We start from the raw sequence: 53,981 nt of genomic DNA, 5'->3' as shown, positions 1-53,981 counted from the left end.
CCGGGGAACACGAAATGAGCACCGAGCAAGCGAGGGCGTGTGCGCCGCTCCCGCCAAAAGTCAGCTTGGTTTTTTCCCTTTTAGCCTTCTGGCGCCCTCCCTCCCCCCCCCCCGAATTCAGTGCCTGCAGGCTAAAAGGGAAAAAACTGAGCCACAGCTCGGTGGGAGTAGCGCATGCACCCTCGCTCACTCAGTGCGCTCACTCAGTGTTCCCCGGACTCTCGCCTGGCGCCCTCCAGAACTTTGTGCCCTGGCGCCCTGCGCCACTGGCCTCAATGGGTAAGATGAGCCTGAGTGGTCTCCAGCAACTCTTTCTAGGAGGTCTTGCCCTGATGAAGCAGTTGAGAGGACTGATGGTCCCCACTCTCCCATTGCCCACTAGGACTCCTCCTTTCCAGGGTCTTTCCCACACAGTCTCAGGCTGCTGCAGCCTCTTCCGGTTCATGAAACCATGTCACCTCTCCTGCTGCTGTCACTTCCCCTCCCAGTCTGCTGCTCTTGCCTCTGACCACTCATTATCACCCCACCACCAATCCCCTGTCTTGGACCCTTCTTCCCTTGGGGTTTCCCTAGGGGGTTCTGTCGCCAGTGCCTCCCATCACTGTTTTGCATCCAGCCAGTCCATGGCATCTGATTACCAGAACACATCCTTAGACCCAGCTGCCAATGTTGCTGCTTTACTGCAAGAAACAGATTACAAGCTGGCATCACACAATGGCTATTGCCCTGAAATAGTGCCAGTGGCTTTTGGATCAACCAGAACTGCAGAGGCATGCCTTAAGGACAGAGAACTGCAGTGCTGCATTGACCACTGGTCTGACGCAGGACAGCTATTCTTATGCACAAATCTATCTTCTCTTGTTTTCTCATCTCTGTTTCCTCCTTTAAACCCTAGAAATTTGAAAAGACTGCAAAACACAAGTTTGAGAAGCCTGCAAAATCAAACACCCAGGAATTAAGTAAAGTACAGATTATACTTATTATAAGTATGGAATGAAGGTTATGTTTCTGTGACATGGAACTGGGGACACAAATGGATAGTATAAGTGAGCTTCTTTCTGGGTTGCACTTATTCTTTTGCAGATATTAGTCATACTTTGAGTAAAGGGAGAATGTGAAATAATGGTTGAAAAGGAGGCAAACTGTTGAAAAGTTGGCCTCCGCAACTCAGTCCACAAGCAGGAGAATGTAGACAAATTCTAAGAAGAGATTCTCAGATCAACAGCAGGGAAAGACTAGCTTTTCCCAGCATCAGATGACTTGGGAGAACCAATTGCTGAAAGATGTGGATATTGGGAAATAAATTGGAAGGTTGCAGGGTACTCTTTTATCTCTTCCCACCCCAGCATAGCTGTCAACGTTTCCTTTTTTAAAGGGAAACTCCCTTATTCCGAATAGGATACCTCGCAAGAAAAGGGAAAAGTTGACAGCTATGCACCCCAGTCCTCAGCACTTGCCTTTACCTTCAAGATTGTCCCTTCCTAAGCATCTCCTCTCATCATCAACACCTGGGGCAACAAACCATTGGCTCACCAAATGTTTCTAGACCTCAGCTCCCATCAGCAGCAGTCAACATGGTCAACTAGCAGGGATGATGGGAGTGAGGAGGACCTCAGTTTCCCAACACTGATCTACATCTCTGAACATCTGTTTGCATTTGGAAAGCTATGAATCTGGCTTAAGTAACCTTAACTCTGTCCCTTGTCCTAATACTTTGCAAAAGTATTTCCCACCCCCAAGCATCCTGTCTTGTTTTGTTAAGTGATGGCATAGCCAAAGCATTTTGACAGGCAAAGAGCCACCACTTGAAGCAATCATTCACATAATTATAGCCCAGAGTGCCTAATTTGAAAGTACAGAAACCAGCAAGTCAAATTCCAATGTTATTTATTTATCATTGTTTGTCAGCAATTAAACAGTATTTAAAGCAAAGGAAGGTCCACAGGGAATGCCAAGTGAAGCATTTATTTAGATTTGGTAGCATGAAAGGCAGGGAGCCATTATGTGGGACAAGAATAGTTGTACACTTTGCTTCCATTAGCAAAAGGAAAATAGTCTGTGTGGTATATAGTCTGTGAGGTCTTGATTAAAACACACATATGCATACTCACACAAGTGTAAGCTAGAGATTCATATTTAACCTATAATTAAATATGATGTGAAGGAGTGTTATAAATTAAAGAGAGATTTGTGATAGTGGGTTTTTTAATTAAAAAAACAACAACAACAAAAACAGATGTACCGTATTTTTCGCCCCATAGGATGCACCGGCCCATAGGACGCACCTAGTTTTTTTTTTGGGGGGGAATAAAGAAAAAAAATTATTTCCCCCCCAGGTGCGGGGCTGGGGCGGGGGAAGCCCGAGCTTCCCCCGACCCCAGCCCCCAGAACAGGCTGCTATCCGCAAGCCGTGGGAGAGCTGCATGAAGTTGCACAGCTCTCCCACGGCTAGCGTAGAGCTGCGCAAAGCCTGAAGCTTTGGGTGTGCTGAGCTCAGCGTGCCCCAAGCTTCTGGGTGCCAGCAAGCTCTCCACTAGCCGTAGGAGAGCTGCGTCTCCCACAGCTAGCAGATAGCTTCCTGAAGCCTGGAGAGCGAGAGGGGTCGGTGCGCACCGGCCCCCCTCACTCTCCAGGCTTCAGCGAAAGCCTGCATTCGCCCCATAGGATGCACACACATTTCCCCTTCATTTTTGGAGGGGAAAAAGTGTGTCCTATATGGCGAAAAATACAGTATAATATGTTAGTACAGTATTGGGACAAAACACACGTAATTTTCTCAGCTTGCTTTTTTGGAATGCCCACATGCATATACAAATTTGCATCCTAACTCTGGTCACATTCACACCATATATTTAAAGTACCATGATACCAGTTTAAACAGTCATGGCTTCCACCACTGGCAGACTTGGGTTTTAAAATTTCAGCAGCACCCTGTGGAATTCCAAAATTTGGCACCTCCTTGTCTCTAGCCTTCTGTTGCTCATCATTGTTGCAGCGCCCCCCGTGGCACCCCCTTGGCTTGGTGTCCAATGTGGGTTACACTCCCCTAAATCTTCCACTGCCTCCCCCAAAGGATTCTGGGAGTTGTAGTGTGTTAAAGGTGCTGAGAGTTGTTTGGAGACCTCCTGCTCCCCACAGAGAGCTACAATTCCCAGAGTTTCCTGTTAAAAGAAATTGACTGTTAAACCACTGTTAGGTAGTACAACGTAGTGAGAAGACAAACACTTTCCCCCTTGGTTAAAGAGTGCGAAAAGCAGCTCAGAAAGAATATTTGTTGTTTAGTCGTTCAGTCGTGTCTGACTCTTCGTTACCCCATGGGCCAGAGCACGCCAGGCACTTCTGTCTTCCACTTCCTCCCGCAGTTTGGTCAAACTCATGTTCGTAGCTTTGAGAACACTGTCCAACCATCTCGTCCTCTGTTGTCCCCTTCTCCTTGTGCCCTCCATCTTTCCCAACATCAGGGTCTTTTCCAGGGAGTCTTTTCTTCTCATGAGGTGGCCAAAGTATTGGAGCCTCAGCTTCACGATCTGTCCTTCCAGTGAGCACTCAGGGCTGAATTCCTTCAGAATGGATAGGTTTGATCTTCTTGCAGTCCATGGGACTCTCAAGCGTCTCCTCCAGCACCATAATTCAAAAGCATCAATTCTTCGGCGATCAGCCTTCTTTATGGTCCAGCTTGCACTTCCATTCATCACTACTGGGAAAACCATGGCTTTAAATATACGAACCTTTGTTGGCAAGGTGATGTCTCTGCTTTTTAAGATGCTGTCTAGGTTTGTCATAGCTTTCCTCCCAAGAAGCAGGCATCTTTTAATTTCATGACTGCTGTCATCATCTGCAGTGATAATGGAGCCCAAGAAAGTAAAATCTCTCACTGCCTCCATTTCTTCCCTTTCTATTTGCCAGGAGGTGAAGAGGGTCAAATCTTCCACATGTGTCCCAAATATGGAATAGGCACTCCAATGTGAGAGAATGCCAGGTTTGTGAGAAAGAGTGATATGATGAGCCCTTTATGACTCAGACTGGGGCAGTTAATTGGTTGGGCCCCCTCAGTAACATGGGATTTGCTTACAGAAAAGTGACTTCCACATAGCTAGGGTGAGGATTAAAGCAGGCATGGAGGACTTCAAGCCTGAGGGCTGGATGTGACTCTCCAGACTTCTCTGGCCTTCTGGTTTTAAACACCCTTACAACCACTAGATACCATCCCAGCCATATCATTAGCCCCTGCTCCAAAGATTCTGTATTAGGGAAGATGAACTGTCCCTCAGGGATCCCACTGTCCCTCAGGGATCCCTCTGTCCCCCTCTCCTCACATTCTGTTCACAGCCACCCCCATCTATGGGAGAAACAGCTGTAGAGAAAATTTGGTTGTATCAGCGCTCAGATAGTTAGAATTTAATTGGAATTAACTTCTAGCAGTTTCTTACAAATGAAGCTAGAACTTGCTCTTTCACCTATAAATCCCCCACATTGGCAGTGCTGTATCTCCTTTTTCACAATCGGCAGTTCTTCTCAGCTCTTATTGAATTATGTGGCATCGCTTCACTCTGAGCACTGTAAATAAATGCACCAGTTACAGTAACTCACTCTAAAAGTCTGCCTTCTATTATATATTGCCATCTGGTACATGTCAAAGACTATGTAGTTTTAGTCTTACTATCCAATTACCTGAGCAAAAAGAACTCTGACCAAATTAATTTTCAGCAGAATAATGGCCCTGTCTTTTGCTTCTCATGGCTGAGTTCTTCTTTTTCAACACAGAAGAACAAGCCCATCTATAAGACCACGGACAGTGTAATCCGAAGCATGTCTACTCAGGAGTAAGCTGTATTGCGTTCAGTAGAACATATTTCCAGGTAAGTGTGTACAAGATTTCAGACTAAGTCTCACAGAACCAGTATTCTAATACCTTCTTTTTAATTAGTAGTGATCTAAATTGAGAATGTTACTGTTTTTACATGCATCATTTTACATTTTCAATATACATACACACATAATTTTATGTTTATGCCTCCTATTCACAGTTGAAACCATGCTCAAGGTGGGGCGGAAAGGACTGCGAGGCAGGGAATCTTCCAGGACTCACAGCCAAGAAGTGATATTATATCACATGTGTTCTTAAATGTTATGTAGTTTTTTGCAAACTAATATGTATTTCTTCCATTAATATGCATTTATTTGCAAATATTTCTGTATTGTCAGGCTAATAGAAAGAGTGAAGAATATAAAATCATAAATAAAATTACATCACAAAAAATAAAATCACATCAACAAGTCAGATACTTTAAATCATTTGTTTGCATGTTTGTACACACACAACACTTTATTATGTATACAGTGCCATACATTTATATTCCATCCTTCAATATTATTTCAACTTCCATTAAGTAGTCCACATTTTAGAAACATGTGTGCTTGGGTTTATTTTGCTAGGTGTGTGTGGGAAATTTCCATACATCTCATCTGGATACTTCCCAGACATGAAGAAAAACACCGGGTAGCTTATTTCATTGAGGACTGAAATAGTTACATCACTTCTATATCCCATAGTTCCATAGCTTGGACAACTTTAGACCATGGCACATTGTAAAGCAACTTTCCAAAATGTAAGTTGAAACTGAAGCTGAAAAAATTACGTTTTGTCCCTTCTGCCCCTGTTCAGTTCTTGTATGGAGAATTCAAAGTATAGAGAATAAGTATTGGACACAGAATAGGTTTTACACAGTGCCACTCAAATGCAGTTCTCTTGGTGGATAAAACTGACTCACTATCAGGTGATTAGCAAGATATACAAACATTATTAATGTAGGCTGTCAGTAAGCCTCTCGTGTATTAAAGTATGGGCACATGTGGTACATGATGTATTTTCTTCTATAATTGTTGTTGGGTTTGAAAAAGTATTGCATGCATAATAGTAACACCCAGTGCTATCGGAATATAATATCACACTGTATTAATAGGACACATCTATTCTGTTTCTTGAATAATCCATGCCAGGAAGTAACTATTCTTATGGGATAAAACAGCTATATATATGGTAGGCAGGCAACAAATGAAATCCATTACCTAGAAGGCTTTAGACTGAATGTTCTGCAGAATGTTTTGTACAGGATACATGATAGGCAGACTACATCTCTCATGAGGGCACTGGGAATTTTTGAAAGCTGCTTGCATTAATGTGTGCAATGTGGGGCTCAAATAGGCTCTTCCTGTCTACAAAGCAATCTCACCTCTGGAGGGCAAATGTACAGCAATATAAGATGATAACATGCATATTGATGAGACGCATGCAGATTAGTAGGTTCAAAAGTAAATGTCTACAGCCAACCTGAAAAACCAAGAACAAATGTTAACAAGTCATTCTGACCAAGATGTACAGAGACAGTCCTCCATCATATTTTAATAACTAGATATGGGTAATTAATAACAATTAAAAATGTATTTCAGACAGTTCTCAAACCCTGGCGGCATTTAGCAGAGTCAAAGTTCTAAAAAGACTCTTAAATCTAGGTCATGCAGTTAGAAAGAGAATATCTGTCATGATTCCTTTGTCTACTAAATGGCTACATCTATGGATGGGGAGGCACATTTTGGCCTTTGAATGATAGAGCAGATCCACACACAATGCCAAATCAGAGCTAAACAAACTATGGCATACTGAGAATGAAGAGGTTTGCTGGTGCATGCTGCCAACATTGCACCCATCCTCTTTTTTTGCTATGCTAGGAAGAAACAAACTAGGATATTGACTTAGTATAATGTGCTAACAAGGACTTATGGTTTGCTTCTCACCAAACAAACAATGACAACCAGCCAGGAACAAACCATTATGGGTTCCCACCCCTCTCGGCTCATTCTAATTATTTGTTTGAGGTTAATGAGAGGAGGGATGGGAGAGTGCAATCTGCACAGTATGCATGAGCTTACTTGCTCATTCCTGGCAAGCCATCGTTTGTTAAACTACAATTTACCATTACAGGCCATAGTGCTGATACAATGGAACCTCGGTTTTAAAATGTAATCCATTCTGGAAGACCGTTCGACTTCCGAAACATTCAAAAACCGAAGGATGCATTTCCAGAAGCATTTACTTACGGAAAACTCAATACAGAAGTGGCATGCTCGACTTCTGAAAATTGTTCAGAAACCGAAACGTTCGACTTCCAAGATGTTCGAAAACCGAGGTTCTACTGTAGCCCTTTGCATGTTCTACACACAAAAAGTACACCAAAAAAGTAATTCCATGTTCGATTATTTTTTAAAAAACATTCGGCAATTTGTAAAGTATCTGTGGGTAGCCTTGGGAGTAGAGTACAATTTTGCATTTAAGCAAAATGTATATGAGCATTTCACTTAAATGCACATCCTGGCCCTCCATATTTGCTTTGAAATACCTGCCTATAATGCTGCTACAGAATTCTGTCAATGAAAAGTCAGGTTTAGTGATGCCATGTTGAATTCCTAAATACACAGCCATAATGCAGACACTGAATTTTCAAAGCCAACCCCTGCTTCTCTGCTGAAAAGTCATATCAGAGAGGTGCAATCAGCAGTGGACAAATGATTGGCAGGAGGGTGTTTAATTCCCCCTCCCCTCCTTTCAGCCTGCATGGTTTGGGCTATATGTTTCCAAGTCCTGGGATAGACTGCTGTGTAGTAGTGCCCAATAAAATTCCCTTTGGGAGGACTTGATGGATATAAACATGTCAGAAAATGCCAGAAGCCAGATCCAGAAATGGTATAAATATGTATAGCCAATGAACACAAGGGCTGCCTCTTTCCCATTGTGAAGTTACTCTTCTTCTTTTTTTTTTAAAAAAAAGGCTATTTAAAAGCACACAGTGATTACGATTTTAAAATGTTTCTGTTAGTCAGATATTCCTCTTGTGTCCATTGCTCTCCGTCAATTGCTCCATAGACTAGATGAAACTGCAATTTTGTAATGGGTGAATTGATTTCTGGGTTAATAAAGCATTCTGGAATCAATTGGTCTGGAATGTCTTACATAAATATGAGAGAAAATCTGATTGCACTGAAATAGTTGGCAAATGTCCTGTGATAATTTTAAGGTGAATGCAGTATTTGGTTCTTTTTGACAGTTTAGTAAACAACAGCCTAGGTACTCAGTTATGTTAAAGCCTTTAAAAATAACAAGCTCATTATCCCTAGATATTATAGGAGATCACAAGCAAGCTGCACAGGAACAGTAAAAATCCTTCAGTTCAGGAGAGAGACCTGTGTGTCCAGTGATTGCTGGATCAGGATTTTGAAGCACAGATCAAAGTGCACTTCAGAATGTGCATCCAAGTGAATTGCTTTCAATGGGATACAAAAATCATTTTCAGCAATGCGATTTTGTGCTACATAGCAATGATGCTTCTTCTTGGGGACTATCTAAAAATCCTGGGTTTTATGGACAGCTCGAGTGACACAAGGAACTGGAGAAATATGATGACCACTAGGTGGAGTTCTGCATGAGCTGGCTGTTACACAAGAGCTACTCACCATGTGGATGCTTCCAGAGTAGGCTATCACTGCACAATAATCTCCAATAAAAGTATCTCCCCACCAAACTCAATGGGACAGTGTTCTGCTTCTTGAGCATGCAGTGAGACAACTATTATTTTCTACATCATTATTTTCTGAAGTCATTCATGTCAGGACAGAGTTATAGGCAGCAGGGGAGAAAGCCATGGAACAGAATTGTGCCAGGGAATCAGTGCTTAGGAACCAAGCAAGGAATTGGAGCTGAAGAATGTCAGAGCCAGAGCCATTGTTGGTCAGGCAAAGTCCCAGCCCAAACAGGAAGCTTTTACAGTCCCTCCTAGTTAGGAGGGTGCAATAGCCAATCTGGGTGGGTGGGATCAATCCAGAGACTCAGAATACTTTACTACCAAAGAAGATGCTCTAATATGTAGCTAGAGTTGGAAGGTCTCTCAAGGGCTACCGAGTCCACTGTCTTGCTGATGCAGAATATTTGCTGCTACAGTATCCCTGATGGGTGGCAAGTCAACCTTTGATTAAAAACTTCTAATGAAGAGCTTCTACCATCTGTGGCAGTCTGGTCCACTGCTGAACAGCCTGTGCCATCATGAAGTTCTTCCTTATGTTTAATTAAAATTCCTTTTCTTGCAATTTGAATCTTGATTCAGGTCCTACCATCTAGGCACATTCCAGTTTTTATTGATAGCCTTCTTAAACTATAATGCCCAGAATTAGTGGTTCACCATCTACTCCAGATAGGTTCTGGCAGTTCACACCACACTGGGCAGTTGAATACAGACAATGGTTCCCAGTTTAAGCCTTGCGGCTTCTGACAATTTAATTACACCCAGCCATTGGTCATATTAGCTGGAGTTGATGGGAGTTGTAATGCAAAACATTTGGAGGGAAGCAGGATGGTCACCTCTGGGCTAGGGAATTGTGTATACACACCCTCCATTCAGCTATGCTTCTTTCTATTCTTCAGCACAGATTCCTCTACATGCTAGCAATAATGGATTTCCATGGTATCCTTCCCTGTCATTAACATTGTGCTCTGTGTGTCTGTCTGAGCAATGAACACCTCAGTGGCTTCCTATCACAAACACAATAGATGCCTTCAGTGTAATACTCCAAATACTTGCTTCCTGTCATTTAAAAATAACAGCTGCCTTTCAAGCTTGATCCAAGAGCTCTGAAAAGTCACAGGGTGGTATTCTGCAATGTCTGGAATGAAAGCTGCTGGTCTTCTAAATCTGTCATGCTCCTTCAAAACTTTCCTCCCCAACCCCCATCCCACCCTGGCTTCTTTTCTTTTCTTTATGGATTTTTCTTGAGTTTTACTAGTTAAAATATATTTCTTAGCTATTTATATAGCACGACCATTGCACACCTATATTTGATGTAACATCAGTGCAAACAAGAAAAACATCATTAGCAAAAACTGAAGTGAAAAAGACTATTTTAAAAAAACACACAATCAAGCAGTCACAGACCCATCCACAAATCTTGTACCGAGAGAGCAAAGTTTAATCTCTATCAAGAGCATTTCATTAAGCATAAAAACACACAATCAAATCTAATTAGAGCATAACCAATTATTCAGTTTTTATCTGGTCTTACTGGGCCTGGTTGCACACTGAACATCTGTAGCATAAAATGGAAAACTGGCACATGCAATTTCATTGTTTAAAGGCTGACAACTCCATGGAAAATAGAAATGAAAAAAATTCTCAAGTTGGGGAAGTGGCCAATATGTGACAAGTTAGCTCTCATTTATTCTGAAATCTTCCAGCATTTTCTGTTCTTGAGGAGAACAGTCAGTTATGAGCAATCTCTGTGGCCTTTCCTCCACCCCCAAGTTTGCAGAACCAGAAAACAATATTTAATATGCTTGCTCTGCCAAGCTTTCCATATGTGTAGCTATTTGATATGCAAATACGATGCCCATTATCAAGGGTCTGTGGAAATCTGTTGCTGCCTGTTAAAGAACCACAACAGTACAAAGGAACTCAGTGGTGAGCCAAGAAAAGCTGAATTGGGCAGAAAACAGCAATCCATGCCAATCACCTCTAATAACAAATCCGTGTCGAAATAACAGCACCTGCTACTATATCTTGCATTTAGGTGGACCTTTCATGATTGAAGAGTTGAATGTCTATATTGTTTGGGTTTTCTTTTTCTTTCTTTTTTTGCTTGAGCTGAATCAAAAGAACCCGTGAACATATTTGGCAGAATCAAAAAGCATCTACTTTGGATATTTTTAAAAGAATTGCTTCAGCGATTTTTTAATCTGTTTAGGAAGCATTAGCCTCACTTGGCATCAACTTCATTCTGCCCCCTCCCTGAGGTGTCATCTAGTCAAAGCTGATTGGTTATCTAGAGTTGTGTTCAGTGGGAGGGACTTGAGTGGTCAAGGTAAGGGGAGAAGAAGATTAGCTGCTGGTCTGGAATGGGGAGTGGAGACAGAAGAACTGTTGGAAGGGCAACAGCAGAGATCATTCCATGTGTAATGGAAGGGTTAATTCTGTTGGTATTACAGTCAGCTAGCTAAGAGCAGGGCAGATGGAGGTGTTGTTTAACAACCAGACCGAGTGGCATGAAGGACAGATTGTTAAGCAACTCTGGGATCTGAAATCTGGCACCAGAGATAACCACAAAGGAATTTGTCTCTGCTTATTTCATGTATGCACCACATCCAAATGTGCCAGTGTGGTGTAGTGGTTAGAGACCAGGGTTTGAATCCTTGGGCCTCAGCCTAACTTACGTCACAGGGATGCTGTGAGGAAAAAGAGGGGATGGGAGAACCATATACACCACTTTGAGCTCCTTGGAGGAAAAGACGGTAGATTAATGTAATAAATAAAATAGGGCTCATCTTCTTCCATGGACTTTGGACCCAATTATGCTTTTTATTCTCTTTAAGCATCCAGGACTTGGGACTGGTCCTGAGCCTTCCCCCCTTGCATTTTCATTTTGGTCTTGGTGAAAAAAAAACAAAAACCATTCTCTTCTCAAGTGCTGCACACATAGAAATAGTGGCTCAATTAAAATGCAAATGTATGAGAAACGTGTGGTGGCTGGAGATTAAATAATAGGACGACTGTTACCATAATTCCCTTAGCTATTATAAAGATCAATTGATGAAAGGGTTTTCCTTGCACTGGGAATAATGCAACATGCATCTCAACCATGTTTATTATCAGGCCTGCTCAGGAATTATTAATATAGCTGCTTACTGCTACAGTTTTGGACAATAAATATTCATAAAAAATAATTAAAGTCTATATTTTTTTCCCTCAAGAATCTGTGTTTATGACAGGACACTTGGGAGTTGTTGCCTTGGATTCTGTTGCTCCTGTACTACAAGTGCGACAGGGATACATTTAGCTATTTTACATGTTGCTTCTTTGGCAATTGCTGTGGAAGTTGTTGACAATTGCAGCATAGATTCATATGACTTTATTTGGTAGCATGTAACAGCAAGGACTGTTGTTATTCATTATGCAGCACAAGATTCCCAAACATTTAACTTTCTTAGAATGGAAAAATATTCCACAAGATCATTTTTTCTTCCCCCTGTTCTCATCTTGCAATTTGTATTTTGCAAATACAAGATGGTTCCATCTTTATTCTCTAATGCATGTAGCAGGTGACCTGCATGGTTAAGCTATGTAGGTTTTCAAAATGACCATTTCATTGATGTGCTCAGTAGAAAGCAATAACTGCCTTCTTGCGTCTCTTAATTCAGCCTTAATTCAAAGCAGTCCATGGCTTTGCTTACCTTTTTGAATGTCTTTAATGATCGCCCTTCAGTTAAAGCCAAGACCTTTGTGGTAGCAGCAGTCACAGTAAGAAGGCATGCCTATAGACACTAAGGGAGGCATCCCCAACCTTTTGCCCTCCAGATGTTTTGGCCTACAACTCCCATGATCCCTAGCTAACAGGACCAGTGGTCAGGGATGATGGGAATTGTAGTCCAAAACATCTGGAGGGCAAAAGGTTGGGGATGCCTGCACTAAGGAATAAGTCCCAGGGACCTACTTTCAAATAAGAGGCATAGGGTGCATACACTTGATAAGAATTTGGAATATACCGGGGTGATTCTGCAGTGACTTATTTCCTTGTATCTGGTGATGCTGAATATGCTAATAAGAACATAGGATAAGCCCTACTGCATCAAACCAAAAGTCTATGTCCTCATTTCTCATAGTGGGCAGCCAAGCCTTATGAGGAACAGTTGAGGGAGATGGGTATGTTTAGCTTGGTTAAGAGGAGACAGAGAGGATATATGATAGCCATCTTCAAATATCTATGCTTTAGTTGAGATTCCTGTGTTGCAGGATGTCCCTCAGAGTACCTTCCAACTCTATGATTCTAAGTCCTTCTAGGAATCTCACAAACAGTGCATTAAGGCAATAGCCCTCCTCCACAGCCACCTCCAGTAATTAGTTTTCTGTGGCATAAACCCTATGTAGTTTAGGTCCCCATATCTGAAACTACATCGCTCCCATAACCAACCTGAGGTTATCTTCAGAGGCTCTCCTCCAGGCTGCCACACCAGGGGCTGGTAAGGGACAAGGACAAAGCCTTCTTAGTCACTGGCACCCAGTTCACTTAATTCTCACCCAATGAAGGACCTCCTGGTATAGGTATTGTTATCTTTTCTGCAATGAAGCTGCACAATGGATAAATACTGCCTGCATTTTTGGACTTTCCTTCATGGCATGGCTGTGGAAGCTATCATGTTGAGAACCTGTGCATAAACATTCTCTGCAATGCCATCGATTGCTTTAGTTATCCTTTTCTGCACCTTTCCATTTGTATCATATTATTGTCCTCAGTAGTTGCATATTGCCATCAAACCAACCTTGAGAGTGGTATGAGAGAGAGAGATGGCGGGGGAGAGAATATAACACCATAGAAGACACTTGGTGGTATTCATTCAGAAGTTGAAAATGTGAAAAACACTACAGTACAAACTAGATCTCTAGATATTACCAATACTGAAAGGAACAGTTGAAGTGAGAGTTTCAATCTGCAGGGAATCTTGAACTAGGGTATTTCAGCTGTAAAAAAAAGAAAAGAAAAGAAAATTGCCACAGGGACAATTGCTGCTTAAGCAGATATTTAGGACTGGAAGGCTAATGTTGTGGTTTAGAATAAAATTCGATTAACTACTGGCCTATCAATGCGTAGAATGATATCCAGCTAAATCATATTCAGAAACGCACAACTAAAACCAATTAATTTAAGTCCATTCATTTCAATGAGTCTACTCTGAGTATGATTGTAATTGGGTATTGCCCATGAGAAATTGACATGTAAAGAAACAGAATCTAATCTAAGTTTCATTCTCAGTTGCTGATAGAATCAAATAAATAGAACACAACAGAAAGTAACAGCTCAGTGGCAAACAAATTCATTATCTTGAAAGAGCAGCCATGTTACAGAAGGATTAAACCATTTAAGTAGCCAAATGAAAAACAAATACAATTATGATTAACTTGGATCATTTCCCAACACTGAGTTCCCCTGAGTGTTTCGTAAATGGGTCTCTTTAGTTCTTTAGGATTCCTTTGTTGAAGGGGGAAAGCCAAATCTGGATGAAAGCATACAGGGTAACCTTTTTCTTAACTTGTTGCAAAGAGCATAGAACCACAGAACTGTTATGGGTCACATGCCCATTTATTTATTTCTACATTTGCACATAAGAATGCTCTGATAAAAAGGCTTATTGTAGAGAGAAAGCCTCTTCCAACTCTTGCCTTTTCGCTATATTGTAAGACTGTTCATAATCAAATTGCAATCTGCTTCAGGTGTTCCTTATCTGTGTAGCATAATCACATAAGGGATGAGTGCACCAATTCCACATCCCCTCATTTTTTGTCTAGTCATTGCCCACAATCATGTTTGTCCCCATGCCATTCTCATGTGATTATATTGCATAAATAACAAACATTTGAGAAGGGGTTAGGAGTGGAATTTCTTTCCTGCAAGTTTTTCCACATCTTGTATGAAATGTGCATTTTTAAATGCTGTAGAACAGGGTTTCCAAAACTTGGGTCTCCAGATTTTTTTGGACTACTATCATCCCTAGCTAGCAGGACCAGTGATCAGGGATGATGTAAATTGTAGTTTGAAAAAAGTTGGAGACCCTAGTTTGGGAAGCCCTGCTCTAGAACAAGGGAGACGGCCTTTTCAGTAGTTGGGCCTAGGCCAGGCATCCCCAAACTCTGTGCTCCAGGTGTTTTGGAACTACAATTCCCATCATGCCTGACCACTAGGGTGCCTGGCCTAGGTTGTGGAACTCCCTCCCAAAGAAGGCTCACCTCCCCCACTTTTTTTACTGGTTTTCTGCTGAACAGCAAATACTTTTTCTTTTCAGGCGACCTATGTACTCTGACACATAAGCCTATGACAGAGCATTGCCTCTTCTCCTTTTGTAACCCATTCCTTAAGGTTGGGAGAAGACAGAAGCTTCCACCTACTCACCCAGACTGTTTTAGCCACCAGCAACAAGTGGCATAGTAAACGTCTGTGCATGTACAGCAGATGCTCACTGTCAATAGTGTGCACAAGTTAGCAATTTCACATCTCAGAGAATCCCTGATGACTGACTATCGCCGCCCACCATAGCTGCAACCTTCAGAGTAAGGGACTTACTAGTGGAACTGTTTATGACATACAGTATTGTTCATATAAATTACTGTGAACAGCATCATCAACAAAACCAATAACATAAACTTAAGAACTTGGGAGGAGTTTTAACAATTGTTTTAGTGCAGTGGTGTCCAAACTTTTTTCAAAGAGGGCCAGATTTGATGAAGTGAAGGGCCGTGAGGGCTAACCTTTTCTTTAGATTGAAGTTGTTGAGCTTTTTTTAGGGTTGAAGTTGTTCAGGTTTTTTTTAGGATTTTACCTCAGAAAATAAACTGCCACAGGGGCTGGATTAAACCGACCAGCGGGCCAGATTAGGCCCGCAAAACGGACTTTGGGCATGCCTGTTTTAGTGTCATGGACTCAGATTAATCAGACTTTGTCTTTACCATAGCTCAAGGAGAGACCACACGATTTGCAAGGTGCATAAAAATAACCCAATCTGGAAGTTACCAGAGCATGGAGTACAGTGGCAAAGTCATTTATGTCTAAAAGCAGCTATAGCCGGCCGGAGCTGGAGATGGGTATTCCTAGCCACTGAGGCCACCTGAGGCTTCAGTGACAGTGCTGAATCTAGGACCACCTTGAAGCTGTGGACCTGCTCTATCCAGGGGAGTGCAGTGCTGTCCAGAACAGGCCATCTCCCCACCATGGGAACTCAGAACACATAACACCTCTGCCTTTTCAGGATTCAACTTTCTTTTATTGGCTACATCCAGCCCATTTCAACCTCCAAGCACCGCCCTAACACCTCAATTGTCTCTGTCAATTCAGATGGAACCAAGAGACAGAGCTGGGTGTTATCTGCATTTTGATGGCAGTTCTCCTGACAAAAACTCCCAGGGGCTTCATATAGATGTTCTTTATAATTTTTAGCAGCGCAGTTAAGTAACACTGACATTTAGGTATTCATCTGAACATAAGCAGGGGTATTCCAAACTAAATCCAATTAATTTCAGTGGGCCTTCCTGCCAGGTAAGTGTTCTCAGAACTGTAGCTTTTATTGCAAATGATCCCGGCTGCTGAATTGTTTGGTGAAATTGATGACAGCAATTAGACCTCCCAATTTGTGCACCCTCACCCCTGCATTCAGTAGATAAGTTTCCAGGAGGAGAAGACAATCAACATTTTCATTAGCTTTACTTAAAACCAAGCCTGATTCCTTTCTTTACTTCTTAACATTATGACAAAGAGTAATAAGAATTTTTGCAGTCTGCAAAGTGTCTGCTTCCTGTAGCTAATTTTATGCTAGATGTCAAACCCATTTGAAATGCACTTGCTGCTCTAACGGCAAGCTAGTTAGGTTCTTTAACCTTTCTTTAAAAGTAATTTTGCATTTCCGCCTCTAATTACATTTTCAGGCACAACTGTAAATTAAAGTTTGATGGCAAATGTCTTTATATGGGAGTAAATCTTTTGAGTCTTTCTGGAAAGGACACATTTTTTAGCCAATATGGAAGATCAGGATTGCAAAACTATACTATGTGCAATTGGTAACTTTATTGTCATGATATTCTCAGTTCAGCAGCATTTTGGAAAGTTGTTATTTCAAGAAAAATATAGGATTATTTTTTGGGGGAGGGAACCATAGAAATTCACTTATTTCTATCGTGATTTATTCAGCAATAGATTGTTCAAATCATCTATGGTTTTTTCCCCTTCACCACAAGCTGTCTTTCTTTGATAAAATAATTGTAAACCAAATGGAAAGATATACAAATTCAGTCCAATCCTTTCTCCAGCTTCAGTTGCTGTGGTGGGAACAGAGATTTGAACCACAAAGAACAAACAAGTAACAGGGTGAAGGGTGGCAGCAGTCTTTCCCAACCTGTTTTCTTTCACATGTTTTGGACTACAGTTCCCATCATCCTTGACTATTGGCCATACTGACTGGGACTGATGGGTGTTGTAGTCCAGAACCTCTGGAGAGCACCTAGTTGGGGAGACTCAGCCTGAGTGATCCAGCTTAGTTCTTCTTTTTTCAAAATGTTTTGTAAAGGAGCTGCTCATGAAATATTCATATCCATACTTGTTCTAGTTAATATGAGTTAAATAGGCTCCTGCTATTAAGCCTGCAACTCTCTGAAATAACGAAGAAACACGAGAGAAAGCCGACCTGTCACGTATTTGCTACCCGGCATACATCAAAGCAGTGCCTATTTTCAAATGACTTCTTTCACATATTCCTCCCTCCTACTGAGTTCAAGATACATATCTTTTCCACCTTCTCAATGGAATCTCATATCTTAATTACAACCTGGTGCGAAAGTAAATTTCAAGAGCCTACTCCTGATTTGTCGACTTCAGCTACATGACTACTTATATCTGGATTACCTGAATGTGGCTGCCTTTCATCCACCTGTTTGAGAAAGTAATTTTAAGAATGGGCCCAAATCTAATACTGTGGGCTTTCAAACATAGCCCTTTTACTGCCCAAGGGACTAACAGGCTGTCAGGCTATGGGGTCAGTTGAGGATACAATTGATGACTGAAAGAGGGAGCTGTCCAGGGTCCTGAGAGTCTTGTACATAATCAAGTTCCAAGGAAGTTATTTAAGTCTGTGAGTAATTGCTCCTGAAAATGATTTTTGGACTTCAGTAATTAAGTTTTACAGCTTGTCCTATTGTATACATTTCAGAGTAAGGAATTTAATTTGAATTACAAATTTTGGTCTGCTGCTAAAGTAGAAAAGGGTACTCCAAATCTATAGCAGCCTCAGAATAATTCCAGTTCAGCTGTTTTCACATTCTCACAGATTTAGGTAAATAAGTAATTCAGGGAGTGGTAGCTGTAAAAGATTCTAGGGAGTTTAGCATAAGTGGTATAACACGGGGGGGGGGGGGGCATTCACATCTCTGGTTTAGCAGTTATAGGTGGAGTTACTGACATAAAAGACCAGCAGCCCTCAAAAGTCTTGACGTACTTAATGCAGCATCTTGTTGGCATTAAGTTAAGGGTTAAATGTTCTTAATAACTGTGGGAATGTTCAGGGAGGCAGGAGAGGATATATTGTTTAATTATATCCTTCCCAACTTGTGTTAATAAGTTCTACAATTTAGCAGAGTAACATTCCCCTTGTAAACTTACACAGTGGATAGGTTTGCCAGGCCTGCTTAAGCCTCTAAAATAAGTTCCCTGGTAATTCCCCTTTTATTCCCTCTTAGAAAAGAATTGACATGACACAGTCTTGTATAAAAGTATAAAATAGTTTACTCACTCATTCTGTTCCCAGATGGATCCCAGAAGGCAGACTTAAGCTACAAAATATATATACCTGGAGTATATCCCAGAGGGAGATAGTTCCTTTGTCCTCTCTTGGAAGCCAAGAGAGCATCTCAGGCTGATGCTTCTTCGATGAAAGCAAAATGGAGAAGAGAGAGATATGGTGGCCAGCCCTGTGCTTTTGTTACCTGTACAGGTAAAGTCATGCCCACCTCTGGTCACATGTAGAGGAAGTTTGTCATAGCCCAGGAGGAAACAGGAAGTTTATCTACTGGCTGGACAAACATCCCTCTTCATGTCTAAACATGTCCACTCTAGGAACGTTGTATTTGACTGCTCTGTGTTTCACACCCCACAATAACTAATAACTATTGGTAAGCATTAGAAAGAACTTTATGGTGGTAAGAGCTGTTCAACATAGGAACCAACTGCTTTGGGTGGTGGTGGGCTCTCCTTCACTAGAGGTTTTAAAACAGAGGTTGGATGGCCCTCTGTTAGGGATTCCTTAGCTATAAATCTTAGATTGCAGGGGATTGGGCTAGACGATCCTTGGGGCAGCTTCCAACTTTATAATTATATGATTCTGAGGATGTACTATCCTTAAGGATGTTCCTGGGGAGGAGTCAATATTCAGTGCCAGCTTTTGGAGGTCCCTTGCTCAAAATACTGTCAGTGGGTTCCATCCTTAGGTGGCCTGTCTCCTCTTCTGTCCCTGTTGCCCATTCATTTACTCTTTCTCTTTAGGCTCAGTCTGTGCAACCATGCACAGGAAGGGTGCATGGGAACAATAGGTGTTGCTCAATCTGCTCACTGCTTGCAGGTTCATAGGTAGACAGGTAGACAGGCAATATTAGCAAAGAGGAGGGGCAGCATAGACAGAAGGCTGGGGAGGTTGTCAGTGACTCTTCTAGTTTTTAAACTCTGAACTCTATTTCTTCCTCCTCCTTCAGTTCCTTATTATTGTATAGTTTCTGCTTTGCATAATTCTGCTGCAGATATTATATCCCAAGGGTGGAGAACCTCCATTCCTCGGGCCAAATTTGGTTCAATCGCCTCCCCATCTGCCCCCTCCCCATGCCATTTTGGTCAAACAACACCCACTTGCCCTTCATCTAATATCATATATGATGTTCCTACATCTGATAAAGTGGCTTTGGCTCTCAAAAGGTTAAGTCAAAATCTGTAAGGACCCATATGATTGTTTACTGTCATCTTTGCAGTTCCATACTGCACTTAAACATTTTATAAAGTCTCCAGGACATGGCAAAAATCTAACGTAGTGATCTGCTGTGGGTGTGGAGGCCCTAATACTAATATGGAAGTTTTCTGTGTACAAGTTCTCCCCTGTTCACATCTCATGATGGAGGCAATCTCCTCCCTACTTGAAATGTGTGTGGAATACTATGTGTGCCTCAACTTGGCATGCTTAGTGCAGTGTATATGAGGCTCTGTTTTAAAGCAGCTGAAATAGTCATTACTATGGCAGAATGCTGCAAAGCTGGATCTAGTGTCCTGGTGTGATTTTCTGCTGTGGGCATAATTTTAGCTTCTTTCTTGTCAGATGTCTCTCCAGAATGCAAGACCGAAATCCAAATTGTGTGCAAATGTATAATTTGACTATATGAGTGAGGACTTATTTGCCATCTTATTGATTATCTAGCGTTGCTCTATTTTGAATGCTTTAATTCTAGCTCTTAAATAGTCCCCTGTCTGTTCTAGCTTGTGACTCGCTGGCAGATGAATTTAATTGGAGCCTTCTATTTTCTTAAGTGCTCCGAAGACAGGGATTTTGTCAAAATAAAGCTATGGAGGGTCCAAAAGAGCAGGAACAAAGAGTGGGGATAGAACATTAGTTTTCTTGCTAAATAATCTGGGTAATTTTAGCAATGCTATATCAGGGCTTCAAAAATTTATCAGGAAAGCCCTTTAAAACAGAATTTGACAGGGGCAGCCAATCAGGTTCCCCACCAAATGCTGTTGGACTATAACTCACACTAGTCTCAGTCAGCATGACCAATGGCTGGGAATGATGGGAGTTGTAGTCCAGTAACAGATACAGGTCTCTTGGTCTAGATGATGGAAATGAAGCACTTTCTGAACTGTGAACATTCACAGTTTCCTGTAAAAACCATGATATGATGGAGTAAGTTTCAGATTTTTTGAAATTTATGAAGACTAGAGATACCATATTAATGATTAATAAGATTTATTTTAAGAACATTTCTCGGTTACTCCTTCTGTGTTTCTACCACTTGTGTGATTCACCTTAGCAAGTTATCCCCAGGCCCTTTTTGTTGTGTGATGAGTTTAGACAATAAGACCAGATAAACCAAGGTGGCCCACTATTAGTCTTTGCTGTTATATGTCTGAGTTGATTATCCAACTTGGTTATGGACTCCAGCAATTTCACAATTCTTGACTTCATTCTTTATTTCTTTAAAGTGGGAAAAAAATAGTAACATGCTTCACCTTGCTATGTTGTGAAAATGAATCAGGCTCCATATGCCCTATACATTAAAGCAATATCATCCCACTTCAGGCAGCTATGGCTTCTTGCAAAGAATCCTGGGATTTGCAGTTTGTTAAGGGTGCTGGGAGTTGTTATGAGACCCCTATTCCCCTCACAAAACTACAATTCCCAGAGTCCCATAGGAAGAGGGATTGCCTATTAGATCACTCTGAGAATCGTAACTCTTGTGGGGGGGCAGGGGTCTCCTAACAACTCTCAATACTTTTAACAAACTACAGTTCCCATATTCTTTGGGAGAAACCATGGTTGTTTAAAGTGGTGTGAATGTATAAATTTACAGTACAGATGGGGCCTTAGATCAATATAATAATTCACTTTCTATATTAAAATTTCTATATCGCTCATTTATAATGAAAACACAGTCATGCTTTTCATACATATTATGTCCCGATCATTACAATGAGCTTTTTTGTCTCATCCTCACTCCACCCAATCACTGATAAGACTGATTTTTTTTTTCATTGTTCCTTACAGTTCCTTGCCTTCTGAAGAAAGATCTCTCTCATTTCTTCCTTGTTTTGAGGGGGGGATGTTCCTTGATTCTCTCGCCCTTGGATTCTTTTATGCTACTTTGGGGAAAATAATAATCATGCTAACTACATTTATAAAGCAGCCTAGCATTTTGTAGGCTTGCCAGCAATGTCATGGCTACCATGGTATTCTATGAAAGTTAGAGCATACAAAGGTAAATGGGAATTGAAATGTGAATCACACTTAGCACTGCAGAATGAAGCTTGACAGGAAAACTACATCTGACCCCACTATATTATTACAGGGTCCTCCCTCTCCCCCTCCTGGTAAGCAAAAGTGACCCACCTGCTAGGAAGCTAGCATAGCAGTTCCACCTCACCCAGCAAGCCACTTCTGAATGCAATAATTTCACATGGCTGCAATAACCAGCAATATACTTGACCGACAGACAAATTTGAGTATGCCTCTATGCTACTTTCAGATCCACAACATTTACAAGGCAGTTTCTCCTTTAAAAAAAAGCATCCTGTCTTCATATATCACTTTCCCCTCCTGAACATGGATATTCATTTTCAGTTGCTTTGTTGATAACCAGTAATTTCCTCAAGATGCTCCCTTTCTCTCATTTGTGGATTTCTAATTGCTGGTGCATCTGCTCCCTTCAAAAGGAGCCCGTCTTGCCTTTGGGCTCCTCCTTTGTGTTTTCTGGGATATTTCATACATTACTTTCAAAAAATTCCAATTAGGGAGATATTTGATGGACAGCGTAAATGTTTTATCTGCCATAAGCCTTGCATGCAGTGGCTTCCAATGGGTCTAATTGCAGTGGCGAAATTGCACCAATGTATCTCACCTTTCAAATGAGACAGTCTATGCCTGTTTCCAGAGATTATTTCAGATTTGGAAACACAGAGCATATCAAGCTGTCCTTACCCACACTTTGTGGTCCTGTCAAGGCAGGACTGTGAGGCAGAAGCCCAAGATCCCACTCAGCAAAACTAGCAAGAGAGCTTAAAAATGTGGGCTAGCTTACCACATTTTGAAGCGAATCTAGCGCACACGACTGTCTAAAGATTCTCCCTTGCACGCACACCCAATTAAGTATAGAGTCAGAAATTATGTAACTGCTCCACTGTGCACACACTTACTTGTCACTGATAACTTTGCTACTTTGCACTCACCCTAAAAGCTTGGGGGCTGCCCTAAAATATACATTTCTCAGACTGCAAAAGGGCTATTTCAGAAAGTAGCATGCAGATAGTCAACGGGAAAATGTAATTAGCCCAATTTAAAAACTGGAACTGCTAATCACATTAAAACCATCTGGGTAAAAAAATTAAATTAAAAATTAAATCACAGATTATTTTGATTTAACAAGAAAGCAGTGATGAATGGAGGGCGCCGAAGAAAAGAAAATGCCTGTTCCAATTTTAGAATACTGACATCAATGTCTTCCAGAGTCATCCCACACAATCTGTCAGCTGGCAGAGTCATACATTGGAGGATCAGAGTTGCGTAAGGTCACAGTTCTGCCTCCAGCCATTCTGCGTGCACACATCCCTCTGAGACAAACACTGTAAGCAGCTCTTTGCACAAGGGGTAAGGCAGCCGATCAATCATCTGAACCAATTCTATCCCAGTCAGCATGTAATGGGGGTTTCCCTCCTCCTCTAGAGAGGTAGAACCATGTTAGCCTTCTGAAGCCAAAACAACAAAGTCTTGCAGCACCTTAAAAAACTTAACACTTATTACAGCATAAGCTTCAATGGGCTAAAGCAGTAGTGGCTGGTGTGGTGGAACATCACTGCTCACCTGACCTCTAGTTGGATGCACCTCCGTATTATCCTCGACTGGGAAGTTTTAAGCATGTTCATGAAGATGGGGAAAGCCGTGGTGACCAGCAGGAGTGCCAGCTTGGCCCTGCGACCATGGGTGCCTGGGGCCAAGGGTGCTATGAAGCGTGCCTGGCCCTGGCGCCAGAATTTGTGGGTGCCCGGCCCCTTCATGGGGAATTTTGTGAGTGCTCAGGCACCCAGGTTCCCAGGAAGCTGGCACCTATGGTGACCAGTGAAGTCAGATGGTAATAAAATGCAAAAACAGTGCTATGTGACAATACAGTTAAATGGCCTTTCACAACAGCAGTAGTATGGAATAACCCTATCATCCTAGCATTGTTATGTAGATAGACATCTGTAGCATGGCAGGAAGCCACTGTCCCTCCTCATGCCTAGAAGGATGGAATCAAATCTCCTGGTATGTTTTTATTTAGTGTTTTCACACTAGAGTCTCTCCCTCTTGTAATTCTTCCACAGTACTTTCTGGAGGTTTTTTTTCTGTGAGGAATTTCAGTAGTCAGAGTGGAGAACACCTTTACAATAGCAATGGTTTAAAACAGGGGTCAGCAAACTTTTTCAGCAGGGGGCCAGTCCACTGTCCCTCAAACCTTGTGGGGGGGCCAGACTATATTTTTGGGGGGAAATGAACGAATTCCTATGCCCCACAAATAACCCAGAGATGCATTTTAAATAAAAGCACACATTCTACTCATGTAAAAACACCAGGCAGGTCCCACAAATAACCCAGAGATGCATTTTAAATTAAAGGACACATTCTATTCATGAAAAAACACACTGATTCCTGGACGGTCTGCGGGCCGGATTTAGAAGGCGATTGCGCCAGATCTGGCCCCCGGGCCTTAGTTTGCCTACCCATAGTTTAAAAGGCTTTGGGTGAAATCTGTTCAGTGGTGCACTTAGGTAATTAGACTTAATAGCCTTATGTCCCTCCCTCAGCATTTAAATGGCAATGTGCATTATGCTACTTACTTCAAAGTGTAGTATGTCAACCCTGCTCCGTCTAGCGGGTCCCAGCTCATCCTTGACAACATCTGCCCCAAAGTCCTGCCCCAAAAGCACCACTGAATCTGGGATAACTGTTCATTACCACCTCCCCATTTAGCACCATTGCTTTATTGCTGCTTCTGCTCTGGTTTTCTTATTTAGAGTGGTTTACTGTGTTTTATTTGCTTGCTTTGCATTGTTGTGGATCTTGATGGATGGAAAGATGGCGCAGAAATATTTTTAAACCCACCTGCCTCCAATACTGCCACTTTCACAATACCAGTTGAAATAAATGAGAGTTGTACATGAGCTTTCATTTTATTTTAAGTAACAGAAGGTTGATGGCAGATTGGGCCCTAGGCTTAGCACAGTCTCAGGCTCCAGTCTATACACCCTCATCTGAGAGTAAGTCTCAGTGAACTCAGTAGTGCTTACTTCTGAGTAGAAACATAGAAGACTGCGCTGCAAGTGATTTAAACGTGCTTCTTTAATGGGGGAATAGAAAGGGTATGTTTTGAGTGGTGTACAAAAGAGGAGGCAGAGGAAAATGCTGTAATGTGCCACACACCTGAAAGCTTATTTCAGAAAGAATGCTGTTTAGCATAACTAAGGCACTTTGGAGTGAAGTGGCAGTCACACAGTTCATCTAAAAGGCTGCTATAAAACAGGAACCAAAGGTGTAATCCAAGGCTTCTACAGCCTTAAAAGAAGAAAAGTGCAAATGTTTTCTGTCCATTTTTAAAAAGTCATTGTTATTATGCAAACTTTCAAGAATTGGCCCATTTGCCAATATTCAACCTCTGTACCAAGTAAATCCTTCAGTGAAAAACCATTACTATAGCAAAGAGAGGCTGAATGGTGTAGGTAGAAATCCCCATTCAGCTTTGAAGTTTATGAGGAGACTGTGGCAGTCATTGACCTGTTTTCCACATCATGGTAAACTGAACGATAGCTACAGATCATGGTTAAGGAGGTGAGATGGCATGTTGAAGCATGGTTTAAACCTCTTGGGAGTGACATTGGAAGAGTGTACCTTCAAGGGTGAAGTCAAACCACTGGAGAGTTACAGCAGCTGCTGTGGCTGTAGAGCCATGCAGTGGCCTAAAAGGTCTGTGGAAGAGCAAAGAGGGAGAGAGCTCCTCCTCAGAAGCCAGTGGATTTGAGCATTCAAGCTAAGCAATGGTTTGGCTTACTATTATGTGCTAACGCAGCCATAGACCCTCAGCTGAATTTACCTCACAGGGTTACGTGGAAGATACAGTAGAGAGGGGAGAACCAAGCACACCATCCTGAGATCCTATGGGGAAAGTTGGAACATCAATGTAATAATAAATAAATAAGTAAAATTGGGCATTTGGCTTCTTCATAACCAATAACAGGATTTATATACCACTTATGTGCCATTTATATACAACTTAATCATCAAAACCTCTAAGCAGTTTACATAAAATACATTATGTATACATTAAAAATGCTGGGGGGGGGGATCAAATGTTAAAAACACACTGACTTCAAATTTTCCAAAACATAAATGAGTTAAAATATGTAGTTACATATTAAAATACCTGTCAACCTCAAGGCTGTATCTAAAAAAGTTCTGAAACAATGCCTGTTCCAGTTTTAATAAATATCTGTCAGAGTTCAAAAAGCAATCTACCCCTAAACAGTAACACTGAAAAATGCTAGCAATATGAAAGCTCACAGCCACCAACTCTTTTCCTCAGTGTCCAGGTACTAAAGGTAACACTCTCAACAATTTGGGTTAGTGGAAAGAATATTAAGGTGTGGAGAAGTGCCAAACATCAATCCCACTTTCATTGAAACTTTCCAATCCTCCTGGCATTTTGAGTAACAAAATGTTACTGACGGGTTTAAGTGACCTGGCAGGGCAAGCAGAACCACATTGTGTTGGCCTCATTCAGTCTTCTTTGACAGACCCCAGAGAATTCCCCTCCTGAGCTGCATGAGCATTTGTTTTGTCAGTCACATTCACATATTGATAAAATAAAAACCATTGCATTTGTACCCATCTCTGGAATGAGTACTGTAACAGTTCAAAATAGAAACTTCAAAAATTCTTTAAAAGAATAAAGTCAGAATAGAATTGTGTAAACAATTTATAAACAATAAGCCTGGCTCTGTCAATAATTTTTTTTTGTCCAAAAAATGATCACAAACTATTCCTCTTGGTAATATTATTAACCAGCATATGTTATTCATTCTTACTAGGTATCCCAAAACATTTACCATGTTTAGGGAAGTTTTTAATGACTGATGTTTTAATGTATTTTTAATCTTTTGTTGGAAGCTGCCCAGAGTAGCTGGGGAGACCCAGCCAGATAGGCGGGGTAGAAATAAATTAGTAGTAGTAGTAATAGTAGTAGTAGTGTTGTCAATATCAGTTATTGAGTCTGTTATCTCTAGATATCCTTCAATTGTGCATCTAGTTAGACATCATTGATTGGCACCTGGCTTTCAACATCCTTTTTCTTTCATTCCATGCTTTAGGACTAAGAGTAGCAGAAAGTTCCATCTCAGAATCAGGTGGAGAGACTTTCATACTTAGGTTCTGAGGCCTGGGATCAGCCTGATGCAGTTCTGGCAGCACCTAATCAGGCCTGTTAGGACTCTCCATTTGACCTGCAAGGCTGTACCAGCCAAGCCACACCCACTTTCTCTATAGGTGATCGATGCAGCATTGGATACTCTATAAGTATCAATGCAGCATTGGAGAGCAGTGCATCAGCTCAATGGACGTGTTGCTGCCATGCAGATGCTATAGTCATATTAACTGGCACTTGGTTAAAGCATTTACAGTCGTACCTCTTGTTACATCAGTCTCTGGCTGTGTTTTTTTAGGATACAAACGCAGCAAACCCAGAAGCGAATGCACAGAAGTGATCTATCGCGCTGCGTGTGTGTGCAGAGATGGCTCTCTAGTTGCAGACTTTTTGGGGTGTGAATGGCACCCCGGAACGGATCAAGTCCGTAACTAGAGGTACCACTGTAAATGAGACACTTCTGGCCTTCCCCGGTTGATGGTGAAGAACTTGAACTCACAGCTCCAGTTCTGTGAAAAGCTGTAATGCATAATCATATTGGTACGTAAGTCACGGGTTATAGGATTCAGCACATTCATGAGGCTGAATGCATTGCTAATCTCAAAGTAATGCATTGATCCAACAAGCAACACGCCCCCTGCACCTTTCATTTGAAGGAAGGAGAAGAGTTCTGAGATGGGCAAGCAAACAGACATTCCTTTGAGTCAGCTGCCTCTGCAAAGCTCATTTGTCCTGGTGTCTCTCCAATGGAATGCAGCAATGGAAGCAGCAACAGAGCTGGTCCAGCATCAGAATTACTTCCACATTCACAGAGGACAAAGGCTCCTGAGTGATAGGAGGAGGCTTAGGTGGTGGTGGGTCAGGACTGCCTCCACCCAGATCCCTCTGAATCAGCCCAATTTGGTTCAGGACACGGCTGGATCTGGTGCACAGCCCTACACCACAGCTGAAAACTGTCAGCTCTCCAGTGTACTAGATGAGAAAGATTCTTCCAACGAATTGTACATATTGGTGACAGGTGCCAAAATAAACTTGTCTAGTGTTGTAGTTTTCAAAAAACTGCAAGTGACTCGAGCACAAAAATAGTCCTTCAAGTCAGCAAAAAGCCAAAAGAAAACAAACAGCCCTTGCAGTTTCCTGCCAATGTCCCATTAATTCAAAATCGCTAGGTAGCTCAAGACTAACTTTTGAATGAAATTCTGCATCTGATGGGTAACTCTGCATGCCAAGAAGCATCACAAAATAAATTAACATGGTTTATTATGAAGTCTCCAGTAGGAGAATTAAAAAAGAAATGCTGACAAGCCGTTCAAGGCAGCAGTGCATCCAGATGCTCAGAAATGGCCTTACAGTAGTGCACAGTGCATCTAGAACAGGGTAAATGGTTACAACATTGTCTTAGGACAGGGGTAGGCAGCCTAAGGCCCGTGGCCAGATGCAGCCCAATCGCCTTCTCAATCTGGTCTGTGGACAGTCCAGGAATCAGTGTCTTTTTACATTAGTAGAATGTGTACTTTTATTTAAAATGCATCTCTGGGGTATTTGTGGGGCATAGGGATTCGTTCTCCCCCCCCCCAAAAAAAAATATAGTCCAGCCCACCACATCGTCTGAGGGATGGTGGACTGGTGAGAAAGGTTGCTGACCCCTGTCTTAAGTTGTGCCCAAGTCCAGCACTCTCAGCATATTTCAACAGTTCCACCCCTTAACTATCCTGAAACAAATCTTTCTGTGTTTCCAGTACATACAGAATGTGTGTTTCTCTCCCATAATCTTAACCCTGGTGTTTTTCACCTTAAAACACACCATGCTGAGACACCCTAAAACAGGGGTTGGCAGAACAGTGCCCATGGGCACCAGCGTGCCCACCAGTACCTCCTATGACATCCAAAAAAGTCTCAGTAATTATCCCCTCAAAAATCCACAGTGCATGAGAGACTGTTTACTCTTCTTGCTCAGTTTCTATTTGCATTGGCTCCTGCTTTCCTGACATACCCTCATAGCAGTCATTTTGCATTATGCCACACGCCCAATGTCAGCCATTTTGTGACTGGTTTCCACAGCACTTTCTCAAAATTCCAAACATGCTTACTGGCCCAGAAAAGTTGATAAGCCCTGTTCTATATCATGTCCCCCAGCAATATGATCAATTCCCAATACACTGTGGTTACCAACTCACTGAGAGATGATTACAAAGTGCCTTGCCCTTCTGCTCCTCAGGGACTCACTGGACCAGTCCTCTAATAGTGGACCAGGACCACCAGTTGCCTTCCATCTTAAATGAGGATGGGACTGGTCAATGAGACCTGATGGGCTGGGAGAGGCAGGATGTGTTAATGTCTCTCAGCAGTCTCCACATAAGGTGGGAAAGTCCTAAGATATAAGCCTGTTTCTTTGATGTCAGGCCCACAAAAATGTTGCACTCTTTTTCTAGGTTCCCTTTGGTTTCTAAGCATATAGCAGTTATGTTAACCTCATATTTTTTGAAAACCATTCCACCCGGAGCATACATGAAATAAAATTCCTCTGAATGAGCCTGAAATGAATTTTTCATAGAGGAACCACCTTTAGTCTCATCCTTGTCACATCTCTCAGGCTCTAGTTCTATGCCCTGCATATGGATGGGAAGAAATGACTTTGACTGACATTTTAATGCAAACCTACCTAATTCACACTGTCCAAACCAAAATGAAAACTACAGCTTTCTTGAGAAATTCTCACTTCTCTGAATTTTGTTATTAGTCGCCAACCAAAATAATGGATACAAAAATTTGTGCACAGCAAAATGCATATATTAGTGAAAACAATTCAGTTAGGATAATTGCGTGCAATAATGTGTATAAGCGTTCCATGCAAACATGCATATGTTAGGAGAAATGTGTATGGGAAAGTGTGCACATTTTCTTGCAGGGTTTAGAAAAATCTTAACACTGGTGTGGAAATAGGACAGACTGAAGCAGTGGCGTAGCGTGGGTTGTCAGCACCTGGGGCAAGGCAAGTAATTTGTGCCCCCTAACCTGTGGATTTTAGTAGGGGTAGAGAGCTGCGAGTGCGAGCGTGCCCCCCCCCCCGATGTTGCGCCTGGTGCGGCCAGCCCCCCCTGCACCCCCCCACGCTACGCCACTGGACTGAAGAAACTTAAATCAACAAATTCATCCACCCCTAGTCATGCAGTTGAGGTCAGACAGGGCCACTCCCTACTGAATGTCCAGCCTATTTTGTTGTTGTTTAGTCGTGTCCAACTCTTTGTGACCCCATGGACCAGAGCATGTCAAGCACTCCTGTCTTCCACTGCCTCCCGCAGTTTGGTCAAACTCATGCTGGGAGCTTCAAGAACACTATCCAACCATCTCATCCTCTGTCATCCCCTTCTCCTTGTGCCCTCAATCTTTCCCAACATCAGGGTCTTTTCCAGGGAGCCTTCTCTTCTCATGAGGTGGCCAAAGTATTGGAGTCTCAGCTTCACGATCTGTCCTTCCAGTGAGCACTCAGGGCTGATTTCCTTAAGAATGAAGATCTTTTCATCCCAGCAGGCATTCACTATGCTACTACAACTCTTGTGTAGTGTCAGCTACACATGCTCCTTCATCTGAGTGAAATTCCAGAAAAAATGTGATTCCGGAATAGAGGCACATCTTAAGCCAGCAGAGCTGCTGTTGACACTTAACCCTGGACATTTGTTTGCTGACACGGTGACTCAGAAGATTGGGCCATTGAGATAAAAGGGATATGAAATTGCTTTATTTCTGTTGGAGCAAATTGATGTGCAACCCAGTACCATGGCATTACATTTGTTCACTTGCTGCCATCCCACTGTTGTTAAAGCTGCTGGCTTTCAGGTAGTTTGTGGATCACAGTTTAATCTCTCTTGCTTGAGTTAAAGCAACTCTGCCCATGATGAGTTCCTTTAATAATTCCAGCTTGCTTCAAAGCAAGGAGCTGTTTAACCTGGCTTTCATAATGCTTTTGACTCTAAAAATACGGCTGGTTTGTGAAAAACCGAACCTATTAACACAGGGCAGGTGGGGGAAATATGAATGCAAAGAAGTTTAAAGACAGTATAAACAATGAAGTGCCATCAGCATGAAATCAGGCAAAGCATGATAATATTTTATAACCCTCTAAAAACCATTGCCAAACATTTTGAAAGCATTACATAATATCAGTGTTTTGGGTGTGGGTTAATCATGTTGAGCTCAGAAAGAGGAGAGAGCATAAATATTAGATGGCACAGCACACTTTGAAGGATGTGATGCCTCTAAAACGTTTTGAGATCCTGCAACGAAAAAGGTGAGTAAAGATCTCAAACTCTATTAATGAATTATTCAAGATGCAGAACTTGGTTTTGGGAAATGTGACATTTCTGTAAGCAGTCTTATCTTCATTCCAGTGCCACCCCAAACAATAATCATCCCCGGCTATCTCAATGTATAAAGTGCTTTACAATTCTAATCTCCTTTTATCGTCACAACTCTGTAGAGCAGATAAAGCTATTTGCCTGCAGTTGTGAGTTTCACTGCTGAGCTTCCAGGCCATTGAGTATCAATAGTAAGCAATGCAGTGGCTGAGTACCTGAACTGCAACAAGGACTCTCATTGCCCACTGTGGAGCATTTTGCATACAGAGATCCTCAAAAATATAAAGAAGGATATAAACAGCTGCCATATGCCTGGTGACACTGGTTCTCTCTCCTGCCCTGTACTGAAGGGCAGCAGGTCTCTAGACTTTTGATCTGAAGACTTTTATGTGCTTTGTTAACAAAGGTCCTCGAGAGATGGCAGCACTTGAATCCTGGACTTTTTGCATAAAGGTAGCAATGTAAACAAGGAATGAAGATGTAGTTCAAAAGACAGAATTCACAATTTCCTGCATGCAAGCCTATTCCTTTAGTATCTACACCACATGATCAGTCCTCACAACTTTAAGCTTTATATATTAATTTTCAGAATAAATTATTATTATTATTATTATTATTATTATTATTATTATTATTATTAGAGTTTGGATTTGATATCCCGCTTTATCACTCCCCTTCAGGGGTCTCAAAGCGGCTAACATTCTCCTTTCCCTTCCTCCCCCACAACAAACACTCTGTGAGGTGAGTGGGGCTGACTTCAGAGAAGTGTGACTAGCCCAAGGTCACCCAGCAGCTGCTTGTGGAGCAGCGGGGACGCGAACCTGGTTCCCCAGATTACAAGTCTACCGCTCTTAACCACTACACCACACTGGCTCCCTATTATTATTATTATTATTATTATTATTATTATTATTATTAAATTATTATTATTACTATTATTACTATTATTATTATTATTATTATTATTATTATTATTATTGACAAACTAGAACATCTGCAGAGAAGGGCGGCCAAGATACTTGAGGATCTGGAAACCAAGCCATATGAAGAATGGTTGAGAGAGTTGGGCATGTTTAGCCTGGTTAACCCCTTCATGGATCACTGCCTTGCCGTGGCGAAGGGGCTTGAAGAGCTCAGAGAAGCTATGAACTATGCCGAGCAGGGCACCCAAGATGAACAGGTCATAGTGGAGAGTTTTGACCAAACGTGATCCACCTGGAGGAGGAACCGGCAAGCCACTCCAGTATCCCTGCCAAGAAAACTCCATGGACAAAGACAACAGGCATATAAAAGATATGACGCTGGAAGATGAGCCCCTCATGTCGGAAGGCGTCCAACATGCTACTGGGGAAGAGCGGAGGACAAGTACAAGTAGATCCAGAGCTGATGAAGCGGCTGGGCCAAAGCCGAAAGGACGCTCAGTTGCGGATATGCCTGGAAGCGAAAGGAAAGTCCAATGCTGTAAAGAAAAATATTGCATAGGAACCTGGAATGTAAGAACCATGAACCTGGGTAAGTTGGAGGTGGTCAAAAATGAGATGGCAAGAATAAATATTGACATCCTGGGCATCAGTGAACTAAAATGGACGGGAATGGGTGAATTCAGTTCGGATGACCATCATATCTACTACTGTGGGCAAGAAACCCGTAAAAGAAATGGAGTGGCCCTCATAGTCAACAAAAGAGTGGCGAAAGCTGTACTGGGATGCAATCTCAAAAATGATAGAATGATCTCGATACGAATCCAAGGCAGACCTTTTAACATCACAGTAATCCAAGTTTATGCACCAACTACTTGTGCTGAAGAAACTGAAATTGACCAATTCTATGAAGACTTACAAGACGTTATAGAAGTGACACCAAAGAAGGATGTTCTTCTCATTATAGGGGATTGGAATGCTAAAGTATGGAGTCAAGAGATAAAAGGAACAACTGGCAAGTTTGGCCTTGGGGATCAAAACGAAGCAGGGCAAAGGCTAATAGAGTTCTGTCAAGAGAACAAGCTGGTCATCACAAACACGCTTTTCCAACAACACAAGAGACGACTCTACACATGGACATCACCAGACGGGCAGCATCGAAATCAGATTGATTATATTCTCTGCAGCCAAAGATGGAGAAGCTCTATACAGTCAGCAAAAACAAGGCCTGGAGCTGACTGTGGCTCAGATAATCAGCTTCTTATAGCAAAATTCAAGCTTAAACTGAAGAAAGTAGGAAAAACCACTAGGCCGGTAAGATACAATCTAAGTCAAATCCCTTATGAATACACAGTGGAAGTGAGGAACAGGTTTAAGGATTTAGATTTGGTGGACAGAATGCCTGAAGAACTATGGATGGAGGCTCGTAACATTATACAGGAGGCAGCAACGAAAACCATCCCAATGAAAAGGAAATGCAAGAAAGCAAAGTGGCTGTCCAATGAGGCCTTACAAATAGCGGGGGAGAGAAGGCAAGCAAAATGCGAGGGAGATGGTGAAAGATACAGGAAATTGAATGCAGATTTCCAAAGAATAGCAAGGAGAGACAAGAAGACCTTCTTAAACGAGCAATGCAAAGAAATAGAGGAAAGCAATAGAATGGGAAGAACCAGAGATCTGTTCAAGAAAATTGGAGATATGAAAGGAACATTTCGTACAAAGATTTCCATAATAAAGGACAAAAGTGGAAAGGACCTAACAGAAGCAGAAGACATCAAGAAGAGGTGGCAAGAATACACAGAGGAATTATACCAGAAAGAAATGGATGTCTCGTATACCCCAGGTAGTGTGGTTGCTGACCTTGAGCCAGACATCCTGGAAAGTGAAGTCAAATGGGCCTTAGAAAGCACTGCAAATAACAAGGCCAGTGGAAGTGATGGTATTCCAGCTGAACTATTTAAAATTTTAAAAGATGATGCTGTTAAGGTGCTACACTCAATATGCCAGCAAGTTTGGAAAACTCAGCAGTGGCCAGAAAATTGGAGAAGATCAGTCTACATCCCAATCCCAAAGAAGGGCAGTGCCAAAGAATGCTCCAACTACCGCACAATTGCACTCATTTCACACGCTAGCAAGGTTATGCTTAAAATTCTACAAGGAAGGCTCAAGCAGTATGTGGACCGAGAACTCCCAGAAGTGCAAGCTGGATTTAGAAGAGGCAGAGGAACCAGAGACCAAATTGCAAACATGCGTTGGATTACGGAGAAAGCTAGAGAGTTCCAGAAAGACATCTACTTCTGCTTCATTGACTATGCAAAAGCCTTTGACTGTGTCGACCACGGCAAACTATGGCAAGTTCTTAAAGAAATGGGAGTGCCAGATCACCTCATCTGTCTCCTGAGAAATCTCTATGTGGGACAAGAAGCTACAGTTAGAACTGGATATGGAACAACTGATTGGTTCAAAATTGGGAAAGGAGTACGACAAGGCTGTATTTTGTCTCCCTGCTTATTTAACTTATATGCAGAATTCATCATGCGAAAGGCTGGGCTGGATGAATCCCTAGCCGGAATTAAGATTGCCGGAAGAAATATCAACAACCTCAGATATGCAGATGACACAACCTTGATGGCAGAAAGTGAGGAGGAATTAAAGAACCTTTTAATGAGGGTGAAAGAGGAGAGCGCAAAATATGGTCTGAAGCTCAACATCAAAAAAACGAAGATCATGGCCACTGGTCCCATCACCTCCTGGCAAATAGAAGGGGAAGAAATGGAGGTAGTGAGAGATTTTACTTTCTTGGGCTCAATGATCACTGCAGATGGTGACAGCAGCCACGAAATTAAAAGACGCCTGCTTCTTGGGAGAAGGGCAATGACAGGCCTAGACAGCATCTTGAGAAGTAGAGACATCACCTTGCCAACAAAGGTTCGTATAGTTAAAGCTATGGTTTTCCCAGTAGTGATGTATGGAAGTGAGAGCTGGACCATAAAGAAGGCTGATCGCCGAAGAATTGATGCTTTTGAATTATGGTGCTGGAGGAGACTCTTGAGAGTCCCATGGACTGCAAGAAGATCAAACCTCTCCATACTGAAGGAAATCAACCCTGAGTGCTCACTGGAAGGACAGATTGTGAAGCTGAGGCTCCAGTACTTTGGCCACCTCATGAGAAGAGAAGACTCCCTGGAGAAGACCCTGATGTTGGGAAAGATGGAGGGCACAAGGAGAAGGGGACGGCAGAGGACGAGATGGTTGGATAGTGTTTTCGAGGTTACCAGCATGAGTTTGACCAAACTGCGGGAGGCAGTGGAGGACAGAGGTGCCTGGCGTTCTCTGGTCCATGGGGTCACAAAGAGTCGGACACGACTAAACGACTAAACAACAAAGCCTGGTTAAGAGGAGATATGAAAGCCATCTTCAAATATGGTTGTCACGTGGAAAATGGAGGAAGCTTCTTTTCTCTGGCTCTGGAAGGTAGGATCTGAACCAATGGATTCAAGTTACAAGAAAGGTAGATTCTAACTAAATATCAGGAAGAATCTTTGGATGGTAAAAGCTGTTCAAGAGTGAAATGGACTCCCTCGGAAGTTGGTGGAGTCTCCTTTACAGCAGGTTTTTAAGCAGAAGTTGGATGCCATTTGCCATGGATGCTTTAGTCGAGTTTCCTGCATTGCAGTGGGTTGGCCTGGATGACCCTCAGGATCCCTTCCAATTCTACAATTCTATTATTCTGCTTTTCAGGTCTGCTTTGATAGACATTGGCCATTCACTCTAAAATTAAGCATAGGATGTTGTATTTAATGGAGCAGACCACTCAGTCACTAAATTGACTGAATCCTGTTGGGTTAAAAAGGGAGCACCTTTCCCCTTCTATACAGTTTGTCATCTCTTTTCCAGCAGATGAGAGCATATCTTCAACAAACAGGATTGGGGATGAGTAATTGAATTCCCTTTCATTTATTCAGCTCACTCTTTCAGAAATGATATTATGTGACACAGAAAGCTACATTCAACCCCATATTTTGTTAAAATAAAAGACAACTTCCCAGAAGAATGACACATTTCTGCAAGTGGATAGATTGAAATGCACAGCTGATAAGAAACTGGATTCCATTTTTCCTCTCCAAAAGCCTTATGCACTCCAACATCAAAGTGCCTTCTTAAGGACTCTTTTCTGGCAGTTCATTAGAGTTGATGCCAGGGCAGCAAATCACTGTCAGTTGTCCTTTAGACTTCTTACAGATCACCCAGTGTAATAATGCAGAGACTTAGTAAGGCACCCAGGAACATTAAATAAAATAAAGATTACGGAGATCACAAAGGGCATTCTGTGTTGATATTTTGTCCTCAGATGTTCATTCCTTTGAATATATTATGCAATAGTGATATGGTATTAGAAAATGAGAAAGAGCAACACATTCCAAGTCCACCTTGTGCTAGGTTGTGGCTAAGCTGGCATCTCCAACACCACTACCCACGACTCACAAATCCTCAGCCATACTTAAGAAAGTAGCTACATCTGTCTGTCACTGCCCACTACCATATTCAATGGGCTTGGGTTAAAACATATTTCAAGGGGTGCAATCCAAACCTGTATACCATTAGCAAACTCATTTTCCAAGCATCAGTCTTCATGCTTCAGGGAACCCCAAGATTTGCAGAAGTACAAAAAACAAACAAACACCACAACCACCCTGCAAGGGTAAAATCCAAATCCTACAGGGTGCAACCCAAATGTAGTATGATGAATACTGAGCTTCCTGGGTGGAAACAGAATGCTCAGTGTTTGGATGAGGGGAAGGAAAACTGGGGATTAGAGTAGCCTGGCTGGAATCCTGAACAAAGGTCCTACTTGTAACTTGTAAGTTGCTCTGGTTTAAATGCACACAAAAAAGGCAGGGTATCCAGGCATCCTTACTTCATTTCCCCCAGCTAGTGAGAGCTGTCTTAGGATGCAGTCCAACAGACATGTATAGACTTGACCTTCACAAAAAGTCTATGCAGCTGGACAAGAAGGCAGTGGTGATCATTGCCCAAATACTGGCATCACCAGTTTTGTAAAATGTGTCATGGAAATGATGAAGCTTAAAAAACACTAGTAGAGAGCTTGGAGGGAAGTATAAATAAATACTTTTGAAATTAATGGGTCCTTCTTTCCCTTTATTATTTCATAGTTAGCCACCTTATACATCAAGTAGCAGAAAAACACACAAAGAGGAATAGAAATAAAGAAAATAGGGAAAATGTTGCATACACTCCTTTGGCCTGGAGCAACTATCGAAACATACTTTCAGTGTTACAATAAATCAGCAGGAAGAAGAGGTTTTTTGTTTTGCTTTTAAGAATGCTTGTGGGCACTTTAACTTTCATCCTAGCCATTCATGTACAGTCTGTGTGTTACTATCATTTTTGTGTTCAATGAAAAATAAAGGCAGGGGGCTTAAGTCGTTTGGCAAATTATCTGAGCATACTTCAGGTGCAAGCTTCTCTCTTCACCAGCTCTCCCGCCCAACAAGCTAAAGGTCACTGAATGCAGGAGAAACCAATCAAAATGGTGGCAAATCAGACCAGTTCAAAATGGCAAAAATCAAGCAGCATTTCATTTGACCAAAAAATGCTTTTCACAATTCTGTGAAATAGTGCGGGGGTGTGTGTGTGTGTCATCTTGCTACTGACATGAAGTAAAGAAAGTGAGAAAGATTTCTGAAAGCGGGGGACTTTAGCTACTTTCTACAAGGACACATGTACACAGGTTTCTTGTTGTTGACATGAGTGGATTTTGATTCATGATTATTCATAAGCATCAGCTATGAACTGCATAAGTCGTCCTTTACCTGGTGGTGCATCTGGAATGAGGGAGAAAATAGCAGCAATAGGGCCCAGTTACGTGTTGTGAAGGTTTCGGGTTTCACTGCGGGAAGAAGAAGCATGCAATGGTTGTCAACCTGTCTCTGGAGATATAAAATCCAGCTGTCACCCAGGTCTATCTCCACCTTTGGTGAAACACACAGGTCCCTTGGTACATGGAGAGCATGGTTGAGTCCTTGGAGATAATGTACTAAAAAATGGGGGGAAGGTGTTATACTGTGGTTTTACATAAGCAATATATGATGGGCAAGAAGCATTATCATGACAATGACATGCTTAAAGTTATTTTTCAAAGGTTACCAGGGCTCGAATTCCATGGCTCAAATTTTTGAAGCTTGTGTGAATCAGCATATGATGAAATGAGTCATGCTCATTCAGTGCTCATTGTCCCAAAGGGTACATAAAAGCAGCCATCAATATACTGTTCAAGGTTTTTCAGCCACTCAACATGACGGTTTGTGCTTCGGTTTGAGGAGATGGGTACTAAAAGGGACTTGTTGAAGATATGGCATTCCTGTATGCACAGGAATGCTTGTATTTCTAGTTTGGCTTACTGTAGATAAGAGCACAGGTTTTCATGTAGTTCTAAAGCATTACGTCTTAGGAAGGAGGAAAATGCAAAATTCTACATCCTGGAGGGCATTTCCATTTCAGAAAGCCTATCCTCGTTTCTGTCTTCAAGGTAAAGGATCTGCAGCTCAGTGGTAGAACCTTGCTTTGAATGCAGAAGGTCCCAGGTGCAATTCTCGGCATCTCCACGTAAAGCTGAGGGATAACACTGTTTGAAATCCTGGAGAGCTGCTGCAGTCAGTGTAGACAATACTGAAGAAGAAGGGGCAAATTATCTCATTCAGTAGCAGGCAGCTTCCTATGCCCCTCTGAAAGGTAAACAGACTCTTCTGATCTGAAATAAAATCTAAGTGCCATGACCTAAAGCAGGATTAACCCTGCCACGGCATCTTTCAGAGTCATGAAATGTTAGCATTTAATTTCCAGCATCCAGTTGTTTACCCATGGCCATATGAAATCTATACCTGCAAATAAGCATGAGCGTAGATTCCGAACCTTTCCCTGCCTAATTTACTTACCCACTTTGCATGCAAAAGTTGTGCTGTAAATTCCAGGACAGCATGGGATTTTAAATGACTTCGTTACAATGCTCAAAGGCAATGTTTTATTCCTTTAGCCCTAGATTCTATTTGTGTCCGCCACCAAGGATAAAACGGGAGGTGGTACTGTATGCCAACAAGTCACTCTTCCTCTGGCAGCTTTTAAAGGTCCAATTCTCAACTGTTGTTTGGTGTTTATCTCCTGGATTTTGAACCCACAGTTTCCACCCATCCCACCAGCTTGGGGTAGTTTACAATGTGAGACCACCTACTAAAAATAAGCAAATAAAATGCAAGCTAAATAAAGCATGTACTTGTTTCTTCATACCTACCAAAGCTTCCTGATCTGATGAGCCTCTCTAATTGACTCTGCTACCACCAAGCATGATCTTCAGTGGCAAGAAGAAAGCATGCACAGACATCCCTTAGCCTGCCATGTTTCTGAGGGTTTTTTGTTGGGGTGGGGAGGAGTCTAAGTCTCTCTCTGTGTGTGGTTATGTATATGTGATAGTTTCAAATCAACATGGTTCAGGAGCATCCAGTGTGGAAGGTTATTGTTGCACACCTTGCATATTATGCCAGAAAGACTGGGGTACCCAGGCCAGTTACAGAAACTTTTAGCTCTTGTCAAGAAGTTCTGGGAGTCTCCTGGACAGCTCCTCTGCTCTTCAGCACTTGACCCACTGACTTGTGTTAATCTTTCTGAAATTGCTGGACAGCTCCCCTGGCTCATTTGGAAATCTGGGGAGGATAGACTGGAAGAGAAGTCTAATGATATTTAGTTAGGATCAAATTTGGGGTACAAAATAGACCCTTAGCATATAGAATGTAGTTGGAGTCATGCCCCAAACTAGAAGTCGGGGAATACTTGAGGACAGAGTTTGTGAGCAAAGAAAACACAAATACATTGAAATGAATTTAAGTCTGCAGTGTTGCTAGGATGTTTTCCGGGCAGTAAGGGGGATGCTTTTTAGAACATGAGGGCTTGTGTATTTGTTTCTGCTCCATCACAACCCCTTACTACTCACGTTGCATATGTGCAGATTAAATGGCTTGTTCCAATTCTTCCTATGACAAAATAAATTTCTTTCTCTGTAATGGCTGCCCAGAAATTCCAACAATTCAGTGAATCGGGGGGAAATGAAACAATGTCTATTAGTGCATTTAAAAAGAAGATAGTGGAATTGATGTTTTGAAACTCAGTACATTAAACTGAAACTCTTTCTGGATAATATAAGCATAGAAAAGCAAATGCATACAGTAAATGCATATTATTGTTCTGAATAATATAACATTCCACTCAAATGTATTACAGTGGATTGCCCTAGCACATGAGAATAGGAAAAGTCACTTCAGGATTCCAATCAGTAGAGAGAAAAGCTGTCTGGCAAAATCAGTCGGCCAGCTACTACAGCATCTCTGTTCTATTTATAGAAAGCCTTTCAAAGCAAGCTCTGCTGCTGTCTGTATCATGTAGCAAAATTACAACTGCAGGACAAGCATTTTGTAGTATCTGTGGCACTTGGCAGGAAGTAAGAATTGGTTCCCAGCCAAGGAGACAAATTTTTTTTTTTGATATGGCTGATTATGATTGAGGGGATGAGTGGAATTATGCAAAGGTAGTCACTGGAGTAGCTTCCGAATGAACATTAGGCAAAGGCTTTTGATGATCCCAAGAATGTGCTTAGCTGCTGGGCTAGAATTGATGCAGACTTCATGAGAAAGATATGGGATAAGTGCACCGTCAGGCCTCTATAATTCGCGACCCATCAAGCTGACCCACTATATTTTGTGGCCTCTTCAAAGCTTAACAGTCCAGAGCAAAAGCAGAGAGATTTATTGAGTATCTCCTGAGCAACCCTTTCCTGCTTTGTAGCTTCATTCTGTAGGCTTCACATATATTCTCAGCAGGAAAAATGCTCACAGAACACTTGTGCTGGGCAAGGAATTGATGCTATTTTAAAATGTATGGGGATGTTATTCTCCTGCAGTCGATTGGATGTTTGGCCTTTTAGAAACGAAAAGAGGGCAGGTATATTGTCATCATCTTTCCCTAAATAGAAATGCAATGCTTAGCCCTGTGACTACTTCTTGCCACAGCTGGACTCCATATCCTTGAACAGAACTGTATTGAATACCAATTTTCTGTTCTGAATGTCTAAATATAGACAGCCTGCATGTGCTGAGAAAGATTTGGAGTGGTGAACTTTGCATGTTTGGATGAATGCACATAGAATCCTCTACATCAGGGTGAAGTGCCTCCAGCCCAGAAGCTCAGAGGTTAGGCAGCGCAACCATTTTGAGCAAAGCACATCCACCTGACATGTGATATCTGGCACAGAAAAATTAAAACTATTCTCACCAGAATAGTTAACATTGAGAAACAATTGGATACTAGTTCCTCCCCTTTAAATGCCCAAGGGCTTAAAAAGATGATAAGAAATGACTCTGTTAACAACTCACCAACTCAAACTATGGATGAAGTGAGGTCCTGTCAAGTCTTGCAAACGAACCAGATAATGCTTGAGATTCACCAATACACTCATAGGTGGATGAACCGCAGACAAATTACTATGTCCTTGTCTCAGCTCCTGAATTACCATTACCGAAATGTAGATCTAGAAAATTTCCACTTCCTGCCTACCTTGAGAAACACCATGCGCCTATTTATGACCTTTAGGTCATCAACCCTCCCATATCGACTCATGGAGATAAAGGATACCCTATGGTGGTTCCATTCTCTCCGCCCAGTGAGGGTATTTAAGGACGAAACAAGGAGGCAATTGCTCCCTTGCATAGAGTCAAAGCTAATGCGGATAAAGGAAACCAAGCTCAACACTAGAAATACTAATTGCCCGAAGGAAGAAAAGAACTCTGTAAGCCTAGAATTACAAGACCTGAAGAAGAGGCTAATGAGTATAAAGACTGAGATTTCTACCCAAAATATAAGGACAGTAGAGCCTAGAGCACAATATTTAAAGACGTCCAACAGCTCTTTATCCCATCGAAAGACATCAGTGCAACTCCCTGTTCCCTTTTCAAACGACACCAAATTAGATGAGGAATTTGGCGCCTCCGACATTTCCATGGCAACAACACATAAAGAACTCTATGTTGCTGACAATCTGGAGATATCCAGCACCAAATCTACATCTGGACCTTTGCCTAATGTTCCAAAAACTTATCAGAATGATCAGCCTTCTCTACTGTACTCCTGGCGAGACAGGATTGACAGATCTTCCGAATTTGAATCTGGCTCTTTGTTGGCCAGTGATCCACATTTTATAACACATACCTCATTAATACTTCCACAGCCACAGATAGAACCAATAATCCTCCAATTAACCCAGGAGGGAAAGGGGGATTGACAGTTAATGAAACACCATGGGACTGTCCCCCCCACTTGGTGTGCGGTTGGTTGGGTTTTATCTTCTAGGGATACTTACCCTATCAGACCTCCACCTCTTTCCCATACCATTTTGACCCATGAGTCCTGGCCCAAGGATGACTTGTTATTGAGGGGATGTTACCCATCTATTGGGGAGGCTAGTATGGGATCTGGGATTTCCACAATTGAAGGGCTAGGGAGGAATGGCGGTGGGGCTAGATATCTCTATCGGCGAAGGGTTTCGAGATGCAGTGATCCTCGTACCCCTTCCAATCTACGCCCCATCCCAAGGCATGAGTGTAGGAAGAGCAAGGATTACACACCTCCGACATTGGTGCTGTGCAATGCCAGGTCCATAGGCAACAAAACCGCCACCATGCGTGACTTTTTTGTCTCACAGGGGATTGACCTGGCTTGCGTGACGGAGACCTGGGTACGGGAAGGCGAAGTAGTCTCCCTACATGAGATAACACCCCCAGGTTTCTCTATCCTCCATCAATCGCGGACTGTGAGTCGGGGGGGAGGAGTAGCGTTGTTATTCCGGGAGGATTGCTCTTTCAGAGCTCTGCCATCACCGGCGATCTCCGGCATTGAATGTGTTGGTCTCGTGTGGGGCACCAAGGAGAGCTTGGCTGTCTGGCTGGTGTACCGACCACCCAGCACACCTGCAGCCACCCTGTCAGACCTACTGGAGGTGGTGGCAGGCTGGGCCTTGGAGTTCCCAAACCTACTGGTTTTGGGAGACTTCAATGTCCATGCCGATGCCGCTCCCTCCTCACAGGCTCTGGACCTAGTGACTTCCATGGCAACACTAGGGCTCTCCCAGGTTGTTTTGGGCCCTACCCATCAAGCAGGCCACACGCTGGATCTGATCTTTGGGGCTGGCATAGATGTGATCATGCTCCCTGCTGTGGAAGTGCCATGGTCTGATCACTACGCTCTGAAAGCCAAGATTGACTTCCCGCTCCTCCCTAGCTCGGGTGGCGAACCTATTTGGGCTCGTCCGCGAAAACTGATGGATCCTGATAGATTCCGACAAGCCTTGCGGAACCCTGCTCCTCCTGGCGACTCATTAGATGACCTTGTTGAGGACTGGAATAACCGGCTCTTGGCAGCCATTGATGAGATCGCACCTAAGCGCCCTCTGCGACCCCGTCGAAACCGGGCCCCTTGGTTTACTGAGGAGCTCCGGAAAATGAAGCGGGATCTCAGACGGCTAGAGCGAGTATGGCGACGGACTCGTGACGGAGCCTCAAGAACATCTTATAGGACGCTTATGAAAGCCTATGAGTTGGCTATGAAAGCTGCTAAGAAATCTTACTTTGCAGCTTCCATTGCATCCGCTAGCTCTCGCCCGGCACAACTTTTTAGAATAATTAGGTCAATAACGTCCTTAAGAGGACAATCAAATTTAAGCACAAATTTGACCCACAGCTGTGAGGCATTCGCAAGTTTTTTTTGCGGATAAAGTCCTATTGCTCCGCCGTGACCTCCCTGCCAATTTAGATACAGTGACTGAACTGGAGGCCCCTCGAATGACTTCAGGTCCAGTGTTGGACCATTTCGATCGGATACTCCCTACTGATGTGGATAGATTCCTCCAAGTTAGTAGGCCCACCACCTGCCTCCTTGATCCGTGCCCGTCTTGGCTGATTAGGGAGTGTCCAGATGTTGCGCGGACCCCTCTGGTTGAAATTATCAATTTGTACCTTGACACGGGGACATTCCCAGGGGAACTGAAGGAGGCAGTGGTGTGTCCACTCTTAAAAAAAACTTCATTAGATCCCTTAGACCTATCCAATTACCGCCCAGTTTCAAATCTCCCATACCTGGGTAAGGTAATTGAGAGAGCGGTTGCTGAGCAGCTTGGTAGGTTTCTGGAGGAAACATCGGCATTAGATCCATTTCAGTCCTGTTTCCGTCCTGGTTTTGGGACGGAGACGGCTCTGGTTGCCTTAACAGACGATCTCCGTAGACAACTGGATCGAGGCGGGTCAGGACTGCTGATCCTTTTAGATTTGTCAGCAGCCTTTGACATGGTCAATCATGATCTTCTGGACCACCGCCTCGCAGACGTGGGGATACAGGGCATAGCCCGTAACTGGTTGTGCTCTTTTATCTCTGGTCGGGGACAGAGGGTGGCACTAGGGAGGGAAATGTCGTCGCGCCACTCCTTGGTGTGTGGAGTGCCGCAGGGCGCAATTCTCTCCCCGATGTTTTTTAACATCTTTATGCGCCCCCTTGCCCAGATTATCCAGAGCTTTGGGCTGGGCTGTCACCAATATGCTGATGACACTCAGCTCTATCTGCTGATGGATGGCCACACCGACTCGGCCCCAAACACATTGACCAGATGCTTGGAAGCTGTGGCTGGATGGTTTCATGGGAGCCGATTGAAACTAAATCCTTCGAAGACAGAGGTCCTATGGGTAGGTCGGGATGGCATGGGGATGAGGGACCAACTCCCTTCTCTTGCAGGGGCCCAATTAGTGCCATTGCCTTCCGTTAAGAGTTTGGGTGTAATCCTTGACGCCTCCCTTTCCATGGAGGCGCAGGTTACAGCAACAGCCAAGGCGACATTTTTCCACCTTCGCCGCATCAAGCAGTTGGTCCCTTACCTTTCCCGCCCTGACTTGGCCACAGTGATCCATGCGACGGTCATCTCCAGGCTTGACTACTGTAATTCGCTCTACGCGGGGCTGCCCTTGAAGCTGTCCCAGAAACTCCAGCAGGTACAGAATGCTGCAGCGAGGCTCCTCACGGGGTCTCTGCCATGGGAGCATATTCACCCAGTGCTTTTCAAGCTGCACTGGCTCCTGGTGGAGTACAGGGTCAGATTTAAGGTGCTGCTTTTGACCTTTAAAGCCCTTCACGGCCTAGGACCCTCGTACCTCCGGGACAGCCTCTCCTGGTATGCCCCACGGAGAGCCTCAAGGTCCATAAATAACAACACCCTAGTGGTCCCGGGCCCTAAGTAAGTTAGATTGGCTTCGACCAGAGCCAGGGCCTTTTCAACTCTGGCTCCGGCCTGGTGGAACGCTCTGCCTCATGAGACCAGGGCCCTGCAGGATCTGATTTCTTTCCGCAGGGCCTGTAAGACAGAGTTGTTCCGCCTGGCCTTTGGCTTGGAGCCAGTTTGATTCCCTCCCCCCCCCTCTCTCTCTTTTCCCCCCTTCTTTTCCTTCTCCTCCTGCGATGAGGCTACATTTTAATATTTTAATGTTCCATTATTTTAATTGTTGTGTTTTATTTTTGTTTTTAAGTTTGTAATCATTCATCTTGTTTTTATTATTGCTTGTAAGCCGCTCTGAGCCCGGCCTTGGCTGGGGAGGGCGGGGTATAAATAAAAAATTATTATTATTATTAAAGCTGTGGCTGCAAAGGAAGAATCGGGAATGTGCTCCTGATTCATCCTTTGAAGTCAAAATTTGAATTTGCAAATAGCTTTCCTTTGCAGCCATGCCAGCTTGAATTTTTTTTAATAAAAAAATGGTGAATTCAAGTTAGAGATGCAGAAGCAGAATCTTGGGTGGCACTGAACAGCCATGCATCCCCCCGGTCAAAGTGGCCTATTGAGGGTAAAGCCCTCTCCTTGATCACTTTTAGATCAGAGTTGCTGATCACATCACAAATCCCAGGCACATTCAGCCAGATGTAGAAAGATTTGGGCTCATGGTACAAAGGGTTAAGGCAGGGGTCAGCAAACTTTTTCAGCAGGGGGCCAGTCCACTGTCCCTCAGACCTTGCGAGGGGCCAGACTATAATTTTTTGGGGGGGATTAACAAATTCCTATGCCCCACAAATAACCCAGCGATGCATTTTAAATAAAAGGACACATTCTACTCATGTAAAAACACGGTGATTCCCGGACCGTCTGCAGGCTGGATTTAGAAGGTGATTGGGCTGGATCATGGGTTAAGGCTTCAGCCAGTGTAGGAAGTGTGGCTCTCCTAGTCAATAATAGCCAAGAGGATGGAAGTTAAGAGACACTTGCCATTAACCAAAATGGCAATTGTATCGGCTGAAAGCATCAGGAATGAGACCAATGGATTTATGTATGTGGCACTTCATTAGAAATTTGCTGTGTGAGTGGTGCAGGATTTACAGTGGAGGACTGCTGAACAATCTAAAATGTATTTTCAATAAATCTCAGAAAAGTGGTACCCAGAGATAATTTGAAGTTGGGTAAAAGGGACTGAGAGATGAAAGCTTTTTTGGGGGGTGGAATTAAAAACCCTGTAGCAATCACAATGTTTCAAAGAGAGCTTCCCCCGACATGTTAATGCCTTTGCCAGAGTGGCTAGGGAAATCCAGCCAGATTGGGGGGGGTGTTAAATAATAAATTATTATATCATCATATCATCTCATCATATCATATCATATCATATCATATCATATCATATCATATCATCATATTATATTAATTATAATACCTATGAGTGACACAGGTTACAATTTATGTTAATGACTGCAAGTACAGAATATTTTCAAGTTATTCTAGGTTGATGAATGTGGAATCCAACGATTAGGACTGGGTGGTAACTGGTCTTCAGCTTCACAATATATCATCAGCTAAACATCACGATATACCAATTTATCACAATTTCTGAAATAAGGATGGTGCATTGGCTGGCTTCATGGTTTTCCCCAAATTGTGATTTTTGCATTATAGTGCACACACACACATCCATCATGATTCACAGTATATTGCCAGGTCAAAAATTATGAAACCAATATCATGATATGGACATCAAACTGGTTTTGGAAGGGGCATTATATTGAGTGTGTGTATGGCAAAGAAGGAGCCTGCCATCAGAGATAGATTTAGGGAGCATGACTGGTTCAGTTGCACTGGGTGTGGGGCCTGGGAGGACTGTATGAGGGGGTGCCGCAACTATGATATAAAATGGAAGACAAGAGGTGGGGGAACTGAATTTTGGTGTTGCATAGAACGTTGCTGAAATTTGAGACCCCCAAGGTCTGCCTCTGCTGCCTTGCCATACAAATGGCATTTCCCCTGTAGATCTGTTAATTTAATTTTTGTATCTGCAAAGAACTGCTGTCTATTTGGTGTCAGGCTACATCAGCCCAAGGGCTATATTCCCTTCAAGGCATCATTCTGGAGGTCAAATGCCAGTGGTGGGCGGGGGCAGAGGCAAAAGTGGGTGGAGCAACGGATATAAAGGTTGTCTTTGTAGAATAGGCTGGTTCCTACTCACTCATCCCTCTCTATCCTTTATTCAGGCAGGCAAGATGCATTATCAAAGTTCGGTTACATGTTTTAGCCAGGCAACCCAGTATGGTTGATGAGTGGTATGGCCTGGGGAAAAGGAGTGTGGCCTGAGGAGGAATCTCAAAAGGCCATACAGAGAGGCCTGGAGATCTGCATTTACGCACCAGGCCTGAGGTTTCCCATTGCTGGGCTACAGCATCTGAGCATCCACACTTAACTGGATGACTTCAGTGGAACTCAGAGCAGGATTTCACAACCAGTATCAGACACATTAAATGGCTTACACATGCCCCCCCCCCCAATTTGGCTAAAGCCAAGAACGTGTTGACTTGACCGATCAAACAGAATGATGTGATATGAGTTATATAGAGCAAGTTATACATACGTAATTGGGTGGTTACAATGGACTCAGATGTGATTTAGTGGAGAGATGACAGGCAACGCTGTAATAATTGAGTAATATAGATGGGTCTATAGGCTAAGGCCATGATTTGACAGCGGTCCTTTGCTTAAACGGAAGATAGTGGTGTATGTCAAAAGAGTTCAAGAGAAAGATCTTTACATAGTTTATGCTGTGTAGTAACCGTGCCAATATCTGCAGTGTGAGATCAGAGCATTGCCATGGCAACAGTTGTAACACAAAAAAAACAGGTACGTAAATTATGGATGCATCCAAGTAGCTAATCATTTGAAGCGTCTTATGCTCAAATATAATGATTTCTAAAATACATAATTCTAGGAATTAAAGAGAGCAAACCACAGCTTTATTTATATTTATTTACTACTACAGCATAAAAAAAATCTAAGTGGTTTAAAACAATCTGAGATAGTATATAACACAAAACATCTTAGATTTTACTTTAGAAATATCTTCTATTGCAGCAGGCTTAGTTAAAAGTACATGGTATAAAGCTTGATGAACACGAAAGTCTTCAGTGGGGTTATAATTTGCTTTGTTCTATTTTGCTAGCTTCAATATACTTGAAATATGTTTATGCTTTGTATAGCTTTCTCCTGAGCCCAATAAGCAAATCTGCCACCCTTATCGCTTCCACCCCTTTTAAGCTCCATAGGGGATACAGTCATTTTTCTCTGAAGGATTTCAGGGTTGCTTTTGCTGCCAAATGGGACATGACAGAGACAATATCTTCTGAATCATATTATAAAAATTGTCATCTTGACACTGTCAGGGTCTAAGGGGAAATGACATAAATTTTACTCATAGAGCAGGAAATTCTAATCAAAACTGATTCTGCTCTTAAAATATTGGCAGGACTGTTCAAAGAACTTAGAAGGTTACTTGTTATCCTGTCAAGTAAATACATGGAAATATACACCTCTAATGATGAGGTATGCTATAAACATAGACAAGTGTCCTTCCCTTACTTTATTTAAATACACTGCATGGTTCCCTGAACTTGGAATGACAGGCGTTCTGAACATGGCTCACAGCCAGAACAGGGATCCTGTGGCCCTGCAGATGTTGTTAGACTCGTAACTCTCTCAGCCCCAGTAAGCATGATCAATGGTCAACACCAATGAGAGTAGTCTGACTTAAATCAATACTCAAGGTGCAAGAAATATGGATGAACATGCTTATCACTATTGCCCTCTGCATGTTCCAGGGCAATGATCTGCACTGGAGAAGCCTGTTCTACACATGGAGGCTTCCTTACATTTTGGAACCCTGGATATCTAGATTCCAAAATATGTGAGATTCTCCACGTATAGAGGTGGTTTCCTTGCTACAAAGCTAGTGCTCCTGCACATACTTTCCACTCCTTGTCTGTTGTGGGTGAAGTAGAAAATGGAACTACATGGAGGGAGAATTCAGGAAGACCTCCCTACTTTTAGGGAAAGGGGTGATAAGAAAAACTACCCATCTTCTTGGGCAGAGACAAGGCTGATTGCTTGGGGAATCCATTGAGTCATTTACTTCTGTGGGTCAGTTGTAAATGAATAAATGTGGATCTAATTCAGCCCACTTACCTCTTTATTTCCAGCTTCAGGGTCAATGCAGGAATGGCCTCCGCTGCTGTTTTCCACACGCTCCCTTCTCACAATCTTTCCTCATAGCAAAGCAATAGACAAAAACAGAAGCACAGCTGTCCTTGTAGCCTATGCAACAAAGCTTCTCTGTGTGCATCACCCAATTTACGACTTTTAAACAGGATGCACATCTAGATATTAATTCCCATCCATGTATTCATACATAGAAATATGCATCTTTTTGAAAGCAGCGCAAAGAAAACACATTTGCACTCCAGAGGGCTTTCAGATGTGCATCTGATTTACACCTCTAATGGAGAATTTTGTATATTCATCTCCTTAGCTAATGTGTGGCAAAGAAGGACAGGACTTTCTTCCCCCCACCATTTTTTTTTAATCCCACACAACAAATATAACAAAAGAAGATCATTACGTACAACCCACAAGGTTTCCCCCCACAGGCCTGCATTTGTCACAGCTTGTGTAGCTTGGTGGCTTTTTATTGGTTAGAAGTTTAGACTACCTGTTATATTGGTTCTATAGAGTTCTGAAACAGCAAGTCTAGTAGTTGAAGGACAAGAAAATCTTTCTCCCTCTCTCCCTATTGTGTGGTTCTTAATACTTCAATCGTTGTCATGGCACTGCAGATGCATTAATGTTGAATCTGGTCATACAATGTCTCTTAGAGTCCTTTTATAACCATTATGATACTTGACTTCAATTGGCACTTTCATGACTAAGGAAGAATATCTTGATATTTCTTTGTCTTGGGAAATGTTGGCTTCATTGTATTAAAATTACAGGCTTGGGGTCTTGCGGTGGAGGAGCGATAGTGCTTCCATCCTACACTAAGAAAGATCTGTGTTCTCAAAATCTTGTGACTTGCTTGAAATGTAGTAATTTGTATCCCAACAACTCATTTGGTATTCTCATACCCTATTCACCCAAACAAAGTTCCTCTTTCTCTGTAAGCTCAGTTTATCTTTCGACTACTCAAATGAAATTGAGCTTTGCTTACAAATGAGAACTTTTTAAATACCTTCCTCTAATCTAACGGTAACCTTTTCAGTTCTAACATTGCCGTTGTTACACAAGATACCTTCGCGTGTGCTGATCTATATTGTATTGTGCTTGTGGTGGTGAAACCTCTGGCACTCACTGGCTGAATGTGTGTTTTAATTCAGAATGTTCATTTGTTCATGGAACAAAGCAGTTTACAGACTGGCTTCTGTGAGGAATGGGAAAGTTGTCAGCATGGCTGGGATAAAACCACAGGGGATATAGCTGAAGAAGAGGCAAAGAAATGAAGGAAAGCTAATAGATTGGGAGCTCAGAGGCATGGTGTAATTTGGGAATATGTGCAAAATTACACTAACAGCTTTGTTTGTGTCTTTAGTTAACCTTCCCCTGTGTCTGATTTCTGTTCAGAGTTGAGATGCTAGCTGTAGCGGGCATTTTGAAACAGCTCAAGGCTACAGGCCTCTGGCACGACTCACCCACCCCCACCCACCCTTTCTCCAATGAATGTGGGTATGTGCATAGGCAGGTATAAAGCCAAGGCTGGATTCAGCAGTGATGTGGGAGGGTGTTGGTGATAATGGTAGAGCTCTCTTCAAAATTGGATCTCTTGATATACAGGTTGCTGTACTTATTGGAGGTTGCCGCCCACACACGTCTACTGCGCTTGCTGCTGGTGTGGTGGCTGCTCTGTAAAACCGCTTTAAACAGCTTGCAGCAGAGTTTCTTCCTGGCGGCAGACGACAAGAGATTACGAGACTTGTGCAAAATTCTCAGCCAAGTGTTGCTTTATTTCTTGGCTGGTTCACAAGCGACTGTATACAAAACTATTTACATATGGTACATACAGTATAAACTCACAGCATGTGGGTACTCTTTCCTCATGCAGGCAAATGCAACCTGCAACTTCCTCTTTTTTATTTTCATCCCAAGCTATAACCAATCAGCCTAGATTGTCACTCCTAACTATTAAAGAAAACTTATTTAGAAGAAGAAGAAGAGTTTGGACTTGATATCCCCCTTAAGGAGTCTCAAAGCGGCTAACAATCTCCTTTTCTCTTCCTCCCCCACAACAAACACTCTGTGAGATGAGTGAGGCTGACAGACTTCAGAGAAGTGTGACTAGCCCAAGGTCACCCAGCAGCTGCATGTGGAGGAGAGGAGACGTGAACCTGGTTCCCCAGATTACGAGTCCACCGCTCTTAACCACTACACCACGCAGGCTCTCTTTGAAGCTACAAACACCTTTTTCCGTTTCTTTGAAGAATGACTTCCTAACAGTACATAGTAGTATAGTTTATGATGCAGCAGCATATCTTGACTTAATGTACATCATGTGTTCAAATTGTCTTGTGTCTTGAAGCAATAAAACACTTTACACTTAACTGTGTGGGCAAGGAGTATTCTTCACTATCTACTCTGGAAAGGCTGACAATGAGAAAGGAGAAGATTCTGAAACTTTGCTGGACTATTCTGCTGGTGATGCACAACTCTGCTAATCATACTATTATAGGTGTGATATCAAAACACAATCAAAGGAGGATTAAGGGAGGGTGAAGAGTAGGCAATGAACCGAGTTTGGGCATTAAAATGTAGGGGTGCTTTAGGACACGATCTCTATGAATTCCAGTGTGAACTGGTTAGATCCATGCCTCGTGCACTAAAATGCAGATTGGAAGGTAGTTATCCTTCAGATTTTGCACTTCTCTGAATTTTGCAGCAAAGTTCCTGGCTCAAAAAAGTATACCAAAATGCATTTCCGATGTGTCTTTTAGAACGTCATCTATTTTAGAAATATATACACTGGAATAAAAGATGTATTTAAATACATATTTGGGGATGACATACAAGTGTTCATGCAAAGCCACCCCTCTTAATCAGAGATTAATGCAGACATGGGACAGTACAGAACTATGAATGAACATATGGAAAACTGGCATGGACTGGGAATGGGATGCAATTAATTAAATGCAAACAAAGCCTATGTGGCAAGCAGTACTCTGAAAAACAGGCCTCTTTTTACCGACTCCTATACTGTACTGCGGGACTGTAACTCAGCGTCTTTGCAGTTCCCCTTAGCTAGCTGCTTAATCTATTACCTCACTAATGCAGTGGTGGAAATAAAACGAATTTGGCTCATCTGAACAGCCTTGCATCCTAATTAGAAGGGATGATAAGCTAACGAATTTGCATGTTCTCTGGTTCTATTATAGTTTTTGTTTTGTTTTTTTAGGGCCATATCATATCCCAAGGGGGGTTGAGTTTGCAGCTCTGCATCGATACACTTAAAAGTTCCTCTGGTAGCCCTCTTTTTAAGTATACATTTTGGAGAAACAGTGTGATGCTAGTTTCCCACAGGCATCTGGGAACAGGAGGGTTCACTAGCCTCATATTCTTATATTCTTATGTTGCTTGTTTCAACAATTGATCTACCACTTAACATGCAAGTTTCATGTGGTATACAGTAAGATTACAAAACACACACACAGTGGATAAAATCAATCAAAATAAATCATTATACAGTGGTACTTCAGGTTACATACGCTTCAGGTTACATACGCTTCAGGTTACAGACTCCACGAACCCAGAAATAATACCTTGGGTTAAGAACTTTGCTTCAGGATGAGAACAGAAATTGTTCTCCGGCAGTGCGGCAACAGCAGCAGGCCCCATTAGCTAAAGTGGTGCTTCAGATTAAGAACAGACCTCAGGAACGAATTAAGTACTTAACCTGAGGTACCACTGTAACAGAAAACCTACTTCACTTTAAATGTCCATTGAGGTGGCCTGTCTGATCTCAGCCAAGAGGAAGTTCCACAGAATCAGACCCAAAATACTGAATGCCCATCTCCTGGATACAAGCCATTCATCTGAGTCAGATGAATAGAGACTCTACCCAAAATCCCATGATTGGGCATGGATTTAAGGGGTTTCTAGATGCTAAGACCCTTAGACCAAGCTGAAATCTGCCTCTAGTTAGGAGATATACCCCTAGAGGATTAGTTCATAGTATACCCCTATAGGTTTAATACCCTGCTCTTTCTCCTTATCGCCTAATGCTTCTTCTCATGCCCTCAAGTTCCTTTCTCTTGATGCTTATCAAAGCCCCTTTTCACATTCATATCTCAGATTTGCATTTCAAATTAGAAACCCAAGGAATGAAGTAGCACATCAAAATGCAGCAGAGACTAAAAAGCATACACCACATTTTATGAATATTAACTAAAGCCTCTAGGTTCTTCCTGTGGCTAATATCACTTGTGTAACAATTCTGCGGACACTGTAGCTCAGTCAAATGTGTATTAACAAAGAACCAGTTGCTGGGGAACAGCAA

The 53,981-nt window shown here is 42.4% G+C and overlaps 1 long non-coding RNA gene across 1 annotated transcript; it reads right to left on the bottom strand.

Annotated features, from left to right (window-relative positions):
• Positions 1-13,474: 13,474 nt before the first annotated feature.
• On the bottom strand, positions 13,475-48,154 carry LOC310825763. The gene is made up of 3 exons (XR_014555521.1): positions 48,027-48,154; positions 37,878-37,954; positions 13,475-13,553 (listed from the first exon to the last, which is right to left on the bottom strand). It is a non-coding gene; the product is annotated as an uncharacterized lncRNA (long non-coding RNA).
• Positions 48,155-53,981: the final 5,827 nt, after the last annotated feature.

Source organism: Podarcis gaigeae, assembly GCF_964106915.1.
Source record: "Podarcis gaigeae genome assembly, chromosome: 10".
Classification (NCBI taxonomy): Eukaryota; Metazoa; Chordata; class Lepidosauria; order Squamata; family Lacertidae; genus Podarcis; species Podarcis gaigeae.
This window is presented reverse-complemented; position numbering and strand designations above follow the sequence as displayed.